Below are 72089 nucleotides of genomic sequence, written 5' to 3'. Positions count from 1 at the left end.
CTGTGAGTTTTTTCAAGTTTTGATGAGATTTTTTTTTTTTAAAAGGGGACTTAAAGGATCAATTCAAAGTGAACTAGGTGTCAAAACCTGAACAATACTACTAGTACAAATTGGAGAAAAAGGTCTTATTTTACTTCAGGTCATCACTGATGAAAATCTTAACTGTATTAACTTTTATAACATCAATGCAAACACCTAATATTTTTGTATGATACTTCAGAATCAGAAATTAGAATTATATTGATTGAACACAGATAAACAAACTGCTCTCCCCTTCCAAAAAACATTCTTGCTCAGAAGCCAACTAGCATTTGCAATATGTTCTTAAGACTTGTATAGAAAGATATTATTTTGGATAGTGGAACATTTACAGAACATAATTTCTTAATATCCTATATTAAGTTAGTACTTTAAGAGTTTGTTTTTTTTTTTTAATAACTACATTATTTAACGTTGGAAAGATAAAGCAATCTCTGGGTCTAGATCTTGTAACTAAGAGCCCTGGTCATAACATAATTCTGTCCTAGACTGAAAATCCAGACGCACAAAAGCCATTGGCACTACTTGAACCAAAAATGCAGTTATTATCATCTGTCTAAAAATAAAAATAAATTAATAATTTGGATGTCGAATTGATTTACAGTATTTTACACTGCAGTTGGAAAACTTTGTGATGGGTTCTGGTATGGCATTGCTGGAAATAAATCATAAGATAAAAGAATTCTAGGGAAAACAAGTCTACCTGGGTAGTTATAGAGCAGAAAGCTGGAGTCTGAAAAATAGTGAAAATGGCTGACTTCCAGTCTTCAAAGCCCTGATCTTCCATGGACTGTATAAAGTTTACCTCCAGAAAAAGAGAAATGAAACCATAAACTCACCAACACTGCTATCAAGACATTTTATTCAGATGATCTTCTAATCTTTCTACCTGGAAAAATAGGTGAGGTTAATAAACATTTTTTTACTGACTTCAGTGGTTCATGATTATGCAACTGTCAAAACTAGATTTAGATACAATTTATAATGTAGCTGGCCAATGACAAGAATACAGACCATATTGTTACAACAGTTTGAATACAATAACAAGAAGAACAAGGCTTGACTTTTGCTTGGTGTTTTTTGTTTTCATTTTTTCTGTTTAACTTTTGTAACCATTTAGAAATTGGTTCTCTGAAAAGCATTTTTTCACATTTGTATTTGCCAGATGGATGAGTCCACTGCTACCAAATTAGCAAATTACGGTTACCTTTGGAAGTACCCCCTGCTCTCAGTCTATTTCTATGAGCTAGAAGTATCCCCAGTAGATACTGATAGCTATTAATTTGTAATTTTAGGGTAGAATGGCCATTACTTCAAGTAACAGAAACAGAATTGGCAAATTATTATCTATCATAAATACAGTAACCTTGGAAAGTTGTAGAGACATAAAATGCACATCACAAAGACAACTCTTTGGATAAAAAAGGACCTGGTATTAATGAGTAGCAGAGCACCATCAGTCTTCCTGATAGATGGACATAGATTAATCTCCTGTTCAGTGGTTCATGGCAAATCATGGAATGTCTACCCTTCTTTACACTGATAATGCTACCCCCTTTACTTGTCAAGTTTTTTCTCTTAAGCACAGATTGATCTCTTCCTTTCTGTGGTGGTAAACTCAGTCTATCTTTGCTGAACTCCAATAACTACTTCCTAATTTTATTCTACTGTATTTTATGCTAAAAATTTTCACCAAATAGGATATTGGTGGATTGTTCTGACATTTATTTTAAATAGATTAAGTTAAGATAGTAGAGGTCTAACTGTATTTTGATAAGAAGCAATGACAATCACATTTTTTAAATAATTCTTATACAGCCTTTCTTAAAAAATACCATGTTTATTAAACTATTCAACTTGCATATTCTATGTATCATGTTAATCAGATTCTGAACACAAGTTGTAAAAGTAACCACAAAAAAACCTTATACCTTACATTTAAGTCCTGAAATACCACTGAAGCTTTCAAACTGCCCTTTATCAGTTTTATCTTGAGTTCTGTACAATGCTGACAACTTGGAGTTGAATTTGAATTTCTCCAGAGGATTCAATGATTTGCCACAGGCAATAAAGCCTGGAGCCCTGAGATGGTTCCACATTATTTCATCGTCATATAACTTTTCTAAAATAAATTTCAATTAACCAAATTTGATTTGACTTATTTTATTCTAATGTTTATTTCTACCTGCTTAGCCCTTGACTTTTACTGGCTTTTCTAAATTATATGCACACACACAACTATTTTGAATAGCTTTTCCATAAAACTGTGTAAACACTCATGAACTAGCCTTGCCAAGGCGCAAGATGAAATTAAACTCATGTTTTATTGCAGCATTTGTTGTCTACTGACACACAGCTATGTTTTTTGCATGGTTCCTTCCCTACTATAAACTTAATTCTGAGAATGTTCCCTATTTATTGAGCAAGTTCCGTGTATGTAATTAATGCAACACTGATCTGTCTGCATCTTAAAAATTATTTGTGCCTAAGCAATACAATCGTTTGGGAAGATGTATATTTCCATACCTAAAAAAGGAGTAACACCTTAGTAAACAATGACATTTATTACAATACAAATACAAAGCCTGAATACAAAAACACACGGTCCAAATAGAGAGTTAACTTTACTTCAAAACTTGTAGAGTTTTTCCTTTGGGGTTTTTCTGGGTTTTCTTTTTCTTTGTTTGGGTGGGTTTTTTTAGTGTTTTTGTTTGGTTTGTTCTTTTTTGTTTTGTTTGTGTTTGTTTATTTATTTTTTTAAATAAAAATTGGCTTTTAAACAAGTCGGGTTTAGTGTTTTGCTTTGTTTATTTTTTTTGTTTGTTTTGTTTTCTAAGGGAAAAGATACTTCTCTCCCAAATAGACTTTACTATTTAAAGAGAGTAGTTAAAAAACTGAACAGTCATAAGTCTGAGGTGACAAATCCATCCAAAAAAGAAGAAAAATTAGGCGGAGGGGGGAATTATTAAAATATTGCAGAAATCATAGAATCATAGAACACCAAGACCTCAAGGATCACCTGTTCCAGCCTTTCTTGGCAAAAGCACAGTCTAGACAAGATGGCCCATCACACTGTCCAGCTGAATTTTAAAGCGTCCAATGATGGGGAATGCACCACTTCCCTGGGGAGATTATTCCACCGGCTGATTGTTCTCATAGTGAAAAATTTTCCCCTTGTGTTCTGTCAGAATCTCACCAGGAGTAACTTATACCCATTACCCCTTGTCTTTTCCATGTGACTCCTTGTAAAAAGGCAGTCTCCACGTTCTGTGGAGCAACCCTTATCACCAGACCTTAACACTGGAACATGATGATAAGGTCGCCCCTGAGCCTTCTTTTCTCAAGGCTGAACAAACCTAGTTTTCTCAGCCTTTCCTCATATGCCAGGCTTCCCTGTCCTTTGATCAGCTTGGTGGCCCTTCTCTGGACCCTCTCCAGCCTGTCCACATCTTTTTTGTATAGCAGGGACCAAAACTGAACACGGTATTCCAGGTATGGCCTGACAAATGCTGAGGAGAGTGGATTAATGACTTTATCTCTACTGGTGCCCTTGTGCATGCAACCCAGCATCCTGTTGGCTTTCTTTGCCACTGCAGCACACTCTTCACTAATATGGAGCTTGTTGTCCACCAGGACCCCCAACTCCCTTTCCACAGAGCTGCTCCTCAGCCAAGTAGATCCCAGCCTGTGTTGCACTCCTGGATTATGTTTTCCACGGTGCAAGAGTTTGCTCTTTTCCTTATTGAACTTCATAAGGTTCTTGTTCACTCACTCTTCCAGCCAGAGGTCTTCCTGCAGGGTGGCTCTCCCTTCCAAGGTGTCCATTTCCCCATTCAGTTTGATGTCATCAGCAAACTTCATCAAGGAACATTTGATCCCATCATCCAGATCATTTATGAAGATATTAAACAGAAAATCAATTTTCTATACTGGCTTCCCAGTTTGTTATCAACATACTGAAGGTTTTTCCTATTTTTCCTATTATGCCTTTACTTTCAGAGATAAAGTAGGGTTTCTGTGACAATATGGGTGTTAAGTGCCATTCCTCTTTCATTATTATTTTTTTTTTCTAACTTGGTTGTCTTTAGGCATTTCTGAGAAAGATCTTCTCCTTTTAAAGTTCTACCAGGCCTGATAATTATGTCTTTTTTATAACTTTAACTATTTCATTTTCTATCATCCCTTAATGACAACTATGATAACAACAGTATTGTATAATTCAAGCACAAACCACAATCAAATTGCATTAAAAGGAAATAAAGTGTTTTGTACTTTAACAGTCCTTGTGGGTATTTAAAATGAGAAATGTCAAACTAAAGTTGATAGACCTGTGAACCTTCAATATCAGCAAATTGAACAGTATTTATGGTACTTACTTAAGAATGTTTAAAGTACTGACCTGACACTCAGAATCCATCACAGACTTCCTGTGTAGCATTTTAATGTCACTGCTTCTTCCCTCCAACAGTAAATGTAGCACTATTAGATGTCACATTCACAAAACAAAAATTATGGCCTTTTCCAAATCTTTATTTGTCTTTATCAAGCCCAGAATCACTTGATGTTTGTTATATGGTTACCTGAGGTTTTAAGTCTCAGTATTGACATGGTAGTGTAACTATGCTCACTTAAATCATTCCATGTGGCTGAATTATCAAAATGAGGACCTTAAAAGTATTTTTATGGAATTCTGTTCTTATAGTAGTGTTAATATGGAGAAAAGAGCCAGAAATGCACTAGAAGTTTTTTGAGGACCGTTTGGGAGACACAAGGAAAAAGGTGGAATAATAGAAAACAAAGTGATAATGATTACGTGTTCTATCTGGTGATAAAGGTTACTTATTCTATTAATTGTACAATGAGTAGTTTATATGATTTGAAAGCACAAGGCAGAAAACTACAAAGTTTAAAGAATTATAAGTATTAATGCTCTCTGCTTTGCTTTGTGCTTATCAAACCAAAAGAGGTCAGTTGGTCTGAGTGTTTTTCTCCTGGCAAATACTAAAACCAGAAAATGCCACAAGAAGGGAAGGCATCTGTTAGTTTTCAATTTTTAAATAAAAATAAGATTAAACACTTATTTAACTAAAAAAGGAAAATTTTGTCAGAAACTTTCTGCATAAAAATAACTCTCATGTCCAATTATAACATGAGAGTACACTTAGTTATGTGACGCTATGGTTCCATACAGTTCCCATAAGACCCTTAGAGCCTTATAATGCCTTTCACATTACATTCCTATGCATAAAATTCTGATAAACATTTCTTCACTGAGTAGCTCTACAGCAAGCCAATGAAAAGCTATTTAAAGCTGTTTTACCACCCCTCAGAAAAGCTCCACCAAACTTTTGTTTCTTGTTCTTGTGATTCAAACCACTGTGTATTTACATTCAGTTTGGTGGACTCTGTCCATGTTCATTTCAAACATTTCAATGAGTGATTTCTCCAGGCACCACAACAGAAATAGCTGTTAAAATATTTATATAACTTTACTGCCTTAGTGATAGAGGCAAGATTCTTACTGTAACTCTTAAAATACCACAGCAGATTTAACAGACCATGGTTTCACTTCCATGGAGTCCTGTAATGCTTTCTTATAATGGGTTAGGATGACTTTCTGTTTTGTTTATAATCTGAAGTAAAATATGCTCCACACTGATAGCACAGTTAGATTTCTAACAGTCAAAGGTTCTTGCCAGTAATTTAAACCCTAGAAACAATCCTTTTCTAGGCTTTATTGACAAAGTTCATGAATGGACTATTCTTTGCTCGCATGGGTAACAATCCTGCTAAAGATCACAAAATTCTGACTGTGGTATTAAAGCACTCCTGACATCAACCGCTGGAGCAGCAAATAACCTCAAATTTGATTGACCTTCTAGACCTGCAAACTTTTTTCAGGAATCGCTTTGTCATCTATATGCTTGTGGATGACAAATAATAATTTGGAAATGTACTGTATTTTTGCTTAGAATAGCAGTAGCTGAGAATCAAAGATTTCAGAAGTCACTGGCTTCTCAAAAGAAAAAAAAATAGTCTCGGATATTGATCCTCTGCTTTGCTTTTTTTTTTTTTTTTTTTTTTTTAACACTACAGAAAGATTAGCTGTCTCTTCTTCCCTCCTCCTCACCTGTCTTAACAAGAACCTCTTGTCAAAACTTACTTCAAGATATAAGGAGATATGAGGCTACCTTCTAGCCAGTCAGTCCCTAGCACATCTTAAGGCATGGGCTTATTTCTGTCCCCAGCACACGACTACACATTTGACTGTTGAAATTTCTAAACTTGCTGTCAGCCTTCCCCTCCAGTTTGTTGAACTCCCTCTGACCAGTAGCCCTGAGGAATGTTACTCACACCTGACAGCCAGTTAGGCTTTCAATCAGTGACACCTGCCTTTTAAGACTGACAGTCCAGACAATTTTTCACCCACCTCGTAATTCACCTGTGCAGTCCATATCTCCTCACACCAACAGGAAAGATATTGTGTCAGACTGTAGGAAGCCTTGCTAGTGTCAAGGTAAGCCACTTTCTCTTGTCCACAGAGATAGCTACTTCAAAATAAAAAGGCAATCAGCTTCATCAAGCATAATTTCACCTTGATAAATCCATGTTGGCTGTTCTCAGTCACTTTCCTGTCATTCATGTGCCTGGAAATTTGTTCTTAGAGACAGAGATGAAACTGATCAACCTCTGGTTCCCTGAATTATTTTTTGCCATTTTGGGATATGGCTGAAACATTTGCCTTTTTCTATCACCAAGATTACCTTGACTCTTTAAATCTCTCCCATGTCAGGTCCCACGTTGCTTTGATTTTCCTTAATTCCATCCCAACACATCTAGGTGACACTTTTGTACTCCCCTTTAGTTGTTTTTCCCTAGTTCCACTTCCTATATGCTTCCTCTTTTGTGGCTGACTTCATTCTGGAATTCCCCGGTTCAAACAAGCTGGCCTCTTGTCATTCCAGTTTGCCTGCAAACCAAAACACATAGTTCTTGGACTTTGAAGTAGTTGCCCTTGCCAATCAGGACTCTTCTGGGTCCTGCAGTCCTTCACAGCAGCATCCCTAAGGAATCTGTCTAAACATTGACTCTGCAAGCCAAATTTTACTTCCCTCAATTCCTCAGTCTTCAGTCAACTACGTGTCTTCCTCTTCTCCCTCGGGTTCTTAAACGCTTCTCTTCTTTGGTCACTTGGTCCTTATTTATGAATAGCAAATCCAGCACAGCAAGTCCTTCTAGCCCTTCTAGCTCCTGCATTACTGACAATGCTCCTGACAATCCAGAAATGTCCAGGTCACCCAGTCTCCCCACCATATGACCCTTTCAGGAGAGGTTGAGGTAGCTAAAGTCACCCATTAGAACCAGGGACTGCAACCAGGAAACTTCTGCAACCTGTAGGAAGAAGTCTTCATCCAACTTCTTGACCAGAGAGTCTGTTGCCCTTTGGCTGACCTCATCTCAGATCCTAACTTATAATCTCTCTGACATGCCTATTTTCCCTTCAACAATAGAGCCTGATTGTGTCCCATCTGTTTCTTGGCAAACGAAGTACATCCCCCTCGGCTCATGTTCTCTGCCTGTCTTTCCTAAATGACCCTGTATCCATCACTTCAGTAGCTTTTCCTTAATATAAACTATCCTACAACATCTCTGTATTCCCACAGCTCAGTGACTATGCAAAAGGTTTCATTTGCATATTATTTTTTTAATTCTTTTTGTGCTTTGCCAGCTGCATTCAGGCACACGAGATAGGCCTGTGTCAGTCTACTTCATGTGAAAGGTCCCCTGTTTCTTGTCCTCTACATATTTCTGCCTTATCTTTCATTATCCCATTGTTATGTGTGCTTTCGTCTCCATCCTCCAATGTCATGGTTTAAAACTTTCCTCATTAGGTTAACAAGCCTATCAGAAAAGATAGTCTTGTCCTGCTTTGTCAGGTCAATGGAAAAGTCCTGACATCTCATCTCTCCTACCTCAAGACTGAATGAATCAGATAGATAGGTGAGATATCCACCTGTCCTCACTGATCACAGGGGGAGCAAGATGATCACTATTTAGACAACTATATTTAGGCAAGCTGAATTCCAGGTGTTACACTGGAACCTCAGCCTCTGAGGCAGACTTTCTACTAGTCATCTCAAAGTTTTTCCTAATGCTTGACATATGTCTTATAAACAGGCTAGAACTTGACTTTCAGCGGGCTTCCACACTTCCGGAAAAAGATGAGAATTTGGGCAAACGTAATTGTACCCTGATTAAAATTGCTTGTACACCTGTATCCAGTATTTCATCAGTCCTCAGTTTTATCTCTGTGCTTACAGATTGATGCTATCACTGTCATCACACAATTCCTATACTTTTAACCTCACGGTCTATTGAGACTTCTCTTCTACATTACATCCAAGATGTAATACAGATTGTTTTGGTGTGCACTTTAAAATGTGTACAAATCCTCTTGGGCATACTCGGTTTTATGGTCAAGACTAACTTAAGTTTTATAAACTTCTAAGATAACGGTTCCTATTTGTATACTGACACAATTAACATTTTGGCTAAACTACTCCAGTTCTTTTCTGCTGGCAATCTCAAATGAATGGCTTCAAAATTCACAAGATCCTCCAAGGTTTTTTTCTGCAGTCATCATTGTGGCTCTGTGCTGTTCTATTCAGGTACAGCAGTTTCTATAATAGTTATTTTTTACCTGTTTCATTATCATGCCCTTTGCTATCATTTAAACTGCACTAGTGACTTATCAGCACACAGACTCAGTGAATTTACATCCTTTTAGATTGGTTTGTTCTGTGTTATGTTTAAATTCTGTTTATGCAAAAAAGCATTTTTTGAAATTCTAACCTTGTTGGTAAGATAAACAAAAACTCAATTTCTTGGCTCTTGACACTCTGAATGCTTTGCTCTTTATGGCTGACTCTAGTCTTTCCTATCTTGAAGCTGTTACTAATTAGCAGAAGACAAAGATATGAATCCTGACAGTGGTATTGCTGCACTAGAAGCGAGGTGTCAAAACATCGCCATATATTCTTGACAGGAGGAACTTACTAGTCTGTGGTAATGTACAAATAATTCCTTGGAATTTACCCATAATAACTAATGCAGAACACAAAAATTTCTTAAAGGGTAGGTTGTACTCTAAATTGTTGTAAAGCAAGGGAAGGGTTAAAAATTTTGGAGGATATATTTTGAAAATGTTTCTACTGACTCATAATGTTATGATACTACACATCTTTTGGCAGCAGTGACATCATCACTTCTCACATGTTCAACAGGACACAATGTGACGTTCAAAGTAATATATGATATATAAAGTAAGACTTGTATGTGTTTTTTGATCTCAGAAGCACAGCTTCTTCCTCTTGATTTAAAAAATATCTATTTTTCTGGATGTTTTTCTCTCTGACATTCCTTTCTGAAGTGAAATACAGTTCCCAATGTTTCCCAAATTACTCATAATGGAGCAAGGTAGGATGAAAATATTCACTGCATTAAGGGCAATAAGCAAGACAATTTTGTGAGAGGGACAGAAAGTGGTGTTTGTTTTCCTGCTTATTTTGTATGCCAGCACTACTTTTTAGCTTTTGGAAATTCTCAGTATGAACAGTTCTTCCATCTTCTAACTTTAATGAACTTTAAATACAGCTGAAGTCTGGGAACATTTGGTAGCTTTATTTGTTTTCTCCACTGAATACAAGGGCCTAAAAATGGCATTTTCAGTCCTTTGATCTTGCATGGCTAAAGTTAGAACTTATCCTGGTGAATAAGTCATGATAGTTCTTGCAGTGACAGAGGAAGACAGAAAACCCATTTTAGTACATTTAGAGTGGCTGATCCTCTACTGAAAGGCTTTCCTTTTTTTTTTTTTTTTTTTTTAAAAAAAAAAGGGGCAGCTGAGCTCCACTGTCTAATCAGCATAGATAGGTAAAGTTCCCTCCAAAAATCTTGGTACTAAGACTCATTGAAAATCCAGAATGGGAAACATCTAGATAATAATTAATTGCAAATGAATCAAAATGCAGGTAGAAGAAATATACTACAAGCAAGTGAGAGAATTCTCAAGATCACTGGCCCTTGTCCTCTTGGAAGACTTCAACCTACCAGATATCTGCCGGGAATACAATACAGCTGAAAGAGAACAGTCTGGGATGTTCCTGGAGCATGTTGAGGATAACTTCCTGACACATCTGGTGAGGGAGCCAACTAGGGAAGGAGCCCTGCTGGACCTGCTGTTTGTGAACAGAGGACTTGTGGGGGATGTGAAAGTTGGAGGCCATCTTGGGCAAAGTGATCATGAAATGAGTTTTTGATTCTTAGAGAACCAAGGACTGGGGTCAGCAGAACTGCCACCATGGACTTCTGGAGGGTGGACTTTGGTATTTTCAGGACCCTGTTTAACAGAGTCCCTTGGGAGGCAGTTCTGGAGGGCAAAGGAGTCCAGAAAGGCTGGACGTTTTTCAAGAAGGAAGTCTTAAAGGCACAGGAGCAGGCCACATCCGTGTACCAAAAAACAGCCCTTCGGGAAAAAAAACGCCTGGCTGAATAGAGACATATAGTTACAACTCAGGGAAAAAAGGAGAGTTTATGCCTTTGGAAGAAGGGCCAGGCCACTCAGGAAGACAACATAGGTTTTGTGAGGCTATGTAGGGAGAAAATGAGAAGGGCCAAAGCCCAACTGGAACTTAATCTGTCTTTGGATGTTAAAAACAATAAAAAAGTGTCTATAAATACATTAGTAATAAAAGGAGGACTGAGGAGAATCTCAACCTTTATTAGATAGGGGTGATAACATGGTGACAAAGGATGAGGGGAAGGCTGAGGTACTTAATGCCTTCTTTGTCTCAGTATTTAGTAGTAGAATCGTTTGTTCCCTCAGTAGCTAGAACTCTGAGCTAATAGATGGGGGTGGGGAGTAGAATGAAGCCCCTGTAATCCAAAGGGAGATGGTGAGGGACCTGCTACAGCACCTAGACATACATAAGTCTATGAGGATGGATGAGATCCACCCAAGGGTACTGAGGGATATGGCAGAAGTGCTCAGTGAGTCTCTTTCCGTCATTTACCAGCAGTCCTGGCAACCCATGGAGGTCCCAGTTGACTGGCGGCCAGCAAGTGTGACGGCCACCCACAAGAAGGGCTGGACGGAGGATCCAGGGAACTACAGGCCTGTCAGTCTGACCTCGGTGCTGGGGAAGGTTATGGAACAAACCATCCTGAGTGCCATTGTGCAGCACATGACAGACAAACAAGCTATCAGGCCCAGTCAGCATGGGTTCATGAAAGGCAGGTCCTGCTTCACAAATTTGATCTCCTTCTATGACAAAGTGACCCACTTGATGGATGAGTGAAAGACTGTGGATGTTGTTTACCTGGACTTTAGTAAGGCCTTTGATACAGTTTCCCACAGCATCCTCCTGGAGAAACTGACTGCCCATGGCTTGGATGGGAGTACTCTTTGCAGAGTTAAAAACTGGCTGGAGGGCTGGGCCCAGAGAGTGGTGATGAATGGAGTTAAATCCACGTGGTGGCCAGTCATAAGTGTTGCTGCCCAGGGCTCGGTATTGGGGCCATTTCTCTTTAATATTTTTATCAATGATCTGGACAAGCGATTTGACTGCACCCTCTGCAAGTTTGCAGATGACACCAAGTTAGGTGGGAGTGTCGACCTGCTTGAGGGTAGGTTGGCTCTGCAGAGGGATGTGGACAGGCTCGATCAATGGGCTGAGGCCAATGGTATGAAGTTCAACAAGGCCGAGTGCCACGTCTTGCACTTGGGTCACAACAACCCCATGCAGTGCTACAGGCTTGGGTCAGAGTGGTTTGAGAGCTGCCTGGCAGAAGAGGACGTGGGAGTCTTGGTCAACTGTGAGCTGAATATGAGCCAGTAGTGTGCCCAGGTGACCAAGAAGGCCAACAGCATCCTGGTCTGTATCAGGAACAGTGTGGTGAGTAGAACTAGGGAAGTGATCGTTCTCCTGTATTCAGCACCGGTGCAGCCCCACCTCGAGTACTGTGTCCAGTTTTGGGCCCCTCACTGCAGTAAAGACTGAGGTGCTGGAGCATGTCCAGATAAGGGCAACAAATCTGGTGAGGGGTCTGAAGAAAAAGTCTTATGAGGAGTGTCTGAGGGAGCTGGGGTTGTTCGGTCTGGAGAAAAGGAGGCTGAGGGGAGACCTTCTTACTCTCTACAACTACCTGAAAGGAGGTTGTAGCCAGGTGGGGCTCGGTCTGTTCTCCCAAGTAACAGGCAATAGGACAAGAGGAAACGGCCTCAAGTTGTGCCAAGGGAGGTTTAGATTAGACAGTAGAAAAAACTTTTACACTGAAAGGGTTATTAACCATTGGAACAGGCTGCCCAGGGAAGTGGTGGAGTCGTCATCCCTGGAGATATTTAAAAGATGGGTAGATGTGGTGCTTAGAGATATGGTTTGGTGATGGGTTTTGTCAGAGTTAGGTTGATGGTTGGACTAGATGATCTGAAAAGTCCCATCCAACCTAGACAATTCTATGATTCTATGATCGCCTGAAGAATGATTGTTTTTCAGACTGATAGAAATACAATGTACAATGTGACAACTGACCTCAACCCAAGAGACACAAGAAGTCTGTCTTGTGCTCTACAGAATAATTAATAGTTTCTTGCTAAGAATAATACATATAAAATTTATCAAAACCAACAAAGAGTTCCTGGTGTGATACCATTTATGTGAATATGCAAGAGCAGATGTACTGTTTGATATTAATGTGGAGTGGACACAATTTCCATTTGTAAATACATATTTTCATTATAATATGTAAGATTGAATTTACCAAGGAAAGATAAATCCTAAGTTTCAGAATACAACTAAGAAAGCACCATCCTAGTGTGGTATCTGAGAAAATGCCTGTTTATTTTCAGAGGGATTTTAAATAGGTATTAAGAAAGAAAATGCAGAAACAGCAGTTGCTGTCACAGCCTCCTGGATTATAATGCCACAAGCTAGTATTTCCTTAAGTGTCTAAACTTCAAGAGAAAACGATGCTCAATTCAAGAAGCCAGGAAAGAGAAAAAAATATCAGGGAGAAAGAAAGGTGTGTGGCTTGGGGAAAAAAGCATAGAATTCTAAAAAGGAATTTTGCACCATCTTTTTTCTGGACTTACTCCAGGTTTACAGTAATATGCGTGAGAATCATACCCAAGAGCTTGATTTTAAAATGGAATACTTAAAAAAGCCTTATCCACAACTTTTTGTGCCCTGAGGCTTGTAGGTGTCTGTGTGGGTATAAGTGGACCTAAGAGGCACAGGGATTTCAAAAAACATTTTTCTGTATTGCAAAGGGCAATTAATTCTTATTGAGTAGAGACTACTTCACTTAGCCTGATAATATTTGTGTTCCTTGGTTGCTTGGAAGAGAGAGGAAAAAAGCTATAAACAAGCAAGCAAGCACACGGCTTGGTAACTCAAGATATCATCTCACTTTATGAAATCACCCTGACGTCCCCTTCTGCAATAAAGAAAAAACAATGTATTTTCCAAGCCATGCAATAATATTGATTTTTACCCTTTTTATGGGGAGCTGGCTCTTCAAAAATGTAGCAAAATAGAATATCACTCATTTCAACCAGCTACAGAGCTTCATCATTTGGAATACACCCAAATCATATGAAACAAATCCAGTTTATTCACATAAACCAACAGTTCTGAAACACCAAATAAATCCTTGAACAATTACGTGTGTTATACAATCTGTATAGCTTCTAGCCTATCCTCTAAACTGTGCCAGTGGGAGTGTTATATTTTTCTACCTCTTTACTTCTGTCTTTAGTAGAGCTACTCAAAGGCTTCATGCCCCAGTTCACACTCAGGCCCTTCTAACTGCCCTGATACTTACTGTCACCTTTTACTTCCTGTGAAACAAGTTTCCTACGCAGAGATGAGACTTCAAAAAGATCCACAGGATACTCTCTTTTTTTTCCCCTCAGAAGCACTCACGTGGTGTTTATACATGGACCTAATAACAAAAAGTTCAGTTCCTGGAAAATGTTTACCAAATCTAGAGTGGCCCTGCAAAGCTTTGCCTCAGGCATATTGATTGCCTCAGCTCTGCAATGTTTTCTCAGCCGCACAACAACCTTTCAATTGCAAGATCATCAAAAGTCATTCTTGATTTTTTTTTTTTTTTTTTTTTTTTTTAAAGTACAAGCCAGGATCACAGTTTTCTTTCTTAAGGTCATCATATTCTTTTGGTCCCTGATATGCTAGTCTGTCTTGTAGGCAACCCACTGAGATCACTCTGATGATTCAATGCCCTCTGTATGGAGACTGATTTTAACAGACGAGTTTAACTGTGCCGTCTAACTTCCACCAAATAATGTATCGGCCCTATCAGACTGGACAGCTCTCAACTGTGCCCCTGCTCCTCCATCTTGGTCAAACATTTAGCAGCTAAGGGTCACAGCTATCAGAGCTAGTAGTTGCACAGTCATTCAGCAGGGAATCGGACCACACTAGGTTGCTCCCAACTGTACCCTCACTTCCCTTTCTCAGTCAAACATTTAGCAGCCAAGGATCACAGCTATCAGGACTGGTATTTGCACAGTCATTCAGCAGGGAATAGGACCATACAACACTGACTAACGAGAGAGCCTGTCTTTTTGGCTCTCCACTTGACTGGCAAACTATTTAGAGCGATTCATGGGATTTATTTAAGAGTTGAAAGTATGAAGAAGAAAGTGTGGTTACTGCAGCCGGAAGAGGAAATATGTCTTGGGGAGGAAGAAATACTATAGAATGAAAGAGAAAGCAGGAGTTGGAGGTCTGTCAGGTAATGTGGAGAGTGCTGAATAGGAAGGACACCAGAGGATTACTGGTGGCAAGAAAGCTTTAAGAGAGACAAGGGTATTAAACATGATTCTTTTGGCTAAATCTCACCATTCTTCCCCTGAAGTTATAATATAAGAGCCCTACAATGAGTGGGTGAGGTATTCATGCATATCAGATAAAATTGCTTGAAATCATGTGCTTTGCTGTTGCTGTATTGGTTACAGGAGGTCGATTTATCTCTGAGGGGTATCTCTGCCTTACGCAACTGCATAGGCATCTCAAAACTCAGTGACAGCAGGAGCTAGTACCCTGCAAAAGTGCAATGAGCTGTGATTTTTATATAAGATAGTGGCCTCTTTAACAGTACAGTGTGGAGTGCTTCCCTATTCCAAGGACTGGCTATGCACCTCTGTATCCCTGTGAACTACGACTATCCCAATCCTTTTTTCCTGGCCTACGTCATTTTTCTTGTTCACAAACCACAGTGTTATCATGTCCTTTACAGGAGATTGTCTGGATGATTAGGGAACCAGAATCTTCCCCCAGCTGCCCTGTACTTTGCATCAAAAGGCTAAAAGAAATGCTGATCAAGTCTTTAACAGAAGCTGTTGTTAACCCAACCACATGGAAAGAAAATACTTCCACATGGAAAGAAAATACAGAACAATATTCTGAATTAGTACTTCGGTATTCCCAGCTCCTGGAGAGTGAGAAGAGAAAGAAAGCTGAAATCACCAGTGACTCACCCCTTTTTAAGATACACTCACCCCTGATAGATACACCATACAACAGTCAGTTAACCCTCCCAAGAAGGTTTATAGGAGAAAAGGCTGACTGCAAGGGAATGGGTTTCCAATTCTGCAAGCGTTTTTGCCTCGAGGCTTGTTTCCACCAATCACAAAACCAGCAATCAACAAGAAAGTGACCAATAATTTCTAAGATTCTCAGCTGTAAAGGAAAAAAAAAAAAAAAAGGGGAAAAGAAAAAAGCACAAAAGTGATCTTTGAGGTCCTCTATAACTCATTTTATTTCCCAGGATATTCCTACCAGTTAGGCAGTGAGATCTGTTAGCCATCTGTGAGTTGTATTGTGACTTTCTAGTCTCACTCTGTGAGGGATGGCTATTTCAAACCAAGAAATCCCACGATGGGTTTGCAGCATGCTGCAGTTTCTAACATAATTGCTGCTGCTGAACAGATCACATACTTTTTGCTCACCAACACGTTAGTTATATTTATTTTGCTTCATGGAGAAGCTAAAAAGGTTATCTGTATTTCTTTAAAGAAAATGACACAAATCTTCTCATTGTGATGGTATAATTTAATATCCAAAGCACAACACAACACTGAAAAATCAAATCTTCCTCATATTCCAGAAGGCACCCAACAATCCATTCTGGTCTTTAAGATATTTATCCAGTATTGACAGATGAAGGATGTAGAAGCTGTAATTCCAACCTACTTAAATTATTGAGATAATTTTAAACAATATCTAAATATTATTTTTTTTTCCCCATTGGGTGTTAATCAGAAGAGAGTGCATTTATGATGTCTTTCAAGTTCTTCTCTATAATCTGAGAGGTTATAAATTTCCATTGAAATAATAATACAAAAGAGAACATTGTTGTGATCCCCAATAAAACCTTTATCCTCAAGCTGTGGAACTTCAGGAAGAAAATACTAAGTAGAAGATTTTTTTTTTTTTTTATAATTTCCTATGATTTATGCATTAGAGGTATTCATGCACAAATGCACAAGCAATAATTCATTAGATGCACATATATGAATCTGAGTATTCAAATTTACCAGCACTACCAGAACTAAGTGTCCAGTGGATCTTTATCACTGTCTAGTGTTTTCACAAATCTCTCAACAATGCAAACAGATGTGGAGTAGTTTTAGTATGACAGTGCCAGGTACCTGAGCAACTAAAAATCTGTGTGTGGAAATGAGTTGAAATATGGATATAATCTCAAAATGGGGAAAGCTCTTATCATTGTTCCAGCTCTTCGAGAATCTATTACAATAATTCCCACTGACTTCAGAGATGCCTACCTGATTAAAGAAGAGAAGATGAGTTGAAGGCTTCCCAGCTGCTAAGCTCAGCCACAAAGTCACTGATGACTTCAACAGATGGTCTTGCTTTTAGGCCATTGAGAACTTTATGAGCCATTTATACTCCTTCAGGCAACTCATCATCTGAAATAAGGAACAGAATCATGTACTAATGTGTTTTGTAACCAAATGCTCTGGGACATGTCTTTCCTGAGTGGCATCCAAATACCCTCAACTTGAACACAATTGCTATAGACAAAAAAATTAGCAGAGTTAAATTAAAAAAAAAAAAGAATAAATAAAAAGAAACAGTTTGTAAAAGTACTGCAGATACAGTGATAGTAATTATGTTGTCATCTGAAATAAAGATATGTTTGGACAGATTTTATGAAAGGGACTTCATAGAATTTGTGAGGGAGCCAGCTCTCTTTTTCCACTCCTTTTTTGTTTAATTTAATAGCCGCAATAAGACTATTCAGTAAATGCTATCTTACTTCAAAAGCAGTCCCTGGGTTTGAGCATAAGTTGTTTGCCTAGAGTCAACTGGTCAGACAGCATTGTGACAAAATCTTTCCATGCAGTTTTTCATAGCATGGGGGTTTTTGCTGACATAACACAAAGTTAATGAGACAGAGAACAAACTCTTAAATAGTGTGTACTGTAATAAATGTCCCTTTGTGAAGAATTTGCTTTCTTTCTGAAAAAAAAAAATCAATTAAAGCCACTGTATCTTTAGTCTAATAATATTTGAATATATATTCATAGGTGTGCCATATGAGCGTTATATGTTTTGTAGAAAAAACTGTTGTATCTCAGTTCTACCAAACAGTTCAGTGGGGTTCCCCAGACAGGACATCTCAACCAATGACTTGTTTTTCCAAAATGTATCTTAGTGTTTTTGTGTGGTAAGTCTCTTCAGTGCACAAAAAGGAGGCCTCCATGTGTTCTGGGACCATAATAATTAAGGAGGTGTGTCTAAATTAACACTTCTAAAGAGAACTGAAAGAAGGTGGGAAAAATCTTATTTTTAATTAATTCATTCATTATTCACCACTGTTGTTAATCCAATCACAGCATGAAATAGTAGTATGGGATGCAATTAGTTTGTCCCTACACACTCACTCTTGCCATGCTACCTACTTGAGTAAAAGGACAATAGAAGATATTTTACATCCAATACAAGATACTAATTTCATTATGTCTTTTAGGTCATGTCTTAATCCTTTCTAGTTGTAAAAAGGTTAATTAATCCAAAAATATGTTGCAAGCTCAGAGAGCAGTACCACAGAAACTAACTTTTTTGTTTTGTTGGGTTTTTTTTCAGGCACTTAAAATGCATTCTTATGATGATTTTAGTTTAGGATGACTATCCTGTAATCCTATCGCAAAAGCATGTGTTGTAAATGTCCGGTTCTATATCAGCAGTTGTTTTGTTGTGCTTATTATTATGGCCTCTGCTGAACCCATTGCAGTAGCTAAGGGTTGATATAGAGGCACCAACAACTGTCAGTAGCACAACTCTGTGACTTTCAGTGAAACCGCAAGAGCTTGTTAGTTGTTGGTGGTAAAATTGCTGATTTTTAATGTTATATTGAAGTTGCAGGTCAGCATTTCAAGTCTGTATTTTCATAAATAATTCATTTCCTATTATTGAGCATTTATGAAAAAAGAAAGAAAAATGAAATCAACAGGGATGGCAACGTGCTCCAGTCTTGGATGAAAAAATCCCAAACATTACTCTCTGTCTCTAGAGTATGTTTGTAATAGTTCAACCCTAATTAAACTTGCTATGGGGTTTCTGACAAGCTATTTATTGCTTTTTTTTTTTTTATTTCCTTTCTGCACCAATAAAATTTTTATTCTAAACATTTGCTATTGAACAATAGAAGCCTGCTGTGAGATCATTCCCACTGATTGAAGGCTGATTATTTTCATATAGCAGCTGTCACTAGGTATTCCACATTCCTAAGCTCTATCATTAGAGAGGAATCACAGATACATTTATGACTGTAGATCATGGCATTCTGTTGACTGTGAGCCTGCTGAGCTAATTTTCTACAGAAAAGAAGTGGGATCTCAGCTTAAACAAATAAAAAAAAATTGTTCAGGTTCTAACAGTATTTAAGTGAATAGATGAAGGTTGTACTTCCTATCAGACACTTGTAAAGAAAGGGATAGAGCTGTCAAGTCATTATTTAAATGAAAACACAAATTCATTCCATTTCGTTCATTTGATCAGTCAACATTTAGTAGGTCTTGGATTCTGTACTTACACTTCCTTGTCTTGGTATTAAAATGATCACTAATAATGACCTGCTAATGAAATTTAAAATTTATTTCTAACCACTGTACATGAATACACTAATTTATATCTAAACAGGTTACAAGGTGTGTCAGCAGATCACAGGTTTTTATAGCTCCTACAGTAAAGAATTTCTGGTTCAGTACAATATACACCTTATAAATCCTCATATACTTGGGTAAAAAAATGCTTCTGTTAAATTATTCTGTTTCAGTTCTGTAGAAAAGTGTCAATATACCTCTTTGAAGTAGTAATCACCGTGCATAGCCCATTTTAGTGGTGATAAGTAGGTGTATACACACTATGGAAAAAAATCTGGGAAGTTAAAAAGCGTATACTAAGTTGTTTCTGGGCCAAAAGTTTAATAGGCCATAGGTTTACGTTTATTTAACCTTTTCAGTTACAATTTTATGTTTAAAACTTAGGGCACTGAAATCCTTTCAGAGAGAAAGTTACCTCAAAGCCTCAAAGGGAGACACAAAGAAATACATCTTTTTGAAAAAGATTAGTTCAATTTATATTGTCAGGGCTTGTCAAGCTTAGATAATATGACTTATGCCTCAGATTCTGTACAGAGTCTTGACCCTGTGTGGCTGGTAACAACAGAGACAAGGTCACCCACAAGAAGCCTACATATATTCTGCTTTAATCAATACCCTCAATGAAATACCCTCTTTATCCTCTTCTCTATCTCACTTTCCACTTTCACATCATCCCAGAGCAAACTGGATAAAAAACAGGAATGCAAATAGTACGATGGGCCCACCATGGAGAGCCCCTGATAGCACAGTGTATCCTCTGATTTGAATCTGTAGTTTCAGATTCATAAATTTGGATGTGGAAATGAACTATTAAGGGAGCTGCAATTTAAGAGTATTAGATGTTCATGAGGAAATGTTCTATCTATGGGGTGACTTTTGACCCCAGTTCTACTTTGACAAGTTCTGTAATGGTCCCATTTATTAGTATTCCCACATTGTGAACGATGCTTCTAAAACACACAGGAGCACTAAGTTCTGCAAGAAAGATACTATAAAGAAGAAGTTATTTAATTCTGTTGGCAAATCCGCTGTTTGTAGAACAAAAGAATTCAGCCTTTTTTCATGCAGCTGTAGTCTGTAGCTATGTGGCTGTATCTGTCATGTGATATGTATGCACAGGCACAACAGTGGATACTTGTTATTGGAGGACAAGGTATGATGCACATCTGTTATGTGATCCAATAACATAACTCTCCTTCTAACGATGAAAGTGTTCACAGTGTGCTGCAGCTCCGCTTAATATTAAAGGAAAAGACTTTGTTTACTATGTTTAGCCTTAGAAAAAAACAAAAAAAAAAAAAATCAGGGTGGTGCCAAGACTATAAAATTGTAGCCTGAAGCCTGAGAATGTCGGAAAGTTATGAACAACTGAGTAGACAAAGGTGTAACAGAAATGTCTGCAGACTGTAAGCATAGCTCTTGCTAGCTCTCCAGCTGCAATGCTTACATGGGACAATATGATTTGTATTTCTTCCTTTTTGAAAGTTATTGCAGGTACTAAGAAGACATAGGAAAGTTACAGATTTAAAAATACACACAGAAAACCAAACTAAGTTCAGAAGCACAACACGAAAATAAGAATAGACTTGAATTATAACTAAAGCTATGTAATTATCAATACTATATTTACTATTTATATTTCTATGTAATAATGTTAATAGCAAATTAATTTTATATCAGTTTACTATCAAATTACTGTTTATTCAGAAAAAGCTGGAAAGCTGAGTGGAATTTCCTCCCGTCATCCCCCCACCCCCCGTCATAAAGCCCATCCTGAAAATTTCTCTGAGAAATCAAGAGCAAAGCCATGGAGTTTAGTTAAGATTGTCTTCCAACATATCTAGCCATCTTTCTTTCTCTGAGGAAAAAAAAAAAAAAAGTTATGGTTGGGATTTGTCCCACTTGAACCTCACTGCTCAGTGTATGATAGTGGGTTTTACTTCCTTTAGAGTCAAAATTAAGACAGACATTAAAGGGTCTAATGCTATCTTAAAGTACATTTCCAAGATAAACTCAGTGCATTTCCCTGTTGCTTAAGAAGGCAGACTGGTGGACTAATTTCAAATGAACAGATGAGTTAAATCTTTCCAAATGTCAGGTGTGTTGACGGATGCAATCATAGTACATGTAAAGATCAATACAATGGCATCAAGCAAACCCAAAGTAAATGAAATTGAGAAGTTGTACCTGAAATACCATAAGAAATAACAATGTAACTTAGATTAGGCCCAGACTATCCAGTAGCAGCAGCTCAAGTCCTCCAGAGGTATTTCAGCTCATTCTGAAGCAACCATTAACATCCAAGAACCCCTCTATCTTCACAGACTCAACTAACCACCCTCAGTAGATTTCATGAAAGCTTAGTCTCTTGGAACGTATGAAGACCTCTAAATGGACTCTGAGGAGGATCCCATACTCTGTATTGAAAATCAGAACTGGAATAATCTATTACGCTAGGTCTAGCCAGTTTAAAATTTTATTGAAAGAGCTTAAAATTAAAGGCTACAATGAAAATATTTGCTGGTTTTTGAATTGCAGAGTTTAAAATCTTTCCAGGGAAGGGGCAAATGCTTTATAGAAAATCTGAGCTTCTGGGAAACAGACTTGCCACCTACCCATCCTTCATGTTTAATATTGTCCTTTCTCCCAAATACCTATGGGTTACATGTTGAAAACCACTGAACTGCTAAATTTGACACTGTTTTTTCCCCTGTTAAAGCCTATAGCCTGCGACCAGTGGCTTTCAGTCATTTCTTTGTGCCTTCTTTCCTTTGATTTCTAAAAAATAAGCTTGTCAAGACAACCTTCGCTTCTCCTACTTTTTATACAGTCTAGACAATGGAATCCTTTGAGGCTATATGGTACTTCAATATTATTTTCTCACTACCACCACTGTCTCTTAATTTAAATCAAAACTAAAAAAAGATAGAGCAGATCTGGACTTGATATATTTAAATGCTTTTTCAACACTGTGTATTCCAGAATGCACTGAAAAGCTCCACCAAATGAAACAATTAGGTTTGCAGCACAATATCTGTTCTGTAGGGAATTTCATAAATCAGATGATTTCCAGACCATTAAAGACTTACACATTTATGGCATATGTAGGATTGCTTTTGCTCTGCCTAGGATGCTCTTCCTGAGCACTAAAAAAAAAAAAAAAAAAAAAAAAAAAAAAAAAAATCAAAAATCCCACCAAGAAACAATGCACATAAACCAAAAAGCCTAGATAGCATTCAGTGAGAAAAGATACGTGTCTGTATAAATTCTTGTCCATTAGGAAGAGACTTGAGATTGGTGAACTGGGTATGTTAGCCAGATAGGGAATAACATGGAAAGCAAGAGAATTTAAAAAAGTGAAGGATAATTCTTGGGCACAGGATGGAAACGGACATGTCTCCTCTACATGAGTACCTCTACTAGAGCTGATGTGAAACAAAGAGAAAAAAGGAAGACTATGACCTACTTCCTTGTACAGAAAATAGAAGAATTCCATAGCCACTTTTGGAACACCAATTGTTTTTGTGGTAAACAAAAATTATTATTGCAGTGAGGTAGGCAAGGCTGCAGTGGGAGTCCCCTTAAGAATGCTAGATTGTGAATACTTAGCCTTCATTTACTGTCTCAAAATAAAAGCCAGAGGAGAAAAAATCAGACTACACTTAGAGGAGTAGTTAATTAAGAGAATAGAAGGCCCCTAAGAAATAATTCAATATACTTTCTTTCTACTGAAAAATTATTTCACTATGACTAAATTGAATGTACTTGGTCTATTGATTGATTTTATAGAGTAGACAAGGATTTGACTAGGAAACTTCTAGAAGCTCTGATTCATTGTTTTCTCTGAAGATTTATTTATACTCTGTGGTTCAACTCACAATTAGACACAACATCAAGCATTTTAATGAAGCTGCACTAAACCAGGAAAACAGTACTACCTTACTTAGCCAATATCTGAGCCAGTGCGCTGAGAACATCTATATGACTTTCCTGAGATCTTTGTTGAGTCAGCAAGAAGTCTAGCTGCGAAGAGCAACAAAGGAACTTCTCAGCCACAATGCTGTGTTTGTGACCGTTTATTTCTTCAGAAAATAACAGTGGAATTGTTGAGAATTCATACAGTAACAGCACAGTGCCTATCTAGCTACAAGGGACATACTTGTTTATCCTTTTTCCCAATCAGTTATGTAGCTTTCAGACTTCTTTATTTGCAAACATTAAAACCACTCAAAAACATCCTCTTGTGAAACTCTTTTTGTGTTTGTTCATCTATCCAAGTAGAGAGGATGGCATTAGGCCAAACACATTATCCATAATCTGTTAGTTTAATGCCAGGCACAATTTAAGCCATTTTACAGTTTGGTTCCATTTGAATTTAACACAAACATAGCTACTCTTTGCCTTTCCAATGATTTGCTTGGCTGTTATGCAGAGGAACATTATAGCTCCATGACTGTTAAAACCAAAAATGTTAATCTTAATATAGTTAATTAAGAGAGGAAATACTTCTCTCTACACCCTTTGCAATTTTGAGGCTCACCTCAGCCCTTAAGATGCAAAATTATGATGTTTGTTTCAAGTAGAAAGCTAGAATGGGATTTTTGTTATTCGTGTGGCTTTTTAGCCTTGGAATATAAAATAATGGGAAACTATTAAAATCACAAACAAATCAGGAACAATGCAGAGAATTACGGAAGTATTTTCTCTCTGCAAGTTAGAATGGGGTTTTAAACAACACATACTTTTCCAGTTCTGTATTTTCCTTTTGTACACTGCCAGTTTTTTATTTTAACAAATAATTCTCAATATTAGCATGGATGAATAAATCAGATCATTGCATGAACACCTGCCTGAGCATATAAATACGAGTCTCTGTTCTTGCAGTAAAGTCTGACAATCAGATTATACAGCCTTCTAGATTTCCCTCTAAAGGTCACCCTAGTACCAATTTTGTTTCTCTCTAGAAATCACAGAGATATATTTTTTTAAGATTACTCTTATGTCTTTTCTTGCAGTCTAATAATTACAAGTAAAGGGAAGATTTTTTCTGGAGGCCCATAAGTAAAGTCAAGACATACAATCCCAATTTAGTTACAGAAATCCACCTTGTCCATCACCTTCTGTAGTAAGTCTCTTGCATATCAAATTGCTGCTACAATAAAGCCACTATGAACCTACTGTTTTTAATGAACCTATATAAGCTCAGAAAATTCAAATTATTTGATTACTGACATGACTTTTTTGTGCAAATTCATTGGTAAAATTAACAGAAATTTCAATTGTTAATAACTTTTCTGTGTCATTTTGGAGAATAATTTCTCCCGTCAAATTATACTCTCCTTTGGTCTCTGGAACTAAGCACTGGAAAGCCTTTCTGGGGTCACTGAATGTCACTTCTCATCAAAGGCATCACATACTGGATATGGCTTCTCCTGTTTCTTCAGCTTGTTGCCTTTTATTTTGTTTATCACTACTAAATATGTTGTTATTTAGTTTCTAAATACCCCTCCTTTTAAACCTGAAAAACTTCAACCTCTGCAGAATTCTTCACTGTTATTTCATCTACCTTGTGCAACTCGGGAGGGGAGCGACATAAGGCTAGAGTTGTGGTCCATCCTGTCGAGTGGAAAACTTGACACTTGTATTAGAGGGAAGTTTGAACAACATTTTGTCCTTTGTGATATCAACTATACTCACAGAGAGGATCTACTTATCCTTAGGATAGTGTAGACTGTTCTAAACTAACTTGCTTTTTAGTTAATAAGAGGCAGACAGCTTTATACCTCTCAGCTGTCCTTGCTGCAGTATTCTGTTTCCTTGTGGATAACTAGAGTGCAAAACAAGGCACTTCTTAACATTGATTCAACCAGTTCATCCAAGTAATGGCATAAATGTTGGACACACCTGACCCGAAAAAGCAGCATCTTGTCTACTCCACAAGAATTCATAAAAACACTGAAATACATGCCTTTCTCATTAAAAGATTAGTTAGTATCATTTGAACAAAAGCTTTCTTTATTAAATTATCCTCAATATTTTTGTCTTCTAGTATTAGTTATTTGTTCATTCCACAATCCCACTGAAAGAAAAAGCCCAAGGAAATCAACGTCTCTATTTCAGTCATGACTGAAATGTCACTTCCCCTTTATGAGGAAGGCGGTTAAGCATGACCTTGTAAATCTACATGACTCTTCTATAAAAAAGGAATCTAGATAAAGGGGATCACTAAAGGGGATCCAGTTCACACACTCATTAAAGGAAGTGGAAAAACCTCTAAATAAGGTTCTTAAGATTCTTCTGCAACAGCTTTGATCAAAATATATTTCCAAATGAATACAACTGTTGCAATTAAATATTTAACACTTTTAATATCATTAATCCAGTATATTAATTTTAAGAATCAAATTCTCACTATATATTATTCTATAATCATTTTATAATATTCCTGTATTGCTTATTATATCTTTTCCAAAAATAACTGCTATGTTTCCTGTTTTTCCACTGAATTAACAATTGCATGGCTTGGTCATCTTTATGAAGGACTCATGTGCCATGATTACAATAACTTTAAATGTCATTTTTATCTTTTCAGCCATCTTTTCAGTCACGGTCCCCCTCTAAATGGAGTTAATTTTCTAGGTTATTAATTTTTGGGGTGAAAAAAATGGAACTGTTCTTAAAAACAATGATAGCTTTCAATATCATCCTTTTATTATTTTTCCAAGTGTATTTTTAAATGCTGTCCCTAATTCCCTTTCAAACATATTACTCTGAAAAAATTGTAGTATTTTTGTTAAATATGATCAATAGATATTTTTTAAAGCCAGGAAACTGTGTTTTTCTATTTGATTAAAATATCAAGTCTTATTTCTCATACTGAATGGCACACAGTGTATCTGTTACCTGTCCAGCAAATGAGAAAGTCGATTCATCGAAGATGCAAAACCAAAAACATTTTGTCTTACTTTTCTGATGCATTATGTAGACAACTACCCTAGCTATTCTGTCTGATGTTGATGAGTGGCATCACTCATCATAGCCGAATTCCTTCTCTGAGCAGGGGGTGAAGCATGAATGAGCTTATAAAGAGAACTTCATTTCCAAATTGGCATTGGCTTAGTCCCCTGTGATCACAGGGAACACTTCAAATGTACAAAGACTCCTATAAATTCAGGCAGAAAGCCAGCAGAGGAAGTTGAGTAGTTTGTAAGTTAATTTTAATGTTGTACTTGCGTTTAAGTGATAATAAGCTACAGAGAGTGAGGAAGTGTATTAGGATCATGAATGCTTTCCCTTTTAAAATTCATAAGAATAAGAGGTTTCCTACACTCTTTGTCTCTAATGACCAATAGCTTTCAGGCTCAGCATTTCCTAGTGTGTTATTCTTTCTAAGGATCTGCTCTGATGATATTAAAGGAGAGTAGTGTTCATATATCTGTGGTAAACTTCAATGCTGCTGCCTTTTAATGAATGAGGGCTAATAAAGTTTTGAATAGCCAGACAGAAAGACTAAGAGAAACCATTGTTTATGTTGCTTGTTTTTCTCTGCAGTGCACTTCCTTTCTTCTATTCAGCTTAAGTTATCAAATCCGTAGCTGTAGCAATCAAGAACATGAACATTTTCCTCCTTGTATTTTTTTTTGTATATTGTATAAAAATAAAAAAAAAAAAATCATTCATTCAGTAATTCAGGAGCCTAGTGTTTTATCAGAAGTAACAGTATACCCCCATGTAAATAATGTTTCTCTCTGGCAATGTGTTGATAGCATATACTATATTGCTAAAGTGAAACACCTGAGGAAAGAAATAGTAGTCCTTCATTTTGAACTCTAAAATGTAGAACAATCCCAACAATCCAAAAGCACCACCTGTAAGTGGTTTGCAGTTATGTTTTCAGATATCCATCTGGTATAGCTCTGCTGGCTTCATCTACTTCATGATATAGTACTAGAAATGTATGTGTATTACTGCTCTATTGTATGAAGGAAAGTTGCATAACAATTTCATGTTGTGTCTACCATCGTGTTGCACTCCTATCTTGCATCCCCAGAGGCTCCGAGTCCTGTTTCATCAATGAGTTGCAGGGCTGAACACAGGGACACCATAACATCTCTTTGTTAGGCCACAGGGCTTCAAAAACTCAAGAGCCTATGTTCAAGAATCCCTGAAAATTTTGCAGAATACTTTATGTCTCAGTCCTCTTTGCCCTTAAGCAGAAGATAAGAGAACAGTTATGTTTCTTAACCACAACAGCAAAACAATCCTGAGTTCAAAGACACAAATAAATAGCAGTGTTCCAGCCCTGAACTCTGCAAGAAATCTTTGTGTTGCCCCTAGGAAACACAACCATCACAAGAGTGGTCTATAAAGGATAGCTTTCCCCAAAATTTCTCTATTCCTGTTTTTTCTACTACAGGACAACAGATAAGAAGGCTTTTAACTTACATGCCATTCTCCTCCCTTCCAGACCATAGTGCACTAATATGGAAAAATGCTCTTGGCAAAGGCCTGGAAACCAAGTAGTTCTTTGAGGCTTGTTCACATCTATAGGCTGGCGTTATTCAATTCTGCTTTAAGCATGTTAAAGTTGCAGAATCTAATTTCTAGCAACAAAGATGTTCAGAAAATATAACTACTGTTTTACAAGAAAAATAATATTCCAAAACTGTTATCATCTGAAACTAGAAAACAATCCAAATTTTCAAATCTTTGCATCTACACCATTGTTAAGACAAATAAATAGAAAAGTCACTTTATTCAGAAACATTGAAACAATTTGTTTATATAGTGTCAGAATGACAAAGTATATTTCCTGCTAATATTGGTATATAAATACAATATTGAAAATTTGATAATGTTGCAAAAATGGTGTAAAAAATTAAATGAATCAAAACAATGAAGATGGAGTCAAACACAAATAGTTCCTCAAACTTTGTTCTCATCTTGGCAAATAAAATATCTTCAACATTATTTTAAAAAGAAAAAAAAGGTTTCCTCTTCTTAAAATGTCAGTGGAATGAACTACGTTTCCCAAAACCTGTTTCTCTCTCTCTCTCTTTTTTTTAGATTTTTTTCCCCCTGAGAGAATATTTTATCACTATTTGTGATAAATACCATGTATCACTATATGGATTCTGGTGTAATTCAGCTTTTCAAGGAAGACCCTTTTAGGGGGGTCCTACCTCCCACTCTGTCACACAGCACAATGCTAGGTAGAGAGATCTTCTCCATTCTCTGGCCTTACACAGAGCTGCTTAACAAATCTCCGAATACAGATCACATCCAAAACATTGCAGAAGGTGTGGACCATGCATCACAGGACCTCCTCTGTCATGTGTTCCCTGTTACTTGTATTACTGTACTGTTCCATGTATCAGAGAAGATACTTAATCATCATGACACTCTAGTGTGTGCCTTCTAGTTCTTACTGGTGAAGTCACGTATTTGTCTGATATCTAGGTAAGTGAGAACCATGTGTTATAAATTTTCTTAAAGAAAATTTACTGGTAGCAGGAAGTACATCCACTTAATCAATAGCACCTGTGTCTTTATAGTGCTGGAAGTGTTTGCTCTCAAAACCCGTATCTCTTTTTTACATAAACACCCACTTCCTTAGAATCATAGAATCATTCAGATTGGAAAAGACCTTTAAGATCATGGAGTCCAACCTTTAACGTGACACTGCAAAGTCCACTGCCAAATCATATCCCTAAGTGCCACATCTACACATCTTTAAATACCCCCAGGGATGGTGACTCAACCATTTCCTTCGACAGCCTGTTCCAATGCTTCATAACCCTTTCAGTGCAATTTTTTTCCTAATATCTAATCTAAACTTCCTCTGTCACTACTTGATGCCATTTCCTCTTGTCCTAGCGCCTGCTACTTGGGAGAAGAGACCCACTCCCACCTGGCTACAACCTCCTTTCAGGTAGTTATATAAAGCAATAAGGTCTCCCCTCAGCCTCCTTTTCTCCAGGCTAAACAACCCCAGTTCCCTCAGCCACTCCTTATAAGATTGTGCTCTAGATCCTTCACCTTCTGCCATTTATTAAACTAGCTGACTGCGTGGTCTGAGTGAGCACAACTCTTCCTACGTATGTTTAGGAAATGAACCCAGGTAGCAGCATATCTTCCCAAGCAGGCAAGAAGCCAGATTGGACGCTATAGTGGGCTGGTTGCAATGGCCAGAAGTTAACTTCCCCATTCACAGTCAGATATCTACATGGCTGCTTTAGAGGAAATTAACTTCCACCAGGTTTTCTTGGGTTTAGAGCAATTCCTGCATGCTCATGGAATCAGGAATTAGGAATTCAGGCTAGTTAATGTGGTTCCAGAAGACACTGTGCAAGATACCTTTTTTAGACACTTTTAATCATAAGGGAGGAAAAAATGTATGAAGCACAATTGGGGTAATATAGCATGAAGATTATAGGAGAACATGTTTGTTTTCAGCTCAGACAGCAGATACCAATTGAGATAATGTGTATTTATTTCATTTAAATTTATTGCACAGAATAAAAGTGGCATGAACACTATATACCATATCATAATTCTCTCATTCATTCACTACTATAGGCCAGTTTTGACATTTAATACAGAAGTACAAGGAAAAAATAATAGAAAATTGGTATTATAGGCCTAAATTACTTACTGTAAATTTCTTAATTGCATTGTCTTTGTTCCTGTTTTGTATCAATATTATGGACCATATTTCAGAGTGGATTCATATCAAGCATTTTCTGCTTTATATAGGTACCATATATTGTAGATTTAGGCAAAAGGCTAATTCAGTTAAGTGTCTGTGGATGAATGATATTTTGCAGTGCCATGTATATATAACAAAGATATCAGCAAGGGGATTCTAGGACAGGCATTATTTTTGCATCAGGTTTTAATCACAATAATTGATGCTGGATGACAGTTTAATCTTTTTGCAGATATTTTTTAGCTCTGGGTATCATAACTCTCTTATATTTCTATGTTGCAAATTACCATTGAGAGGGCAAAAAATGCCAAGCAAGCACCAGTTCCATCCTGATCACTTTCATAGCAATTCTTAGCAATGCTCATCTACATATGGCTTGCAAGTGTCCTATCATTGACCTTTACAATCATTCCAAGAAGTATATAGCATTGATGCCTTCTTCCCACTGAGAGCAGATTGACCCATCATCCTCTATGAAAACAGTCAGTTATTGTCAAAATAAAACAGAGATCATCAGATACGTGCATACTGCTCATGTATGAACACTGGGGTTAATTCTCCACCATTTCTTTGTGCTCTTTGCCTTGAGGATTCTGCACACACCCAGATGTAACCAAGAATAATATACTAGAATACTTAGGGTCAATATTTTTCTTGAGCCTGGTGACTTGTTAATTTACACTAAAATATCCATAACAACCCCTTTATGCCACCACTGACTTCAGAATATCAGGTATTCAATTTTATAAAGTAGAAACTCTGAGACCGTATTGTTGCTTTTGTTATTCTGGTTGCTAAAGATTGTAGTGACAAACTTCAATATAATCCGATTTTGCTCTACATTCTGAACTAAACACTCTAAGAAAGGTCTGGGTTTGGTGGTTTTTTTTTTGGTTTTGGTCATTTTGTTTGTTTTGGTTTTTGGTTTTGTGTGTTTTTTTTTTTTTTTACTTGTGGAATTGAACTGTTTTCTTAGCCCACAGTGTCTTCAGACTGTATTATTTTTCTGTATTAAAATATTTGTCTTCTGGTAACAGTTATCAATTATAATTAGGTTAAAAGAAGGGGGTAAGAGAATCTTGTATCATGTACTTAGGCACTTTTCTGTGCTCTTGAAGAGCCAGCTATGTCCAAGAAAAGGTATCAGTAAAGGCATGTGAGGATGAGGTTACCTAGGTAACTTCATCAGAAATTCCAAATTTAGATATGGATGTAGCAAAACTGGGACTATTGAAAATGGGGGTGGAAGGAGTAACAGAAGTAGGTTGTCTATTTGGGTGAAGACTTAGTCAAAGAAAAGGATATACCAGGACAGCAAAAACAAGGATTGACAAACAGGAAAAAGAATAATAAAGGTATGCATGTACTTATTCACAAAGCCTGGAGCACAGCAATAAACCAAACCTCTTGTTCTGACCGTACTCCAGGTCAAAATTCCCCTCTTTGGTCCTCCTGATCATGAATTAAAGCAAAGTGCTTTCCCTGGATAGTAGGGGAACACCTGAGACAGAGCTTCCTGGTCCATATCAGTCCAGAATTGACATCAGCCTTGTCCCAAGCACTTCCTAACAGCAAAGCCTTGGTAGTCCTTCAGGCAATTTTTGTACATATAAAGAAATGTGATACTCAATCCTTGCAGCCCTTGTTTGAATTCAAGACCGGTTACACATAGTGAACTTAAAAGTTAGAACAAATGCCCAATAACTAATGTGAATCAGAGCAGGCTAAAATAAGGGTGTATTGATTTAATTGAGGGAATAAGGGACAAAGCAACCAACACAAAAGTGTATCAGAGGCCAACTACACTTGCTTTTTTCTTTTTCTGAAGAAGTCTCAGACTTCTACCTCCTTTCCTTTGCTGACAATATTTTACTCGTTCACTTTCTTCACATTGATTTACTTATCTCTAACTTTTACTGCTGCTTAATATCCCTTCTGATTTTAGCCTGGGATAGTTCTCTATTGTTATATGCCTATTTGTGATTCACAGCTATTTTCTTCTGCGTATATACCCATTGCAGCATACAGCTCTGAGGGATTTGTCTCAAGAAAACGCAGTCTCCAGAGCAGTATTACGACCCTGGAGAACGGTGAAAATAATAATTCATAACAAAAGTTACTAGCTACTATTGATGTCGTTAAGCTTTATCCCATGCTACTGAAAGGAAAATTGAGGCTAGAATACCGTTTATTTGCCCCACAAATCAATGTACACAGCACCTAAGAAGCAGCCATACACAGGTTTCCCTGTCTATCCATTAGTGTCCAACTGAAAACTTTCATTCACACAATCCTAAAGGCAATCTAATTTGGAGAGTATTACTGAAATGTAATCAATATTGCTAGTGATACTGTGAAATACTTCTTACTTGTTTCCATAAAATCAGTTGTGTTTTTAAAACAATGTAAAATATTTACAGGATCTGCCAGAGAACATTCATGGTTATCCCTGTGATTGTCTTCAAGACTAAATTAAATCTTGCAACCACCATACAGCACCCTTGGCTGGTTAGAAAAAAAGAATTGTAACAGCAATGATATTGTTTTAAAATGGTACTTGTTCTCTAGTGATTTCAAAAGAAAATAATCTTAGCGTCTTCTTTGTGCATTTTGGATTTTGTGGATTTTTCTGTATTCTATTTTTTAAAAAACTAAAGCCTTTCATAATGCAGTATTTCTTACGCGGAGGAAAGACAGGGATCTTTTTGCAACATTAACTTATATTGCAAACACTCTATTCTAATTTATATTTGTGATTAACTCATAATCCAGAAAGCTATAACTCAGTACTGCTACACACAACTGCTACCTTAGCCCTATGTGCAACAACAGCCCTAGAGAAACTTGCTTGCAATAACACAGCACTTACCTGTCACCCAGTGGGACCTTAGATTCCTGCATGTTTCACTTAAACCCAACTCAATGCTGCATTGTCCACTTACAAAAATGCAAAACTACATGCCTTCTTACATCTCAGTCACCTAAAAAAAAACACTTGAGAGACTGCCCAAAGGGAAAGAATAATATTCTATAATGAATAAAACCTTCTTCATCAGGACAAAAGGAAGCTGAGCATTTTCCAGTCAGGCTCAATCTGTTCTTTAATGGTTTAAGAGCATCTTACTGTCAGAAAGGTTCATAATGAGAAATCCCACTGGATCTTCAGGGTGAGTGACATCCTGCTCTCTAAAGAGAAGCAGGTTAAGAGTTCCAGAAACTTTACAATACCTGGGAGCTCCATGGTTGTGACTGCTGCAGCTTCAGGCACAGTGAGGGTGGGCAGTTGTGCACTTCTGGCCAGGTTTGCTGACTCCTGAGACAGGACGCTGATAGGCTTGGGGGGCAGGAGCCTCAACTTGGAGCAATGGCACTTGGGGGTGGCTGTGGAGGAGCCCCTCTGGAGGGGATCCTCAAGGTGCCCTGTGGCCTGGGGACTGTGAACAGAGGTGCCGCCATTAGTGGCACATTTCAATTGGGTGGGTGGCTGCTGACAGCCAGTGGTCTCTGAGCATGCAGCGGTAGTTCTGGGCTATGCTCCCAATGCTGGAAGTTGCCTTTGGGGTTGGGCTGCTGGGGAATTTTGGTACCTTAGAGAGTTCAAGCAGCAGAGGGGGACATGGGAGTCACAGCAGCATTTAGCATAGTACAGGATACTGAGGCCCAGCCTTTTTCTGCAGGTCTGGGTAGGGCTCCTGGGAGGTCACGCAGCAGTGGGCTCAGTACACCAGAGCATGCTTTGCAGCACCAAATGGTACTAATTAGCTGGCATTTGTTGGAATATGGCTTTCAGAGTGGGGAAAACTGGAAGCTTATGACTTCTGGCAACAGCTACAAGAGCAGGTGCAACTTTGGAACAAGTACCTTGCCTTGATCACTGAGAAGAACAGCTGAGTTCAAACCTTGTGTCTTCACAGAGGAGAAAAGGAGGGTGAAACTTACTGGAGACACCCTCCACCTGGGGATGGAGGCAGATCTTCTGACCTGCCCTGATGATATGTTGGGAGGTCTGGTGTTTCCCATGAGGTCAGGATAGACCCAGAACATTGCCAAGGCTGGTCCAGGCCTTGAACTATTACAGCTTTTCTATGTGGGCACCAATAGTATTGCTGGGTAACCCAACGCATGTCAAGAGTGACTGCTAAGTTCCGGGGACAGGGGTAAGACATGGGGCCCTAGGTGGTGTCTCCTCAGTCCTGCTACTGAGGTTGAAAGGCTCAAGCAGAAATCAACTCATCTGATAGGACAATGGCTGATTGTGTTGCTGGCAGTATTATCAGAACATTCACTTCTGTGACCACAGGACATTCTCTGGTCATGCGCAAAGTACTTCAGAGGTTCAATAGCAAAACTAGCATAAGAATACAAGCATAACAATAATATAGCAAAGAAATTAACTCTTCCCTTTTCTCTTCTTGTTGACTTTGATTCTTTTTTCTGAACTAAAAGGTGCTGCCATGCTGCAACTGTAATCAGTGGTCCAAAGCTGCCTCAAAACCTTTAGACCCAAAGTCATGTTGCAACAGCTTTTTAGTCATGGAAAGTAAAAGATATTATAGAGAAGCCTATGAGAACTGGGTAGAACTTTATTAATGAAAGTAATTGCTCAGCAGTCATCAGAAGAGCAAAGTGCCAGTAACCACCACAGCAGCTGTAAGAGTGCCACGGGTGGTTCAGCAGCTTCATGAGACCTCATGAAGCAGAGAGCACAGGGAGAAGGTAGTAGCTTACATGGAACATATTTGAATGTTGTTTGAGGAAAAGAAATATTGCTTATAATCATCTGTGGTTATCTGTTATTACTGCGTGCACAGCATGTTGCACGTCTCCTGCAAATAGAAGGACATCTGTAAGGGTTTCTGTGAAGTCTCACAAGACTTGTCTGTTGCAGCAATTTAAGATACAAATAGCAATCAGGACAGTAGCCTTGAGACTTCCCCTGAGGCTCAGTTGCATTATAGTTGGAAAACCTACAGACATTCTTGATCTCTGTTCTGAAGAAGAAGGTCTGAAATGTGACACATGTGCATCACCATTGTTTTATGAGAACCGTACAATGTAGGGAAGAAAAAAGATGTGACTGCATAGGATGGAAAAGAGCAGTCTTTCACACTTGATACCTGTCTCAGGGACACATTTGCCAGGGAGAAGATACCAATTTATACCCATGGAAGACGTTCCATGTCATGCATTTGGCTACTGGATCCTGTCATGGTTATACATTGATTTCTGTGACAAGGATCAAGGATCCCTGATGTAGACTCACAATGGGACTCGTTAAATGGCAATGTGTATCTCAGCTGCAACTGCGTTCTTCCTTTACTAGCTTTAGGTTCTGTGCTGGTAAAAAAGTCCAATAACCTTAGAGATCACAGAAGCAGAGTTTGCATTTCTGTATAGCATTTGAGGGGTTTCTTTCTCTACCTTAGCTTCCAGACTGATCTGACAAGCTGGTGCCTGACATGAATTCCTTACATCAAAGAAAGTAAGAGTGGTACAATGTGATTGTCCAAAGGAAATTTTTTCCTTCTGGAAAACAAATGGAATGTCACCGGGATTCCAATAGTAATGTGACTTGCATATTACTACTTCTGGCTTATTTGCTAGAATCCTTTCCTTTTTACTTCTGTATATCAGTCCCTGTAGGGCCTACATAGGACTCAGATTTTCTGTCGTGGTCCTTGTCTCAGGTACACCTGAGTGTACAGTACAATTAAAGACAAGTATACAGCAAGAAGATACAAATAAAGAATATGTGGTATGCCTAAGTAGTATTTGGCAGAAGAAGTCTAGTCCACATCTGTAAGAAAAGGAAGACTTTGCAAGGCAAATGTTTTTTGATAGAAGCATGAGAAAGTAGACCATGAATACGAACAAGAGCAGAAATCTCTGGAAAAGATACATTGGTGGGATAATTGTTTTGGGATGGGATGAACAAAAGCAGCAGTTTATTCTTGTCTTACACACATGGCACAACATACAGAACCAGCACAAATAACTTACAAAATCTCATACACCATGCTTCCTCTCAAATAACGTCTATTAAGTTACAACACCATAACAAATCAGGTATTTAGTTACGACAGATCCCCAGAAGTGGATAGTCTCCCATTCAAGGAGTTACTATTTTTGTAAGCTACTTAGACAAACATCATTTTTTTTACATGTTTAATACAGTACGGTATCCTTAACAGAGTTCAAGATATTCACAATGAGAACTGAATACTTTATAAAACAGCAGAATTTTCTCATCTCAGTACAGGTCTACATTCGCTCCTGCCTTGTCTAGTTTACAGATGTGTTACAAGTCGTCTTTACTCAACTTTCCAAGCTGAACATCACTTTAAATGAAAAATGAAATTCTATTTACAGGGTTTTTTTAGATTTAATAAAAATGCTTTTTCTTCCCTTTCCCATTCCTACCCCCTACCCCCACCAACAACTGCCATTTAGCTGGTAGAAATATTAACTCTGAAGCTGTTATCGAAACTTGAAAAAAAAAAAATTGATAACGACTTGTTAGATGCAAAATGAAAGATGATCACAGCCCATCATTAATTCAAATAGGTGTATTTTTTTCTCCTGATGTCAGAATTTTTGTCCGTTGGAGACAGATGACTCCTGTCATCTCATTTGTAGAGTTAATGTACTACTTATGGGCCAATATACAAAACCTCATTTTCTTTTAATTACAAGCTGTCCTACTCTCTTTCATGCAATCACTTTCAGTGTAAAGTTCTTTCCTCACTAGAAACTGTAACAACCCTGATTGTGTGGTAATCACTTAAATTCTCCCAGCCTCCATCAGATCAAACTGTGTCTCCCCTTATCCATGGTCCCATTGATATTGCTGGGTTGACTTACAGGAAGAGTTTTACTCTGTGATTGCACTTCAAACCCCACTGAAGCCTGTGGGCATCTTTCCTTTAGCATGGTGGCTTTGGATTAGCTCTGCTTGAATGTGGCTGGCAAACTCTAGCCCTTAAGCAGTTAATCAGCTTTCTAAAGAAATAATCAAAAAAAGATTCCTCTCCTTTATACATACAATACGCAGGTTTTTTACATTGAGCATTATCATAAAAAGCATGTTTATGTATTTTGAAAATGTATTTTTACAGAACTTTATAAACACTGTTATATCAAACACATTCTCAAAAAACTGGAGAAAATACTGACACAAAACCTGGAAGAGTCTCAACAGAATTCTTCCAGTACTATTTGTCTACTTGCATATTTCATATTTCAGTGTCCTTTACTGCAAACATAATTTAGCTATATGAGAACAAGTAAAGTCGACAATAAATCCCCAATAGTTTTGAATAAGACCTGGATCTGTTACTTAATGAGAGTAATTTGACATCCAATGTATGGTTGTTTTTTTTTACCTGGCATGCCCATTCTGTTACCTTTATTCGCATTGAGCAATACCGTAATTCCCAAGTAGTCTCATTCACTTCAGTAGCATTACACATGACAAAATGACGTTTGCAAAAATACTGAAAATGGTTTTCCACTTTTAAAATCCTTCTTATGTCAACAACTAACATCATCATATTCTTCTTTATATGTATTGCAATTGAAAATGATATGAGTAATATTTGCAAACAATTCTGTATCAGAAACCAGTGTACAAACTTTAGGAAATAATCTGCTTATAGTTGTGCTATAGTTCTGACAGCCTAAAAAATCTATCTGGTGTGACCAAGAGTAAATTTCACTGGTCTAAATGCTTTATTTATATATTTGTTTATGTTACACTTGATACTGACCTAGCCTGGCACAGTTTAAACATACATATATCACAGTAACATGAAATCAGAATGTTATTTTCCTTTACCACCACAAATTTTCAGCACAATCAGTAATGGACAATAATGCATATAATCTAAGTGAAATGCACTTTTCAAGTAGTTTGTCTAACATAATATTGGATAAATTATACGAGCTTGGTTTCTTCTCCTGCAAAAGTTTAAAATGCATTAAACTTTGTATGTTGGGTGTAGTCTTACTGACTGTAATGGCATTACTCATGTAGTTCAGGAAGTTAAACAGCAGAATAAGGTCTTGTTTTCTGTCTCACTATTTTGTTTCCTCTTTAATGAAACACAAGAAGAAACAACTTTTCTTTAGGTAGTACTGCATGGCTTAAAATATAAGTGGTGAGAGGTCATTGACTGTAATGTCATGTTTGTCACCTCATCTCAAAAGAAATGCTTTCCCATAGCTTGAAATGCTTGAAGTGTAATCCTTGCTAGAGGAAAAACACGCAAGCCATATCTAATTCCAAATTCTAGCTATACTATAACATGTGCAGTCACCCGTAAAGGAGCCCTTTTAACAAAACAATGTATGTTAACTTACTCAACGATTTGTGGAATGTGTCTATTTCGGTCACTGTAATAAAACAAGTTTTTAATATACATATTAAAAAATCCAAGTGTAAATAATTATACAGTATTTCCACACATAAAACAACTAGTTGCGCATGATATGATATGTGAAGCAAATTGCTGAAAATCTCTTCAGTCTTTGGGATGATCAAAGTATAAGTAACCAAAACTTATAAATAATGATTGAATTTTCATAAAAGAAGGTTTTTGATGGAGGGGCAGAAGGATTTCCCCTCCTACTCACCCTCATCGCCCATGGCTTTTACAGACTCAGCCCCTTCCTCCAATATGCCAGAGGTGTTTTTTTTAGATCTACCAATATATTTTAATGAGGTTATCTTCTTCTGTATAACAGTAATAATAAGTTTTCCAGTGACTTTTTCATAAAACATAGTGTGTTCTTATTGAAGTTTATACTCCTTCAGAAGTTTTAGGCTATTTAAACTCCAGAAGAATATGAATCTCATCCAATTATGTTAAATTCCAATGAAATAGAAGTTCCTTTATTTACTGTGAAAATTTAGTTACCTTCTGTTCTGATAATTCAATCCAGCTTTTATTCCCCCACCCCCCAAAAAAAAGTCCTGTAGTTACAAGCCTGTAATTATACATAGCAAAGAAAAAAAACCTGCTCCTTGCCTATGGAAATATATGTAGTTTTCAAGTTCTGACCCTCTCTGAGCTGCTAACCGTCACACAACATATGCCATTTGGCAATTTGTCTCCTAGGATATTCACAAATTTCTTTCCAGTGCTCTCCACCTGTTCCTTCTGCCGAAGATCCCAAGGTTAGCCGGCCAATGACCTCATTCCTTGACCCCCTATCTGAATCTAAAACCAAAAATTCAATGCTGATATCATCAAGGCCCTCACAAGGAATGTCAAAGACAAACAATTCATTGAACACGGCATTGGGGGTGCATTTCTTCACATGGGTTTTCTTTTTAGAAATTCTCTTCTTAGCATGGTACAGGTTCACTTTGACGTAAGGGTCTGCAAAGAAAAGAAAGAGCACAGATTAGTTATTGAGCAGCATCATTTAGAAATTCCTTGATCTAGTTAATGGTAAATTTTATAAGTTAGCAACATAATTACATCACAATAAGGAGATGTTTCAATTTATTAAAGATGATTCATCTCATCCAATGTTCGTGTTTACGCCTGAATTGCTCCCTTTAAGGTCCTTTATGATAATGAAAGATGTAATCAAGATAGACAGTGAAATTTAAGGCATGATTCATCTGACCAAACAGACGTCTCTCCTTCATGAGATAAATCCTGCCCTGTGGTCCATTAACCCTAGCAATATCTTTACAAAATTCTAATGGACTCTGACAAATATGTATCATTACATATTTATGTGCAACAGAAATCTGCTTTTCACGTCTTCTACCAGTAGGGGATAATCATTAGTGTTAATAAGACTTACGCAAAGAAAAGCCTCAGAAAGGAAAGAATAAGCTCATGCTGAGACAATGGATGAATGGACATGATTCATTTCTGTTGTGGTTTTAGCAAAGTCAATTAGCTTGATTAAATTGCTCCCACCAATATTCATTGAACAAATTTAACACTAAACTTTAAACGTAAGGGTGTGTTTGTTGTTAGGATTTGTGCTTGATTTTATGTCTGTACTGTACTGCTATTGAAGAAGTTAAGGGAAAATGTCCATATTTTTAGCTGCCAACCAGCTTTGAGTGTTTGTGTTCCTCATAATCCTTTCTACTGAACCCAGTCAAGCAAGAGAGTCTATGTAAACAATCAGCTAATAAACATCAAGAACAGCTGACTACTTTTTTTAAAATTAAAATTAAAACTGAACCGTATTTAGAAACGCTATACCAAACTTATGAGACTGAAATGGTCAGATGATGAAAAGGTTTTTGTTTCCTTGAGCTGACATTAATTTAAGAGCACTAAGGCATGATAGAATACATCTTCATTTCCATACCCGATCACCATAATACACATTTTAAAAATAGGGTTTAATGTTATTAAAATGGTCATTTGCTTTGGAATGACTATATGCCACACAAGCATTAAAAATACCAGCATCAATATCCATCAGTGGATTCACATTGATGCTCATTTCTCTTTAAAGGACATTTTCTTACTGTTACTTCTGGCCATCTACTAGATAAGGCTAGAATGTTCCTCTTGATTTTATTAGATCTGTTAGGAGACCTCAACACCAGTGATCAAGGAAACCAAGGAGTTTGTGGGAATGGAACAACTTCTGAGTAATAAAGTTCCCGTCTTCCTAAGGAGATTATGCAATTGTTTCCTAAGGAGTTATGCAATTGTTTAGCTGATCCCATAGAAACATCATTTCACCCTCCTTCTTGTCCAAGATTTATGTTGGGCTGTGGGGAACATCATAGAGGAAATAAAGACTGTTGTGAGTACAGTATGTAGGAGGATTTCAATGGAACTCCACCCTATAAATAGGAGTTATCTATAGCTTTGTTGTGTTGGATACAGGATGAGTTAACTTTCTAGGTAAATTGCAGTATTTCTTGGCATGATAAGTAGAAAGACTGTATTATTGGCTGTACTAATTATGATTCAGTGGTTCCCAAAACTACTTCCTCTTCTGTTCCTTTTAAAAAATCCTGTGAAATGAAAGAGTGGTAGTCCTATAATCAACAGCAGTACAGTCTTTTGCTGTGTACTGTTCTTTTTTGTATAGGTTGTATAGTCTTTTGTTTGTACAGTTTTTGTGGTGTACTGTTCTTTTTGTGTCATCTTATTGTTTGTATATTGTACATTAAATTTTATTCTGTTATTATGTTATCTGGCATTAATGTGCATCTAAGTGCAATTCTAGTGTTGGTTTCAAAGGAGGTTCCACAGAATGCAAAACAGAACAAGGCCAGGAGAAGGGAATACAAAAACTGCTCCTTCTTAGTGCATTCCAAGTACAGCTCATGACAAAGCATGTGTGTTATGTTACAACCTGCTTCCAGCACTGACATAGTTCACCTTTTCACCTTGCCAAATAAATATTAGTGCTCAGTGGGCCAAATTCGGCACAGATGTAACTGGTTGCTTTTCTTGCTGCTCAGCTGAAATAAACCATATGATGATCTCACTCAATACTGATCTTCTATAAATAAACTGGGTTTTTTTGTCACAAATAAAAGCTTTTATTGTCTGCAAACAACATCCCATATATATGGCAGATGCGATCAAGAAAATCACAAAACTCATTGGTTTCCACTGCTAATAGATGTCATGGTTTTTTAACATGTGATTGAAAAACAAATTTGTAAAATACATACCCTGGAAAATAAAGCAATGATATGAACCTAGATATGAATAAAATGAATAGGCTGCAAATAATAAAGGACTATTTTTAGTCTTTGAAATGCCACATTTCAGCTGTCTTCTGTCTGTTTGTTTTATATTCTTAGAGCATATTCATTAGTAAAACCATTACCTGATAATCCTGAGACATCAGATTTAGGTAGATGCCTGGCTTTTAAAACAACCACAGTGAGCGTGTTTGTTGTAGACTGATAACAGAGAGAGATCAGTAATTCTCCACGCCCAGATGATTTCTAAGGAAATGAAAGAAAAAAGAAATAAGACTATTTATAAGCAATTACATTGACCAAGCTTTAAACCAGAAGAAGATTTATAAAATGCCACATAACTGTATGTTCTGAAATGGTGCAAAAGGATATAACTTATGGAGTTATACTGCGTTACATAGCAAATATCATTTCCCTCTACTGTAGTTATATATATCTTCTTATGGTTGGTTATTAGACTGGACAAAAATAAATAATAAATAAGTGAACGTATAGGTTGACATGACATCATTAGCTTCAGAGAGTAGAAATGAAATCCTACATCCTGAGAAAAAAATCTCAGTGAAAGAGATATCAAGCAAAACAAAAATTCTCTACAGATATATTGAAAAAAAAATAATTGAATAAAGGTAAATTAAAAAAATCTTCAGTAAAATGTTTTTAAACAGGAAGAATTCGAACAGTTGGTGAAATCTTATCTCTGACACTTTCTAAAGTAACATAATATACATGATATAAAGATGAGATCAAGGACTTTCTCTATGATTATTAGATTTGAATTTGCAGGAGTAGTTTATTTCACATAAAGGAGGAAGGCAAGGGAAACAACCAAAAATAATACCTCATATGCCAGAAAACCCAATGAGTTATCAACAAAATATCGGTGACATAGTTATAGTTGGTGTAATATAGCAATAGAATTGCAAAATAACAGTATTAGTTATAGGTATGTTGTCTGGTAGACATTTATTTGATTTGGCAGCATGCTTGCTCTTTGAAAACAATCAAATTGAAAGTCAATACACATTCCACTTCCTTAGTAGAGATTAAGAGACGTGTGTGTGATGCATGTGCATTTCTGTGGTTCAGCTGTGATGGTTGTAAATGATCTTTACGTTCTGAAATGAGACAAAATGATATAAAATATTTGTAGCCCAGTGAAGTCAATATTTTGCCATTGACTTCAGTAAGGCTTTGCCTTCTTCCTCATGTCTTGCTAACCTTAGTAGGGCTGCGGAACAATTCTTGAGAGACAAGGTAATAACAGCACTGAAGTGCAGGAACATACTACTGCATCAACAACATGGTCTCTAACAGGTTACAATTCCTTAACTAAAACTACTCTGCATTCTTTAAGAATCTGCTATAAAAACCATGTACTCGAAGTGCAAGATTTACATTGACTTCAATAAAATTTAAGAAAGAGTGATTTCAAACAGAAAGGGGCCGGGGGGGAGAAGGGTAATAATATATAAATCTTTGCATTATTTCCTTTTAAAGCAAATTAATGTGGACTGAGGCCACTTGAGCTAATGTAAATGGGTCTACTCAAACCTGCTGGACCAGCTGAATAAGGAAGTAGATTTTAGGACATTAGCAATTTGTTGCAACATGCTCATTGTAATGTTCTTTTATTACATTTGTGTAATTGCATCCTCATACTGCCATTATGAAAATATCTCAATGACTTGCATGATGAACTTGTTCCCTTTTCTTTCCAAGATGCTAGCAGCTTTACATAAGAATCATAGCTAACACTAGCACAACACTTTTAAAGTTTAAATAAAAAATATGTTACCCTAACATTTCTTTTGATGATCTCTCTGTCCATTAGCAGCCTTCCTTCCGACAATTCAATTCCTGCGAGGGGAATGAGGACTTCTCCAATGACATCATCTCTGGAAAACCTGTCAAAGCTCAGGATCATAAAGTGCAGTGTTAAGTCTTGAATTTGGCTATAGGGGATTCCATAAAACGTGAAGGTCTCATCAAAAGCTGGATCTAAGGTTTTTCTCAGCACTCTGGTTTTCACCTTGTGCTTTTTCTCAGGCAGGATTGTCATTTTGATGTAGGGATCAGAAGTCATTGACTGTTCATCCATTGCTGGCAACCCACGTGCTTCTTTGATGTTCACTACAAATGCCTTTTTCTCAAAGTTGTACTCTAAGGAGAAAAAGAGAGTTCCTAACTTGTCTTGTTTATCTTCAGATGACAGGGAAGTGATGGATTTTAAACTATCAGGGGATACTGAGTCTTTCTTCCTTTCTGCAAAGTGCTTAGGAGACAAATTTTCAAGACCTGGAGAACTCTGGATTTTAGGGGTTGTTTTGGGGAAGTTGCCATTTAGATCTCTCTTCTCCAGATCAAGATGGAGAGAATTCTTTGGCATTGCTGATTTGTTCTTTGCTTCATTTTTATCATCTGCTCCAAACTTCTTCTTACTGTTGAGATTCTCAGGGTAAATATCAACCCCCTTCAGAACATGGACAAACTTATATGGAGGGGTCTTATTGGATTTGGAAGATTTACGTTGACAGCAGATCCAAGCAAAGAGGGAGACAGAGAAGACAAGGCCAAATGCACTAAAGATCCCAACCACTGTAGGAATTTCATCTGCAAATCAAATAAATAGCAACAAGTACATAAGAAGCAATGCCTTGGTCTCTTTGTGATATTTAATAAAGTAATAATTTACTAAAACAAACTGATACGAGACGGTAATAGCAGCAGAATCGACAGACTGAAAGTGCTTTGCATTGTACATATTGCTCGCCACCTGCAGGCATGAGTGTGTAGTCCCATACAAAGGCATGCTTGTTATGTTAGTATTTTTCCATACATAGAGTGTTTGGGAGGAAAATACTATTCCCATCCTAAGAGTAATAACCATTAGTAATTGCTCGACTATCTCATCCCTCTGTGTGTAGTTTTTGAGTTTATATGTCTGTGAGTAATACCAGATCTCAGAAGGTTTCAGCTTTGAGTTTATGAAGCTCTGTTGGTTAGATAAAACAGATTCTGAAATACGCATTACTTATAGATACATTGTCTGCTTTTCATACTGCTTCTTAGCATACTTTGTACACTCAATTAACTCATTTTTTATGGTCTGATCCCATAATTGCCTGGAGGTATGTCTTGAAAGAACTGAGTTTAATTGGAGGCTATAACACTCAACAGTTTCAATGGGATTTTCAACACTTTGCAGGGTGAAGTCTATAAAGAAAATTTAGAATAATTATATACCAAGTGTCTTTTTCAGATGGATGTGAGTGACTTTGGGCAGTCACATGTGAGTCCGAAGCCAAAAATGATTAAGCATATCCTTGACAACCACTAAGCTTTACATTTAAGACACTATGAATCAAAACTACGCGGAGTTTATGAGAAAGGTTACTACTTTTTAGGAGTATAAGAAAAACATTAAAACATAATTCTCTTCTACTTTAATATGAATCCTAGGCTTAAACTGAACAAAGAGAAAACTGAGCAAGTGTTATAACCTGAATTGTCATGTGGATACATTAGTTACATATAGAGTATCATTAGCCCTTCAAAGCATGCATCGAAGGGGCAAATGAGCACAACTAATTGGAAATCCAATTTTGCCCATAAGTAACATGACTTAGTGAGTTTAAACCTCCCACAATGTAACAATCAAAGCTTAATCTTTACTCCCTGCAACAGTGGAAGACCAGTAGCCTGTTAATGGATGACATTGTTTATACATAAAGGCAATTGTGTAACAGTTCTGTTTCTCACACAAATGATTAGCAGATCGTTCTGGATGAGAAAAATAAAACTATCCCCCTCTATGTATTACTAAATCAGTTTCATCCAGGTAAAAGCTGGTCAGATAGCCACTATACCTTTGCTTTTTAGTGGGATAACTAAAAAAAAAAAAAAATACAATACCGTCAGAGCAAAGTAGGACATAATGTTCCAGCACAGAAAGGATCAGGCCTGGCTATTAATTTCTTCTGATAATATTAATCTCACTTTCACTTTGCCTACAAGCTGTATCAGTCTACATACTTAATTGTAAGAACTTAATGAAATGACTGAAAATTATATACATAAGCAAAAAGTATTTTTTCAAAGTTAAGTACATGCCTCTGAGTTTCAAGAATTCCCTGGGCTGCAGAAATTTAAATATACATGGTATACAGGTACAAAGCAAGGATTAATTGGGGGGGGGGGGGAATCAGAATAGTTTAATAGCTTTTAAGAATGATTTACACATTTACAATACTTTTTCATTAAATGACAGACTTTTTACAGTAATGGAAATTATGCCATATTTTAATTCTACAGCTACTGAAGGCAGTGGTAGAATCCATTTGGTGTTTAAAATATTAATTATCTTCCTTAAATAAGTAATTAGATAAGCATGATGTCACAAGTGGGGTTAGAAACATCAAGTGGGTGGGGTAGGAAAGAAGATGTAATGGTAGCAAAAATGGTTTTATATTTACAACTTACTATGTTGCAATCTGAATTTCTTGCCGTTGTCATAACGTAAGTCAATTGGTTAACATTCAAGGCAGTGTATTAGTAGGAAACATTACCATTTGATTCTGGGTGAAGTTATTATTTCAGTTAAGTGATATAAATCTGGAGTCACTTCACTTAAGTCAGTTGAATGATCCTTGAATTAAACCACTGCTAAAACAACTATAATCTAGGCTAGAGTCAATATTTGTAAAGCAGAGTTCAGAAACACTTCTACTTACTGGTTTTCTGAGTAAAGCTATTTATGTACCTATCCTGTAAGTGCACATATATGACTATTTCTGAAACTTCTAGTATCAAAGTTAATCACCATATATCTAGTGTATAGAAATAACACAACTGTAAAGTCCTTGTTATTATTGCTATTCTGATTGAACCCACGTTGATCAAGATGCAGCTGTTTAGCCATAAACACTGGGATCCTGTATTTTCATCTTCCTACCAATGCCCTTTACAAGACCACCTTTCACTTTAACTAATGGTTGACAAGTCTTTCTCTACAACAAGAAAAAAAAAATGACAATTATTCCAAGAATGACTTGAACAAAGATTTTCTGTTTTGCACAGGCTGCATTTACATCATTAGAATCTGAAGCCACAGTACTTTAACCAAGACAGAGAAAACAGTCTCAAAACATATGTGATCTGAAAACACACCTACACAAACATCTTCATCTCTCCTGGTGCTTTACCAAGGGGGACCGGGTAGGGAGGAAGGACGAATGAGACAGATAAGGGAAAGAAAGCAAATTCACAGAACTTCCAAGACTGAAGAGAACTGGGGGAAATCAGGTTTCTCCCAACAAGCTGCGTGCTGGGAGGCGCAGGGTGGCTCAGCGGAGGCTGCCTGCGTGCACTTCGCCTGGGGAGGGGAGCAGCCCCCAGCCCGGCGGGCGGGGAGTTGGGGCCAGGACGTGCTTACCGAACTGCTGCCGGCTGGCCGCGATCGGAGCCATGTTGGCGGCGTGCGCTGTCCGCGGTGTTGTAGCAGCTGTCCGCGGTGCTGGAGCTTCTGTCCGCGGTACTGGAGCCGCCGTCCGGGAAGCAGGAGCCACCTCCCCGGGTACCGAGAGACCTGCCCGGAGCCCCGAATGCGCTGCGCTCCTTTTCCCTCCGGCTCTCCGCTCTCACAGCGCCCGGGCAACCGTCTTTTCGAGCGTGATTTAAAAAACAAAAAAACCAAAACAAACAAACAAACAAAACCAACAAAAAAACCAACCCCGAGACACGAGCGGTGGGGAAGGTGGAGGAGAAGGCTGCAAGGGGCTGGAGGAGAGGGGGGAGGGGAAGCCGCGGTCCTCCCCTTTGCACACTGATTTGCAACCCCCTTCCTGTTTTGGCTCTTCTGAGTAGCTCCGCTCCGAGGACTGAAGACGTGGTTGAAACCCAAATTGACGCAATCCTGACGCTACAGGGCTGAAATCAGCACCTTTCCCACCTCCCATCCCCCCTCCCCAGTCACCACACCCTCCCTCTCTTCCTCTCTCCCTCCCTTCCTCTCCCCCCGATCCTCTTTCTGGGGACTCAACACGCACTCATTGATTATTTTAACTGCCCTGCTGCAGGATATGAGCTCCCACCCTCCAATGGACACAGACAGTGAAATGCTGATGTCTATGATTCAGTGTACCTTGTGTAATACACGGGTGTGTCTGTTTTGCTTGGGTAAGATTTACTTATTTCCTTATTTATCTATCAACTGAACAGGCTACAACAACATGAGGGAGATGCCAAGTCAGATGGTCCAGACACCCTGGCTCCAGCTGCAAGGCACTTATTTCTCCTATGACTGATGTGATACACTTACTGGATTTGAATCATGAAAACTCACAGTACGCCTTCTCCCTGTCCCTCCTCCCTGCTGCTTCTCACCATCCACCCCCACAAAAACACTCAGGCCCCACTCTGGAAATCTTCTTGACCTTCCTGTATGTCTTGGAAAGATCTGGATCTACCTAGATACTTCTGGATTTTACCAGGTTTAGATGTCTGATTCCCAGTTTGGACCAAGAACATGGGGGGAGGCAGGGGAAGGCTGGCAAGCAGAAGGAATGGGGGGAAACAGAACAAGAAAGCAGGACTGCCTGTAACTAGAACTGATACAGCATATAATAACCTGAGCTAAATCCTGTGCAACACAGCTGCAAAAGCCAGCACCTGGCATCTGACCCCTCCTGGATTCAGAAAGAATCATAGAAGCCAAGTTTGGAGCTCAACTGCTAATTCTGCTGCATAAATGGAAAACAGGTGTTATTGCTCTTCTAAATAACAAAATCCACGTACAGGCACAGTCTGGCATGTCCCTGCTCCACGATGGGCTACTTGGAAGCTAGTGTGTCTTGGCCCATTTTAAACCATCTTCTTGCTTTACAGTGAAGCCGTTGAAGCTCCTTGGATTTTAGAAAAAAAATAAAACAGGACAGCCAAGGAATCGTGGCAAGCTAGTATCAAAACACAGCCGAATGAAATGCCTGTCTTATCCTGAGAGTTGAAAACCTATTCGTTAATATTGGTTTCGCTTATCTGCTTCTGTTACACCTTCAGTAACTTGGCCTTGGCATGCACCTGCACAAGCCTTCCTGGAACAGCCGTATCCACTACCCCAGTCTTCATTATATCCTATCCCATGTAATGAAACACAGAGAATAGCTTGCCACCACTGTTCCTCTTACAAATACCTGGATTACCATGGTCTCAGGTATTAGAAGACTGCAGAAACTGTTGTTTAGCTCTTGTTTGTGTTTTGGCAGCACAGTTTGATTTGGGATGTTTGGGTTCACATGTTGGCACCAATCCAAGCCAATCTGTCTCAACTTCTCTCTTCTTTCTGGTTCCTTCCTCCCAGCTCTGCTATCCACTTCTGTTGCACTGTCCAAAAGCTAGACTTGCTCAAAATGTGCATCCATTGAAAGTAATTACATTTGATTTTAGACCACATTCCAGGTATATGAGCCTCCAGACATAACTGAAATAAGCAAGATCCTTAAACAAATTTAGAGTTAAACATGTTTAACTGGGATGTTAAACTATTGTAAGCTGTTACTGTGTCTGAACTTCAAAAACAATGGACCAAGAATCAATATATGGTATGTTTTGGTAGTGTGTTTATGCTATTTTAGTTGGGGTACGGTGAGCATACTTATTATATTGATGACACTTGAATTATTTTCAATAATTTTTGAAATTTTTTATTTGTATTTTTGAATGAAATCCAAGACATTCTTTGTTGGTATATAGAAGATTTATGGAGCACATGGAAATTTAATAATGATTGATTCAGATTTTCTTCCCTTTGATTTTTCAAATGTCCCAAGGTTATATAAAAAGCTTTTACGCAACGTATATGTCTTTATATAGTGCACAGAGATTATTTCTTTCAGCATTCAGGGTTTTCTTTTTTCTTTTTTCTTTTTTTTTTTCTTTTCTTCTTCTTCTTTTCCAAAATTTCTGGTAGTTCATGCTAGATTTTAGACACTAGTTAAGACCTGTATTGTGCTAAGCACTGTACAAGCATACAGAAAAGAGCCTTTTCTTTCATCTCAGTTCTGTGTATATGTAGCTCTTTAAAACAATATAGAAAATGCTTCATCATACCAGCTTTCTGTCTTTAGAAACTTGGAGATACCAAGACTGTGTATGAGCATGTGTGAACATGTAAACAGATATGCAAATGAGTGCTTTTATCTTTTTATTGCATTGATCAATGAAATAGAAAATAACTATTTTTTTACATCATTCATGAATCTTCTATATTTAATTGCATGACTCCACTTAATGGAACAGAGTGCACGTCACAGAAAATACTCAGGGAGGAGGTGGAGCATTGAGTTGCTGACACATCTTGAGACAGATGCACTTTTTGCTCCTTGTGTTGTGCAAGCACCATCTAGTGTACATCTTATACCTATCAGCAACAGATGACTAGCATGCAGCCATGTAGGTAGTACAAACACAAAGATACATAACCAATTCACTACTGCTTCATTACACTTCTGACAAGTGGCCAGAGGGAAAAAAAAATCATCATGTGAACCCTGTGTGTTTCTTAAACAATTAAGTGGCCATCTTTCAGTTCAGTCCCGTGCAACAGTAATAACTCTGGTTTTGTGGCTACATGTTCTTCACAGTTCCCTCTGTTGTCAAAAAACATCCTAGATACCTTAGCAAGACTTCCCACAGTTTGGAACTGACTCTTCAGTAAAAACTTGGACTAGGAATTCACTGCCCAGGTAATATTCCCTTAGATTTCCCAGCAAAAAAGAAAATGATCTCAAATATTTCCAGATCGGAGACTGAATATTAAAAGGAGCTGGTTCAGATTTTGCCTGTGCTGAGTTCAAACAAACTGATTGTCTGCGAAATATCTCTGTGTATGATCTGGCTGACTATCACAACAAGGCCTTCTGCGGTCTGAAAACCAGATTACCAGTGCACATGCATGCGCAGAGCATCCTCCTGTTACCCGGAGAAGAGGGAGGGTGGTTGCTAAGCGACAGAGTTCATACACTTCCCAAAGCAGATAGTCTTCAAATCAGCCTATGGGGCTGAAAAGGTGCACCTGCAAATGAACTGTCCCAGTTCTTCAGATCCCAAAGCCTGTGTATGAAGAAAACCTAATCCTCTCCCTTTAGAAAAAAAAAAAAACAAAACAAACCAAACATAGTTATTCCAAACAAGATCCTTCACACACTGTCACATCCTACTCCCAGTAAAGAGGGAGGGTAAGTGACTTCAGATTCGTAAATTCTCAACAGTGCGAACTAAGGTGAGATAAATCTCAAAGTCCATATAGAAACATTTATTAGCTTACCCAAATGGTTAGTATAGGTCTTAACAAGTCCACGATAATTGGTTAGGTATATAACAAATTATGGCAAGTGGTGAGGTACGCATTGTGTTACTTAACAACAGGTATAGAACAACTTATGGCAAGCGGTACTTAAGGTCGTACTTAAGGTCGTTACTTAACAACTCTAACTGTTACTTAACAATCCTAAGAGAAAAGAGAAACTGAGGGATAGAGAAAGGAAAAGACGGAGAAAAAGACAGAGATAAAGAGATCACCGGTCCTGGTTCCAGCATCTTTTCCAGGGAATCTTCCCAGGCATAATCTTCTTCTTTCTTGGAAAAATCTTCCCAGGCACAATCTTCTTTCTTGGGAAGAATCTTCCCAGGCACTATCTTTTTCTATTGTTTCTTCTTTGTTCCACGTAGGGGCACTTATTTTCCTATTTTATGTTTGTTCAATTAGCATTGTCCACCCCCCTTGCTGAGGACAGCCTTGTCTCAGGTTTCTTCCTTCTCCCAGGTGACATGTAACATGATTTGGGTGGAGAGACGAGTGCCATAGTCATACATGTTTAGTATGATCTCTATAATCTTCATTAGCATATGCAGGCATGTGTGCTTTCATATGAATTTCATGGATAATGAACCAAAGGTCACTCATCAGACACAATGACCTTGAGTACTGAGAACTAGCAAGCTCACCACACAAGTGGCAGAACTATTCTGTCTTCACAAGACAGTTTTCCCACACTTTCAGGTGCCAGAAATGTTAGCCTTATCAGTTCTTTGAAGGTCAGGCCTGCATTATTTCCTTGTGAGTGTTTGAGGCATTCCATTGAAGGCTTGGAGGGCCTTCTGCCTCTCGTCAGGGAATTTACCGTTCATCCCTTACACATACACACACGCACCCCGCCTCAAAAGTCAACAAACATTTAAAAACAAAACTTGGTGATTTATATGTGTGAGGTGAAGCTGGTGAAAGAACCCCTTTCCATCTCTGTGAAATGTTTCCCTGGATCTTAAAGACAGAGTTTCACATTTTCAAAAATAGCATCTAATTTTGAGTTCTGTGCTTGCCATGTGCTAAACTACAGTCATTAATTAATACTATTCAGCACCTACGAAAATCAAGCCTTCCAGCCATGCTTACAAAAAAAAACCTCAACGAGAACACCAGTATAGGTCCATGATTTTGTGAAGTACAGAGCATTCAATACTTCTGAAAGTCAAACTTCAAAGGGATCTACAAATGGATTTAGGTAGTTACATTCTGCTTAATTTCCACTTCAGTTACCTCTGCAATTAGACAGTGGGAAGGGGCTAGCATCCCTCCCTGTCTCATCTTCAGCCTTTGATACTCATTAAATGCCTTAAGACATGTCCCTGGGTGCCACAAACACCCACAAGCCTGAACTTGTCACCTGAAGACTCAGTCTGCTGCCTATTTGGCCTGACAGACTTACTGTTCCTCCTTAGGTTGTGACTGAATTCAGCTTCACACGTTTTAATGTCCAGTGTTATGTGAAATACTTCAGCATGACCTCCAGTTTCTGTTGCAGAAGGGTATACATTTTCTGAATTGTATTTAGCAGTCCCATGTGGATACATCAGATACCACAGAGCTCCTGAAAAGGCACAAGATATATAGATTTAGGTTACCGAATCATCCTCTAGCTCATACACCACATCTCAGTTTCTAATTTCAGGCCTACAAATCTAGAGGATAATTCCTCTCACTCTGGGGCTCATTTAAATTGCCTCTGAACATGTGTCCAGAGTCACTGAAAAGCCCTAAACTTCCATGCGGAACTAGTGGATACAAGACAGGATGAACAGAAGACCTGGAGCTGCAGCTGAAGGTGAGGCAGAGGTGCCTGCCTTGTGTTTGGGCTAGGTAAACTGCTTCAAATGTCATTATACAGCTTCATTTGTGCAACTGAATAAATTCCCTAGCTCACCTACAGATATGTAGTAGTCAAATTGATATTTTAAACATAAAATTCAGTGATGCCCCAGGGATCAGCTATAGGCTGAGCAGAACCTTTGTCTTGACTCCACTGTATTGATCAGACACTTGTTTCCTGGTCCTGGTCTAAATTCTAAGTGGGAATTTAAAACTCCTATTGCACGTACGGACATGAAATTTGGTATGCTAGTCTAAAGGGTTGACCTCCATTCCTAGGCTTAGGTGAGGTGTCTAAAGTTACTGTTGCATTTACTCATTTAAAAAAAAAAAAAAATTAAAATCAAGGGGTTTTCTTCTCTATAGTGACACTGTGTAGATCAGTGTCTTGAAGAGACTGTAAGATTGGGTGAAGCATAAAATTTCAGTAGTTTAGTGGTGATTTTTATACTAAGGAAGCATTATTGCTTGTTTGACTGATGACAAGGTTCTTCTAAGAATGAAAAATATCACTGTCCCTTCAGAATTTTGTGCAGCTTGCACAATATTTTGCTAAGTACACAATGACATATATTTTGTTTTTCTTTTTTTCATTGTAAGACCTCCCTGCAATTTCACATGGTGGATGAAGAGATGAAAAAGAAACACTCTCACTGTTGCAATGTCGTGGTTTTGTCCGAATTGGCCAATGAGCAGCGACAGATACTCTCCCCCACCTCTTGCTCTAAAGAGAGGAGGAGGAGAGAAAAAGATTTACAAGTTTAGAAGGAACTAAACTACTTTAATGAAAATATTACTGATAAAATAACAAGGAAATAATAAAAATAGATACAGTATATAAAAAACTGTATTAAGCTCCCAGGATGACATCACTGGCAGGCACAGGGGAAGTCCCAGAGTGGACTCTGAGATAAGTGGGAACTGTATTCCAAATCTGGAGTCAGGAACCCATGGATCAGGATCAAAGACAGATGAACAGACAGGGTCCTCCTCAGACATCGGCCATTAAAGAAAGATGCTGACCCTTTGATCCCTCAGCTTTTATACTGAACATGGGGCAGATGGGATGAAATATCCTGTTGGACAATTTTGGGTCACCTTCCTGTCCACTTCTTCCTGCAGGTGGGACCGCTCTTCTGTTTCTGACCCTCCAATGGGGAAAATAATGAACTTAGCTGACCTTGCTTGTTATAGCAATACGTATAAGCAAAAGTCTATCTTCATACCATTCCTTAGCATGAACCATAAACATTGGTCTTATCACTCTGAAAACGAACAGTTTTCTGCACAACATGTTATTAATTTCAGAGAGTTAGAAGAGGCCTAGCTAAGAAGTAAAATTACTGAACAGAAAATTGGTTCTGTTTTACCTCAAACCAGGACATGCAATTAATTTTTTGCAGCAAAGGCTCCAGAGTGATTTCAGTCCATGTGTACTGGTATGCACGGTCTTTCCAAAGTGTTTGCAGATCAGCTCTCTGGGGTCTACAGGCACATTTACCTAATAAGATATGAAGAAACAGACTTTGATTTTGGAGGCAGCAGCTACTAATAATTCCTGTGACATCTCTTACCTTTTTTCTTTGTTTTTCGATAATTTTTTCAGGCAATATATCACTTCAGGAGACAATTTTATTTCAATAACAGCTAGATTCTACTGGTTTTAATGTGCTAAGGTTCACAAATGGTAATGTGTATCAGCTGCTAAAATTACCATGTCTGTATATGTTTTACAGACTCTGCAATCCACGTTAGTCAGAACAACTCTTACACTTTCAGCCAGGGCTGTAGATACCTCATGAGATGGAATACTCTCTCACCCTGGTTGCATTTGCCTGTTGAGGAAAAGACAATTTTATTTCCTCTTCAAGTATACGTTTTGATACCAACCATGTTGAAAATAGGAAAAAGAATCAGAACCTTATTTATGTCAGGAATCCTTTTTGCCTTTTACTTAGCATTAGCAGTTAAAGTATAACTCAAATAAAGAAAAAAGGTACCATTAGGGAATTAGGCTGAGATTTTTGAGCAGTATTATGGTATTAGAAGGCTCAAATTAATTTGAATTTCTTACCTAATTCGTTCAGACTTCTTTAGAAATCTCAGCCTTAATTAACAGACAGGGCTTTTGTGTTTTTTATTTAATTAATAAATATAAGGACTGAGAAATATGACAAAACAGGAATTTAGGTGCTTAAGCCACACCTAACTCCAGTTTTATGAGCTTTAATCTAAAATTCAAACCTTCAAATCCCTGTTGAACTTATGTTTAAGACTGGAAATATATTAAGAAACCTTAGAACAATAAGGACCACTTCCTGTAGAATGTTTTCTTTTCTGGCCATACTCGAGAAAACTTGCCCTGGTATGTGAAGAAGTCAAATACCTAGTTCATTTCTTCACTTTGCTCACCTGTTTTGTATCCATTCTCTAGACATGCCTGATGGAGCAGGTGCCAGACAAAAACATCTAGGAAGTTTTATTTCCTTCTAGAACACCAGAGATTGGAGCATTCCACCAGAAAGTTCATAACCAGGTTCAAGTCTTTCCCATGCTGTTATTTCTTGCAGGAATATCCTAAGCATCATTCATAGAATCTTCATGTTTGGAAGGGACCTTTGAGACCATTGACATTTTCCGAATGTAATGATGTACTGAGTCAGAAAATAAATATGCAACCTGAGTGCAGCACTTAGAGCAATCCACTAAGGATGGAGGCCTACTTTCTCATCTGCCTTCCAAACAGTGTTTTAGTATAGTATTTACAGCAGCTGAAAATCACATGTACAAGGGCTTCACTCCAGTGGGAAGTTCAATATTTTGAGGCTCAAACAGTGGAGAAACTCTCTAAAGCTCAGGCTAAAGACTCTGAAGTATAGAGGGATTTACCAAGGGCAACTAATGTGTTATATACCCCGTTCTTTCTTAAGTCTGCTTTTTGGACTTTTTGGACGAGTATTACATGGTATAATTAAGCAACGGCATTACTGTTAACATTTGTAGAGTTTAGTTGTAGAAATGCTACAACATTTACTGTTATGCATGCACATGCACTGGGACACACATAATACTTGTGAAACTGTAGTCACAGTAAATGAGAGAGGAAGGGAAAGCGAGAGATTCCAAAGAGGATTTATTTTAAGAAAAAAACCACTGTATAAATATCCAAATGTAGAGATATCTACTTGATCTCAAATATTCTGCAATTAGTGGGTGTCTTCATGCCATGTGAAAGCTCTGACTGAAGTTCTTAAGGCTAACATGCCTCAATTTAAGCATACAAATTAATATTACAATGCGTGGAGCTTTGTTTTTAAAGATCAAGTACTCCCAAAACTCATTGAAAATCTGATATCGTACTGTTATATATCACGGTCTATTCTGAGTGATGTTTCCGCAACACAGCAAATGCTCTTTGGGAAAGAGAAAGACATCAAGTAAAAAACTGAAATACAGTGTCAGTAAAATCTGATTTTTTTAAGGTGGGGTGGAGCTTCTTGTGCCACCAGAAAAGTAAATGAAAACTCTAGATGAGAAACAGACAATCCATCCAGATAAAAGCATTTATCAGAAGTGCTTTCAATTAACTAAATATAGCATTAGGAATTCTAAGCCAAATTATTTCTACGTCAGTACTATGAAGAGTAAAGCAGATGCCCTTAAGAGAGCAGTCTGGAGCCCCGCCCCTCCCCCCCCCCCCCCCCCCGCTTTTTTTTTTTTTATTCTGTATGAATCTGCCAAATGGTGAAGAGTTCTATTCTTCAGTCCTGTCATAATCTGGGTAATTTCCCCCCTTATTTCTATGCTTATTTCTTCCCACTATAATGTATTAATTAACTTCCTGTTCATCCATGCATCCAAATAATTCACATATTAACTAGCAATAGGTAGAAATGAAGATTTACTCTTCATTACATCTGTAAAGTTTTCTGAAATGTGGTTTGGATAAAACCTGCAGCCTGAGTTTGGATAAATTTTATTGCAATCTAATTCAAAAGCAGAGCACAAGGAGGGAGAATGAAAGAAGGGAGGAAAAGAGGTTGCTCTGCACTGTAGGACAGCAAGGACAAAAAAATTAATAACGTAGTGATGCAAGCAGTGGCTGACATGCCAAAAGGGATAACTACGAATACCATTCTGCTCCACTGAATTTCTGCTTAATATGGTATGCATCACTTCACAGGAGCTGGTTTTGTTAGAGATTCTTCAGCATATGAAGAATGCTTGCTACAGCTTTTGCTTCATGCAGATAACTTTAAAACAGCCAACTACTGTAATATTAAAAAAAGAAAAAAAAAGGAAAGAACAGTACAGACATTTATGGCGTAGTCAAGAGAATATTTGTATTGCTAAAAAGGATAAACATAGTTTTTCTGTGTTCTCTCACAAGATTTTGAAGTAAGAAGGTAGTAATCTCAGATGCAGAGACATATTGTTAGAAAAGAGGAACAATAAATTTTATTTCATTCAATAAGAAATAGCAGAAAATAAGGTTTTTTCTGTTTTCCATTTTCAGCACACTATATTTTCTAATCCATCATCAAATAATGCCCAATACCTGAGTTTGCCATCTACATTACATCTCTGATACCTACTAACCTCCTGAATAGGGAGATTTGAGTTCTCCTGAACTCTGTAGTGTTAAGATACCAGTACACAACAATTTTGAATTTTCTCATTAGATTCTAAGAATTGGAAATATCCATTAATTTACCCAGGTTGCCCAAATCATTCTCAACCAAATTCTTAGAATGAGATCCCATGCTAATGGAAGCTTGTTATCGTTTGAATAACCAACAATTTATTGTCTTTTAGGCAGTTATTCAATCAGCTGATGACCCATTATCACCTGTGAAGGGGAACCGTGAAAAAACAAGGAAACCCGAGGGTTGAAATATAAACAGGTTTAATAGCATAAGAGTAAATAACTAACATTAATAATACTAAAGAATCAGTGTTGACCCTGATACCAATACAAAATACAAAAGGATTATACTCAACCAATTCTACCAGCAGGAAGCTGTGTGCTCCTGGCAGTGGACAGCAAATGTCGGACACTGTGAGCGCTGCAGCTTCGGAAGGAAGGGAAGGCCTCAGGGGTGTGCTGCTAGGGCAAGAAGTTCTCAGGATTCCTGCCATAATAAAAGAGAAAAATTCCTCAGCAAACTTTTTAAATTATATTGAATGTGACGTTCATGGTATGGAAAAATTCTATTGGCCAGCTTGTGTCAAGTGCCCGGGTCTCACTCCTCCTCATACCCACACCTGACCAGCTTGAAAATACTGAGACCTTGAAACCTGCATACCACACATGTCTATAAAGTAAATATTTTCACAAATTCAGACACCAGAGTCTTCTAAAAGTGCAGTTTTCTCAAGCATTAGAAGTGACCTTACCGAAAAGTAAAACTCTGAACGAGAAATTAATCCTGTGTCACTCAAACCAGGACAAAGCTAATGAGAAAAACTCTTAATTCCCACCTGTAGTGCTGTATCCAGCTCTGGGGCCCTCAACATAGGAAAGACATGGACCTGTTGTAACGGCTCCAGAGGAGGGCCACAAAGATGATCAGAGGGCTGGAGCACTTCACCTATGAAGACAGTCTGAGAGAGTTGGGATTATTCAGCCTGGAGAAGAAGAAGGGTCTGGGGAGAACGTCCACAGCCTTCCCCGCATCCAGAAGGTGGGTCACATGGTCATAGAAAGAGATCAGGTTCGTTAAGCAGGACCTCCCTTTCCAAAACCCATGCTGGCTGGCCCTGATCCACTGGCTGCCCTGCACTTGCCGTGAGAGCTCACTCAAGATGATCCTCTCCATGATTTTTCCTGGTATCGAGGTCAGGCTGAGAGGCCTGTAGTTCCCCACATCCTCCTTACGACCATTCTTGTAGATGGGAGTCACATTAGCCTCCCTCCAGTCATCTGGTACCTCCCCTGTTGACCAAGATTGTTGATAAATGATGGAGAGAGGCTCGGTGAGCTCTCCCGCCAGCTCCCTGAGTACTCTTGGGTGAATCCCATCCGGTCCCATAGACTTGTGTGCGTCTAGGTGCAGAAGCAGATCACTGACTACTTCTTCCTGGATTATGGGTGGGTTGTTCTGCTCTCCATCCTTATCTTCCAGCTCAGGAAGCTGAACACTCTGGGGATAGCTGGTGTGACTATTAAAGACGGAGGCAAAGAAGGCATGAAGTATCTCAGCCTTCTCCTCGTCCTTGGTTGCAACTTTCCCCCCTGCATCCAGTAAGGCATGGAGATTCTCCCTGGCTCTCTTTTTGTTCATGTATTTATAAAAACTTTTTTTGTTGTCCTTAATGTTAGTGGCCAAGTTGAGCTCCAGCTGGGCTTTTGCCTTCCTAATTTTCTCTCTGTAGAACCTAACGAGATCTCTCTACTCCTCCTGAGTTGCCTGTCCCTTCTTCCAAAGGTGGTAAACCCTTCTTTTATTCCTAAATCCCACCAGAAGTTCCTTCTTCATCCTGGCCAGATGGCCATCCCATCCAAATGGCCAGACTGGCCATTTTCCCCGCCCTTTAGACTTGCGACATTTGGGGACAGCCTGCTCCTGGGCCTTCAAGATTTCCTTCTTGAAGAGCATCCAGCCTTCCTGGACCCCTTTGCCCTTCAGGTCTATCTCCCAAGGGACTCACTCAACCAGTGTCCTGAACAAGCCAAAGTCCACCCTCCGGAAGTCCAAGGTGGACGTTTTGCTAACCCGCCTCCTTACATCACGACAAATTGAAAACTTGACCATTTCATGATCACTAAACCCAACATGACCTTCGACCACCACATGTCCCACTAGCCCTTCTCTCTTTGTCAACAGTAGGTCTAGAAAGGCACTTCCCCTGGAAGGCTCACCTACCAGCTGTGTCAGGAAGTTATCTTCCAGGCACTCAAGGAACCTCCTAGCCCGCCTGCTCTCTGCTGTGTTGCACTAGATGACTTTTAAAGGTCCCTTCCAACCCAAATTATTCTATGATTCTATATGTCCATGCTCTAAAATGGTACGCAAGTTTTGCCTAACCAAAATTTGCAGCATTATCTGATGGATACTGTAGTGCCCTACAAACCTACTCTTCAAGAAAAGAGTTATATTTCAGTAGAATGACTTCTTTGAGAAAACGCAACAGACATTTTGATTACTGGCACCAATATGACAATAAATAACACAGTCATCAAAAGCTGATGCTATTACACATATATTGAAGATTATGCATCGGTACAGATATACCTTGGCCTTCCAGCCTCATCTTATTTGCATGCCTCTTTCACGGAAAGCTTCACTTTCAAATTAAAGTAATGTAAGTGTGATGCCTGTCTAATTGGCCACATGTACATACCTAGCTTGGCATGTTTTCCTTAAGGAAATCCAACAGAACCTGAATCATCTCCATCTTTCTGGAAAACAAGGTGGCACAAAACGTGTATTTTTTGCTTCTAATAATGGAAGCCTTTCCCTTTGCCATCTTCTCTATCCAATGGCAATCAAGAACAGCTAAATAAATTGAAAAAAAAAGCATGAATACGGTAAGTCTCTCAATACCTATGATTGTCTAATGTATATTTTGCTTTAGAAGAGGGATGAGAAAACAGCATGTACTGGGTGCACACATACAGAAAACTTGTAAAAAGAAATATTCTGAGAATAATTTCAATGTAAGCATGTGCCCCGCGATTATTACCCCTAGTCAGCTTATTGGTAGTAACAGCACAGAACGAACTCTGTGTAGCTCATGGGAGTGAAAAGTACGAAGGGAGCATGAGGAAGACACAGGACTGGGACTGCATTTATGATTTGAACTGTTATAGGCTGTGGTAAGAACTGGGAGGATATAATCACGAGTTTTTAGACCAGCAGATAGCCAAAACCTCCTGCTGCTACTGTCATGACTGACCTTGACACTATTGCCACCACACTGGTGCCACCAGTCCCACCACCAAACTACACTGGAGCACCCTTGTTCTAGGGTATGGTTTTCTTCAAGGACTGATTGCCTATTTTGCCTTCAGGAATCGCTGGAAATTGAAAAGGAAAAAAAAAATATGATTAGAACCTTCAAATTCTTACTGTCTTACTAAAGACTCCAGTTTCACTCGGGTAGCAAGTAGTAGAAAGCTAGTAAGAAAGTAGTAAGCATAGTTTTTCAGAACTGTTTTCCTAAACTTCAGCTTCTAAATTTCACCCAACTGTTTTCTTAAAAGCCGGTCAGAAAATTGCAGGCCATGAGTCTGCCCTAATTCAGTGTCCCACACCAGTCCCACAGGACCCATGTTTTCAGAGTTCTTAGCATTATACAGTAGTTTATTTTTTTTTTTAAAGCACAACCCCTAGTTATTGCAGCTCTAGTTGACGTAGCTCAACTCCACTGCATTTCATATTTGAAGTCACACTTAGATGATTGAACTGATGTGCCCACCATCATGTAAGAAAGCCGTGGCAGATTCAGTGAGGCAATTCTCCAGGGCAGCAATCAAATTTCTTAATATTGAAAGCATCCCACATTTTAGTCCGATTTCCTAAGGGGACAAACCTGATGTGATGGCATCACTTTTATCTCTGTGACTGAGTTTTTCTGTCAGCCCTCTTTCTCACAATAACTTTTGATCCCTTTGGCTAATATCAGCCAAACTGGACAGGGAAGTAGAAGTCTTAAAAGATATTAAAGTACAACCGAGCTGTACAAAAATGCAGCCTAAGGGTTACATGTGCCTGCTAAAAAGTAACATGTTCTGCCTGGGCGATTCAGATGCTGAGAGGCAGATGACCAGTCACCACATTCACAGCATTACCTGTGGCGCCTCTTGCCCAATAGGCAGGCCCAAAAGAAATAGGAATATGGAAATTTGTAGGGAAGGGTGTGGGGAAGAAGTAGATGGTCTTTGACACTTAGGAAGCATGGGGCAGAAAGGTCTTGCAGGGTTGGTGGTGAGGTGAAATTGTGGCCTTAGCTTGGTAAGGAGAAGTCTTTAGTAGTTCGTCATACCTTTTACGTGCTAAGAGTGCAATTCTAGTATGAGTAGCCAGATAGAGATAATAGGGTGGATGGTTGATCTCAGTAAAGAAAAAAAACTGGATGGTAAACTCGTCTCCTTCCAGAAAATACAAAATTCATCTACTACCACTATGGATGTTCTAAACTCAGGAGGGGGAAGGGGGCAGATTTTGTGTTTCATTACACATCAGGGAATTTACACCTCAAACAGGATTTGTCTCAAGAGTTTTTTGACCATGTCCAATATATTTGAAATCTGTTGATCGAAGCCTACATGGTATCCCTTTCTTCCATGATTCTTTTTGGAGGTCTTCAAAAGGGTGAGATCACTTTCCAAACTTCAATTAATTCTGTTTAAATGGTCATTAGTCACCAATCCACTGAAAATAGGATTAAGTTTTCAGATTATAATTTTTCTCTTTCCGGTCTCCAACTTTGTTTACTATTCACATTTCAACTTTTGATATGGAGTCCCACAAGCACCAGCCTGCATTATTCCATAAGCCTGATCCCTAGGATGCATCGGTATTCTGAAACAGATAGGGAACCAATGGTAAATAATCCCTTCATTAGGTAATTCCCAGGGAGGGTTTGAATTCAGGTGACAGACAGTTTGGTAAGTCCAGATCCCTGCCAAATGCATAGCCTGTATTAGAATCACAGAATCACAGAATGGTAGGGGTTGGAAGGGATCTCTGGAGATCATCTAGTCCAACCCCACTGCCAGAGCAGGTTCATCTAGAGCAGCTTGCACAGGAACGCATCCAGGCGGGTTTTGAATGTCTCCAGAGACCGAGACTCCACCACCTCTCTGGGCAGCCTGTGCCAGGGCTCTGCCACACTCAAAGTAAAGAAGTTCCTTCTCATGTTTAGGTGAAAGTTCCTATGTTCAAGTTCATGCCCATTACCCCTTCTCCTGTCCCTGGGCACCACTGAAAAGAGCCTAGCCCATCCTTCTGACACCCACCCTTGAAGTATTTATAATTATTGATAAGATCCCCCCTCAGTCGTCTTTTTTCCAGACTCAAAAGACCCAAATCCCTCAGCCTTTCTTCATAAGAGAGGTGTTCGAGTCCCCTAATCATCTTCATAGACCTTTGCTGTACCCTCTCCAGCAGTTCCCTGTCCCTCTTGAGCCAGGGAGCCCAGAACTGGACACAGTACTCCAGGTGCGGCCTCACCAGGGCAGAGCAGAGGGGGAGGATGACCTCCCTTGACCTGCTGGCCACACTCTTCTTGATGCACCCCAGGATGCCATTGGCCTTCTTGGCCACAAGGGCACATTGCTGGCTCATGCTCATCCTCTTGTCCACCAGGACTCCCAGGTCTCTTTCCACAGAGCTGCTCTCCAGCAGGTCAGCCCCCAACCTGTACTGGTGCATGGGTGTTTTCCTCGCCAGGTGCAGCACCCGACACTTGCCCTTATTGAATTTCATAAGGTTTCTCTCCGCCCAACTCTCCAGACTGTCCAGGTCTCTCTGTATGGAGGCACAGCCTTCTGCTGTGTCAGCCACCCCTCCCAGTTTTGTATCATCAGCAAACTTGCTGCAGGTGCACCCTATCCCTTCATCCTGGTCATTGATGAATATACTGAACAGGACTGGACCCAGTACTGACCTCTGGGGAACATCACTCGACACTGACCTCCAGCTAGACTCTGTGCCCCTAATCATGACCCTCTGAGCTCTGTCTTTCAACCACTTTTCTATCCACACCACTGTCCATTCATCTAACCTACTCTTCCTAAGCTTCCTTATGAGGATGCTGTGGGAGACCGTGTCGAACGCCTTGCTGAAGTCAAGGTAGACCACATCCACTGCCCTCCCCTCGTCTATCCATCCAGTCATGCCATCATAGAAGGCTATCAGATTAGTCAGACATGATTTCCCCTTGGTGAATCCATGCTGACTACTTCTGAAAGCTTTCCCTTCCTCCACATGCTTTGAGATGACGCCCAGAATGAGCTGTTCCATCATCTTTCCAGGGATGGAGGTGAGGCTGACCAGCCTGTAGTTCCCTGGGTCCTCCTTCTTGCCCTTTTTGAAGACTGGTGTGATGTTGGCTTTCCTCCAGTCCTCAGGTCTCCAGACTTCAGAACATACAGCTATGAAAACAAAATGCTTTCATTTTATGGTTTAACTATGAAGTTTCTGTGAACAAAACAGAATATCTGTTTCTCTAGCTTGCCTACTATAGGGGATATTTAAGAAGTTTTGGCTAGAACGTTTCAACAATATTTTAGTATGGTTTGGTTATGTGTACAGTCCATCCACAAAATACTACATGTACATAAGTTTTTCAGTCCACAGAGTTATGGGATTGTAAAGTTGTGAGCAGTTGTAAACAAGGTCTTAAAATGAGCAATGCCAGTTGAAGTTTGTATCAGGTAACTAAGCTGTTCTGACTAATAATATCAGCTTGTCAGAAAATCTGGCAATTCTGGGGGGAGGATTTTTTTTTCTTTTTTTTTTGTATGGTAGAACTACTGCAAAGAAATAGAGCACTGGGTTTGTCATTAGAAAGCATTCCAGCATTTAATATATCTTAGTTCAAACATAATACACAGTACTTCAACTTCGCAACTTTAAAGCAATTCAGAAACTTTCTTGTGTTAGGATTTTATCCATATTTCATCATATTTTGCTGGTTCCTTCTCTTAAAGTGCCTAACAAAAATGTCTAACTACAATACAAAAAGGCACAACAGCCAATTGAAGATTTCTAGTTTATTAACTATGTTATGACACATGCTACACTTTGGGCACATCATTGTTCCAAATATTTCATGAACATTAACGCTTATGGAAAGCTACTAGCAACAGATAAACTAGAAGTGACATGTACCAATGAGTCAGCTTGTTAAAACATAAATGTCATTTTCAACACCCTAGAAAACTGAGACATTCAGTTGGGCTTGTCAGTATGACACAGGACCTAGGAGAGACCTATACCCTTTCAGAGTGCAGCTGGAGGCATGTACATAAAACCTTAGTGCATCTAAAATGACAAATTACATTAGACAATGATGTTTAAGTACCCATATCATGTCAAGCAATAAAGTTAAATTATCTCATATCCTGATCAACAACTGCTCCTTTCAGAATGTAGTTAACTGTAGAGACAACTGCTGATTTGCATTGGTCATTTTCGGTTCTCATTTTTCAGAGCATGGGATTTTCCCTTCTGATAACAAAACCTACGGAAGACAGACAAAGGATTACAAGGGAGTGTAAATTAAGGAAGAGAACTTTAATTGATATAATTTTTATAAAGATTTTTTGCCAATATCTCAGAATGAAAGTAACCTACTGATCTTCACCCCACAGTATACAATACTGAATCACAGAATCATAGAATGGTTCAGGTTGGAAGGGACCTTAAAGATCATCTACTTCCTATCCCCCTGCCATGGGCAGGGACACCTTCCACTTATAATTATTGATAAGATCCCCCCTCAGTCGTCTTTTTTCCAGACTCAAAAGACCCAAATCCCTCAGCCTTTCTTCATAAGAGAGGTGTTCGAGTCCCCTAATCATCTTCATAGACCTTTGCTGTACCCTCTCCAGCAGTTCCCTGTCCCTCTTGAGCCAGGGAGCCCAGAACTGGACACAGTACTCCAGGTGCGGCCTCACCAGGGCAGAGCAGAGGGGGAGGATGACCTCCCTTGACCTGCTGGCCACACTCTTCTTGATGCACCCCAGGATGCCATTGGCCTTCTTGGCCACAAGGGCACATTGCTGGCTCATGCTCATCCTCTTGTCCACCAGGACTCCCAGGTCTCTTTCCACAGAGCTGCTCTCCAGCAGGTCAGCCCCCAACCTGTACTGGTGCATGGGTGTTTTCCTCGCCAGGTGCAGCACCCGACACTTGCCCTTATTGAATTTCATAAGGTTTCTCTCCGCCCAACTCTCCAGACTGTCCAGGTCTCTCTGTATGGAGGCACAGCCTTCTGCTGTGTCAGCCACCCCTCCCAGTTTTGTATCATCAGCAAACTTGCTGCAGGTGCACCCTATCCCTTCATCCTGGTCATTGATGAATATACTGAACAGGACTGGACCCAGTACTGACCTCTGGGGAACATCACTCGACACTGACCTCCAGCTAGACTCTGTGCCCCTAATCATGACCCTCTGAGCTCTGTCTTTCAACCACTTTTCTATCCACACCACTGTCCATTCATCTAACCTACTCTTCCTAAGCTTCCTTATGAGGATGCTGTGGGAGACCGTGTCGAACGCCTTGCTGAAGTCAAGGTAGACCACATCCACTGCCCTCCCCTCGTCTATCCATCCAGTCATGCCATCATAGAAGGCTATCAGATTAGTCGGACATGATTTCCCCTTGGTGAATCTATGTTGACTACTTCTGAAAGCTTTCCCTTCCTCCACATGCTTTGAGATGACGCCCAGAATGAGCTGTTCCATCATCTTTCCAGGGATGGAGGTGAGGCTGACCAGCCTGTAGTTCCCTGGGTCCTCCTTCTTGCCCTTTTTGAAGACTGGTGTGATGTTGGCTTTCCTCCAGCCCTCAAGCACCTCACCTGTTCTCCAGGACCTTTCAAAGATGATGGAGAGCGGTCCAGTACTGACTTCTGCCAGCTCCCTCTGCCCCTTTGGGTGCATGCCTTCGGGACCCATGGACTTGTGGATATCCAGTTTACTTAATTGATCTCTCACTTGATCCTCCTCAACCAAGGGGAATCTTCCTTCGTCAAAACTTTCCCTGTTACCTCCAAAGTCTGTGACTCCTGATGTCTGGGCTGAGCAGTAAAGACCAAAGCAAGGGCAGCATTCAGTAACTCCACCTTCTTCACATCCTGTCTCATTTAACAGCAGGCCCACATTTTCTCTAGTTTTCTTTTTGCCTCCAATATACTTGAAGAAACCCTTCCTGTTGACCTTGATATCCCTTGCCAGGTTTAATTCCAAGGAGGCCTTGGCTTTCCTCATTTCATCCCTGCATACTGTGATGGCATTCTTGTAATCTCCCCAAGTGGTCAGTCCCTTCTTCCACGTGCTGTAAACTTCCTTCTTCCACTTGAGATTTTTCAGAAGCTCCCTGCTCAACCATGCAGGTCTTCTGCGTCCCTTGCCTGATTTCTTGCTCTTAGGGATGCACTAATCCTGAGCTTGGAGAAAGTGGTATATGAATACCAACCAGCTTTCTTGATCCCCCCTACCTTCCAGAGCCCCAGTCCACAGGATCTCTTCAAGCAGCTTCTTGAAGAGGTCAAAGTTAGCCCTCCTGAAGTCCAAGGTCTCAATCCTGCTTGTTGTTTTGTCCATACTACCCATGATCCTGAACTCTCTCTCTCATGATCACTACAGCCAAGGGTGTCCCAAACATTGATGACCTCCATCAGTCCCTCTGTGTTTGTCAGTACTAGGTCCAGTAGTACACCTCTCCTTGCTGGCTCCTGCACCACCTGTGTCAAAAAGTTGTCATCAATGCACTGGAGGAACCTCCTGGACTGTGCATGCCTGGCTGTGTGGTCTTCCCAGTGCTTGAAGTCCCCCATAAGAACCAAGGCCTGTGATTGCAAGGCTACTTTCAGCTGTCTGTAGAAGGCCTCATCAGCTTCCCCATCCTGATCAGGCGGCCTGTAATAAACACCCACAACAGTGTCTCTTATATTCACCTGCCCCTTAATCCTTAACCACAAGCTCTCAACTCTCTCTTCATCCGCCCCCAGGGATAGCTTGACACATTCCAATTGCTCTCTCACATAAAGAGCAACTCCACCACCTCGCCTCACTGGCCTGTCTTTCCTGAAAAGGACATAGCCATCCATGACAGCGTTCCAGTCATGTGAGACGTGCCACCATGTTTCAGTAATTGCAATGAGATCATGGCTCTGCAACCACACAGAGATCTCCATCTCCATCTCTTCTTTTTGTTCCCCATGCTGCATGCATTGGTGTATAAGCATTTCAGAGAGGGAGTTTTGTGTGTAGTTTTCACCCTTGAGGGGTGGCCTTGAACACTTCCAGGGAAGGGGCATCCACAAATTCCCTGGGCAACCTGAACCTAAAGCTTCTATAAAATCAGGAACTGTTGCAAAAAAGAATGGAGCCTTTCAAAGTCTGACTGAACTCATTGTCTCTCAGTAACCTTTGTCCAACAGACTGTCTATTCCCCTGATCTTTATATTGCCAGAGCTGTTCAGTGGCAACTTACCAAAGGAAACAAGGGGAGTAAATACAACTTTGAATAGGACTCACGTTTAGCTGCAGCTTGCAAATGAGAATTTGTCTTGGATAGTAATTTGTACCTCCAAACCGCCCTAACCAAGAGGCATACGAGCAGTTTGAAGCTTTCTCATATTGAGCAGAAGTCAGAGAAAGCAGCTCGTGGGATTCTGGAAACAGAGGACCACAATCCCAACGGTCTGGGACAAGCAAATGAAGGATATCTGAATTGTGGCATCAAACTTCAGATAATCTATACTCTTCAAACTTGATATAGAGGTCATGTTGCACTGACCTCTCTGGCTATAGTGGAAAAAATAAATCACCAGAGATGGTTCATCATCATACCTCTGTTTGAAAGTCTGCCAAATCTTTGTGCAGGACAGTAGTATAACTAATAGCAATCATCGTAAGAAAAGTATGTCATCAAATTGTACTGCTTGCCAAAGGGTAAACATGGGCAGTTTTAAAGAGTTTTGTTTGTTTTGTTTTTTTTTTTCTCCAGACATATTGCAGACTGTACTCTCTAAAGAGAGTGAGAATCACCTTGGGGACATAGTTTTGGAAAAGATCATGCCTGTCACAGACTGATTAACAAGTGCAAGCTTCACTTGCATTCAAACTTGACTTTTCAAGTCGCTGTCACACAAACTTGGGTATATCACATTGTCGTATTTGTTGTTTTCCAAACGGATGGAAATTATTTTGTGTTTTCTGCAAGTCAACTGGGAGATACCATCTCTTTTCACAGTGTGCAACATAATGTAACGTATATAAATAAATATAAGCTGCTTTCTGTTAGTCATCTGAAATTAAAATGTTCCTTCTATTTACCAGGAATCTTCTTATTTGTTCTGGGTATCCGTTGATATTTATGGAATCAATATGTAATTTAGTATCAGTATATTTAATCATAATCAGCCTGAGTGCAGTGTTTAGCTGAACATATAAAATGTACTATAATGACTTTAAAATGTTTAATTTAAGAATCTCTGCCTCTGTGCATATGAATCAGAGACCTGTGTTTAATTATTGATAGCAATTAGAGCACAGAAGCAGACAAACAGCATCTGGTGGCAGGAATAATTTCATAGCCTAGCCCTTATTCAGAGTCTCCTTTGGAACCAAAGCAATGCTTCACTGATTGATTTCTTGCAATGTATGAATTCAGATTTTGGTTTCTAAACAACCCTTTGGAAGCTGTCTGTGATTTTATAAGTCCTGCTAGGTTTATACATCTATGTGTAGAACAGATGCTGCACAGGAGTATAGTTGGTCAGCTGTTTTCTTAATGTAATCAGAATGAGAAAATTATTCCTAAGTACTTCTCTGTTTTCATGTATGCTCTGTCTTGTGAATGCTAAAATTTGAATTATATATTGGTATTCAAGTCTCAAAGTCAGGGAATAAAAACACAAGTTTGTTCTGGTAAATGCCAAGTATGAACTTCTAAGTGAAACTTGACAAATACTACAAAATAAGGGCTTGATTCTGTACTTACTGAAACAAAAAAGAACCTCTCAAATGAAGCATTTGCATCATAGCCAAATTTCCTATGATCCACAGGGTTACATTCCCTCTTACCAGTGAATAACCTGAAAAAAAAAAAAAGCCTCATTTTTTTGAAAATGTCATGAAACCAGAAAGTTTCAAATCATTAAATACAGATATAATTCATCTATATTGGATAGAAACTAATACATTAAAGAAGTGATTATCAACTTTTTGTGAGGGTTTATCAATCCTTAAAATATTCTTAGGGAGGCACAAACCCCTTGACAGTGAATAGCTTCTTGACAAGAAGCTGACTCTTCCTGTTATATTTTGAATAGCTCTTAGAAGTAGACCTTGGGGATTCATGGACCACAGGTCAAAAAAACCATTAGAACCAGGATAATAAATGATGCGTTTTTCTACAAATGCTAAGAAGTACTTTATAAAAATCTGCTATGTCTTTCAAGGACAGTCTAGCTTCCAACCATGAGTCTGCATTATAGAGAAACACTCATCATATAAGAATTTTTATCACAAAAGAATTATCCTGAGTGTCTAGGCAAGGGTTTGAAGTGGGTGGTAAAACTAGACAAACCCTAGAGATAAGGCTTAGACAAGAGTATTTCTTCTCTCTCATACACATTGAGACATACTGCCACCTATGCTGGTTTTATTAAACGGCCTTCTTAATCTCACTTAACACTGGCTCAGAGGTCAGGCTTTCAGAAACTTTTATTCTATATTACTTTGCTTTGTAGGCAAGCAGGGAGGAAGGAAAAGCAGAGACTGAGCAGAGACTTATTATTACTTTGGGTAGGAGTGCAGAGAAAGTAAGGAGTGACATATGATTATTTCCACCAGTAAACAAGATAGAAACAGGTAAGGAATCACGACTCACAGACTGGCACTGACTTGCAGTCAGAGCTAAAAAGAAAATATTAGTCTGACTCAAAATATATACTGTTACTGCTGGAACCAAAGTTCTTGGGTTTTATTGTTGTTCTGCTTTGCCAAGGGAAACACAAATGAAAGAAGTATTCTCAGTCTGAGCACACTTCTTTCCGCTCCTGTGGGGGAATGAAGAGAGAAGCTGAAGTGACATCACTCAGAAGGGGTATCACACACTCTAAAGGGCCCATATACATGATGGCATCCTCATCAGCAGTGGGGTTTTTCTCCCTGTAAGAGAGACACAATTCTCAGTGTCACTGCTTTGGGTGGCCACTACAAAACTGAGGTGTCCTGCGCCTCTGTATGGGTTATAAACCAGAATAAGATTTGTCTCATATTTTAATGACTAACAGGAGGATGAGAGAAAGGAAAAGACCACGCTTTAGTCATGATAAAGAGGTGTGGCTCTGATGATTTTGGTGGTAAAGCAGTGCTGTGACAGATGAGGATGTTGTCCAGGAAAATTGACAAGCAGATGTCTACAGGATGCTAAAGATACATAGATTTTGGAAAGAAGTTAAAGATGGCAGAGAGATGAATGTTTGAGAATAAATTCTTTTCTTCAATATTTAGTACAAAAAACTGCATACACTAAAATCATAACACTCATAACTACCAAACAATGCTACTTCTCTAAGATGTAAGACATCTTTCTAATTGAGCAATCCTGTGCTTCACAGTGCTCTGTGTTGTGTATGTGTGTGAGGGCTGCAGGGAGCAAAGAAGGGTTATTTCACATAAATATCTTAAGGATAGATCTAGGGACAAAACTGCTGATACTTCTGGGTTGAGAGGAGAGAAAGAAAAAACTTATGCCTGACCACACATGAAAGATGGAGAAATGCATATTGGGAAATGCAGTTTGTGTGACTTTTATTTTGTATTAAAGGTGTAAGACAACTGAGTTTCCCATATTCTGCACATTTTACTGTCTATGCCAACTCAAAAGAAACGTACCAAACAATATCTAACACATTAAAAACAAAACAAAACAAACAAAAAAAAAACCTCAACAAACAACAACCCTCTTAGTCAACAAGTTAGTAAACTTTGGGTTCTTTCCTGCAAGAAAACATCAGTGAGTGATATTATATTATGCTATTTCCTGTAGTGATATGAACAAGCTATTGGATCGCTTATGTAACATTCCATGAATAAAACTGACTTAATTTTTAAGCAGTGAATTAAAATTTTAATCTGTACTCATGCTGCTTCCATATATGAAGGTTTTGACAACTATTTTTTTCTAGAATAGGCAGGTTATTATCTGAATGCTGTTAAATGCCTTGATTTGGAAAATACACTTTCCAGAAGTTGACCGAGATAAAACAATGTATATAATCACTACAATACACTTTATTGGAAACATTGTTTTATTTAAAAATCATCCTGGGTCAGACAATAATTTTCACTGTGGCCAGATTACACTGCTCCAAATAATTAAAACCAGCTCCTTCTGGTATTAGGATATAAGCAAATAGTGTATCTTATGTAAAAAAATTTCCCAGCCAACCAACATCCATGTCTCCAGCGTTGGCTTTTTACTTTAAGCTGTGACACAGCAGATACAAATTAGATGTACTTAAGTTTTGTTTTTCT

General features: G+C 38.7%; 1 protein-coding gene across 2 annotated transcripts; it reads right to left on the bottom strand.

Annotated features, from left to right (window-relative positions):
- Positions 1–35885: 35885 nt before the first annotated feature.
- SYT4 (synaptotagmin 4) lies at positions 35886–47606 on the bottom strand. Of its 2 annotated transcripts, none has more exons than XM_074570618.1 (4): positions 47093–47606; positions 43457–44271; positions 41784–41904; positions 35886–39337 (listed from the first exon to the last, which is right to left on the bottom strand). In XM_074570618.1, exons 1-4 carry the CDS (start codon positions 47124–47126, stop codon positions 39030–39032), a joined length of 1278 nt encoding a protein of 425 aa, XP_074426719.1. In that variant the 5' UTR covers positions 47127–47606; the 3' UTR covers positions 35886–39029. The 2 variants fall into 2 exon arrangements, with proteins under 2 accessions (XP_074426719.1, XP_074426720.1); XM_074570619.1 differs by having other exon boundaries at positions 43463–44271; positions 47093–47568.
- Positions 47607–72089: the final 24483 nt, after the last annotated feature.

This window comes from Larus michahellis, chromosome Z (genome assembly GCF_964199755.1).
Source record: "Larus michahellis chromosome Z, bLarMic1.1, whole genome shotgun sequence".
NCBI classification, from domain to species: Eukaryota; Metazoa; Chordata; class Aves; order Charadriiformes; family Laridae; genus Larus; species Larus michahellis.
The sequence above is the reverse complement of the archived record's forward strand: the minus strand, read 5'-3'. Positions and strand labels throughout refer to the sequence as shown.

Bases quoted from the DNA above. Each gene is read 5' to 3' on its own strand.
- SYT4 (XM_074570618.1), bottom strand. From the start codon at position 47,126: ATGGCTCCGATCGCGGCCAGCCGGCAGCAGTTCG. The intron at 44,272-47,092 runs GTAAGCACGTCC...TTTGATTTGCAG, and splicing joins GGCCAGCCGGCAGCAGTTCG to ATGAAATTCCTACAGTGGTT. The intron at 39,338-41,783 runs GTAATGGTTTTA...TTTTCTTTGCAG, and splicing joins TGATGTCTCAGGATTATCAG to ACCCTTACGTCAAAGTGAAC.